Source organism: Arachis hypogaea, chromosome 1, assembly GCF_003086295.3.
Source record: "Arachis hypogaea cultivar Tifrunner chromosome 1, arahy.Tifrunner.gnm2.J5K5, whole genome shotgun sequence".
NCBI classification, from domain to species: Eukaryota; Viridiplantae; Streptophyta; class Magnoliopsida; order Fabales; family Fabaceae; genus Arachis; species Arachis hypogaea.
The window spans coordinates 81,694,640-81,766,728 of NC_092036.1; the positions used below are offsets into that span (position 1 = coordinate 81,694,640).

Below are 72,089 nucleotides of genomic sequence, written 5' to 3' on the forward strand. Positions count from 1 at the left end.
TTTGTGACCAATTTGACGAAGGTGGTGCACACTTTAGCCCACCAATGTTTGAATATTCAAGGTACTTCCATGACCAAATGTGAAAAGTTAAAAGAAGAGCAAAGCATGAAGGAGAAAGTGGGAAATCCGGTAGAGAAGGAGGAGTCCAATTTTGTGTTGGAACAGTTGGAGGAGCCTATGGTCATTGAAGAACGGGAAGAAATGGTTGAAGATTTAGGAGATGTTGAAAGTCCATGGGAATGTAGCATCATGGAACCCTCTTTCAAGAAGCTTGATATTGATGTTGAAGAGGGTGCGCAACCTCCAAGGCATATCATCGTTGAAGACTTGGAAGAAGCTTATCAAGAGATGGATTCAATCATAGATGAATTTTTCTCCATCATGGAATCCTCTCCCATTGGACACGAAGTTGAAATTACGAAAGAGTGTGCGCAACCTCCCAAGGAAAGCGAAAATGGCATGGTGTATATCGAAATTGAAGAGTATGAAGAGGTTGATCAAGAGATGAACTCACTCATCAATGAATTTCTATCCAAAATTGAATCACCTCGCATTAGACAAAATGAAGTTCTTGAAGACAACACCAAGCCACTTAATAAAGAGGATGAGGTTGAATTTGAAGAAGCTGGTGAAGAGGTGGAAATACACAAAGAAGAGCACAAGGAAGTGGACCTTGCGTTGTCTAAGTGTGGGGAAGCCTCCCTTCCCAAGTTACCATCCAATACAACATTTAAGTGGGTAAAATTTCTATCCCTAAGCTTTGATTTCTCACTTGAATATGGTTTGATTGAAAATGATGGTCAACTTAGAACTCTTTGTGGAATTAAAAGTACGAATGAGTTGTGTAGTGGTTGGACAGTTGGTGTTAAGCTTATCAAGGTCAAAGCTTTAAGGTATAGGGATGATGTTGGGACAAGAATCACTTTGTATGGATCTAGAAGGAAGCATTGGTGGAATAAAGAGAATTACATGTGTCAATCACCCTTATGTTAACCACTCATCTGACAAAATCATGAAACTCAACTAATGGATGGGTGCGAAAACAAGATATAGGATCCCGGTTCGCTATGTGAAGACCAACTATGGGGACTCATATCTTGGGTGGAATTTTGCCCAAGCTTAATAAAAATGGTTGGAAATTCTGTCAACCAATTGAGGAGCAAAGATCCTTGGAGATTCAAGGATGAGTACAAACATAAGCCACCATGACGACAAGCATCTCAAAATGTCCAACTTAAGGACTTAAACTAAAAGTGCTAGGTGGGAGACTCCCCACCATGGTAAACTCTTTCCACTCTCTTTTAAATTTACCTAATAAGTGATTTGAGTTACCATTGTAGGTAGATGTTTCATACAAATTTGTTTGTACAACTTAATTGTTAGCTTAGTCACATGCATGTTGTGTTTAGTAGTAGATGAATAATATCAAAATTGCATTTTTTTGTGAAGTGCACGATGGTTGAGTGAATAAGAGTTGTGAACACTATGGGGAACACCCAGCCTAATTTTTCTGAAAAAAAAAAAGGGTGGACGCGTACGCACAACGTACACGCACGCGTCCCTGTGCGGTTTCAACATCGACCACATACCCGAGAGTTGAGCCTCTCTTGGGCAAACATTGTGCCCTAAGCCCAACCTAACCCACGCGGACGCGCACTACGTGCGTGCGCGCCGTTATGAGAACGTGGATGTTCGCGCGGACGCGCACCTGCCGCGTCCGCGCCGATTTGTTGCTGCAAATGATTGAGCCAAACCCCAGAGAGTTGAGCCATTTCTGGGCCATTTTTAAGCCCCTGGCCCAACTCGATCCGCGCAAACGCGCACCTGCCGCGTGCGCGCTTGTATGTCACTAATGGACAAGACGCGAGCGCACGCATTGCGCCAGCGCGCCTTACCGCAAACCAACCATGTACGCGGACGCACACTTGCCGCGCGCGCGTCCTTACGTGCTGCCACCAATCTAGGCTTCTAACCCGAGAGTTGGGCGTGCCTCATGCCCACTCTAAGCTTCAGGCCCAATCTTATGTACGCGTGTGCGCACTGTACGCGCACGCACGTTTGCCTAAATTGCCAACCCACGCTAGAGCGCACTGCACGCCCACGCGTGGATCTTCACTCTCCCCAATTCGCGCGGGCGCGTATATGCCGCGTGCGCGTGGGTCTGGTAACACGACTTCCAGGCCAATCTCCAGAAAGTTAGGCCTGAGTTGGGCCAATTCTAAGCCTCTAGCCCAATTTCATGTACGCGTGCGCGCACTGTACGCGCACACGTCCTTTCCTGGTTTGACTGGTCCACGCTTAAGCGCGTTGTTCGCGCACGCGTAGGTCCCAAGTTTTCTCAATGGACGCGGACGCGCAAGGTCCGCGCGCGCGCCGATTCAAAAATAGGGATAACCCTAATGCGCGACGCACACTGCGCAGTCGCGCACTTTCCCCCCAACCTCCATTTCCGTTTCTTCTTCTTCTCCCCCCATAACAGCCGCAGCCAGAGCCAAAGCCTATCGTTGTACCTCCCACTGATCCTCCGGTTTAGCATCGAGGATGATGCTTGGTTTTAAGTGTGGGGAGGGCACAGGTAGCATTATTTGGGAACCGGTGAACTTTTCGGCCTAGTATCTTATTTTGCACATCCTTATATATATTTTGATGCATTTCTAGTTTGCTTTGGATACTTTTATTGCTTATTTTGGATTTTAGATATTTTGATGCTTTTGGATATTTTTTAGTTTAGTCTGTGGTTGTGATTAGAAATCATACTTGAATTGTAAATATTTAGTTACCCTTTTTGCATAAGAAATTGATTTTAAGTGAAAAAAAAAGGAAAGGGTGAACTAAGAAAATTTTTGAATTTTTCAAATCACAACAATGCTTAGTCAAATAGTGAGATTTTCCAAGAAGTTTAAATATAGGGCATTAACCCGATTGATTGAAAGAAAATTTTTGGTAAAACTTGCTTGAATTTCATACTTTGTGAAGCATGTGCTGAACTAAGAACACAAGCTTGTGAGACTTGAGCCTATTGATGTGGTTACATTCTATAACCACTTATTTTCCATTCTTGTGTGAATTTGCTCTCTTTCTATGATTGTGACCCTTGATTTGCTTGATTCTATATATCCATTTATTTCTTGTATTTATGCATTTATATGATTGAGGCCATTACTTCATTATCCACTTACCCAAATAGCCAACCTTTTATTCCCCATTGTTAGCCAATTTTGAGCCTATGCTTAACCAACTTGTTCTTATTTTAGCACATTACAAACCCAAGGCGGAAAACCAATGAAAAGTCCTTGTTTGGATCTTTAATTAGCCTAGGCTAGTGAGAGTGCTTATTATTCAAAGTTGGTGAGGTTCGGGAACATTGGATGGGATAAAAGGGGTAGTACACTTTCATGTTTAGGAATTGGGTACATATTCATGTATTGAGTAAATGTAGAGACCTTATGCATTGATGTTCTTGCATATAGCTTGGAAGAAGAAAAAAGAAAAAAAATATAAAGAAAAAAATGAATGATGAAAGAAAAAAAATAAAAGAAAGAAAAAAAATTTGATGATGAAAAAAAAAAGAGAAAAAATATATATAATAAAGAGGGGACAAAATGCCCCAAGATGAGTTCAATAAAAGGGATCAATGCATAAGTGTTGTGAATCAAATAAGAATGCATGAGTATGTGAGAAAAAGTGAAGAATGGGTAGTTAGAATAGTTTGAACTTGTATAGGTCATTATATAGTTAGGTGGGGAAGTCTATGCTAATCAAAGATTCAAATCCTAGTCCACTTAACCATAAATGATCCTACCTTGACTCTAACCCCATTACAACCTAAATGAAAGACCTCATGATGAATGTATGCTTGCATTGAATGAGTGTTGATTGTTAGAAGAAAATCAAATTTTGAAAAAAACATGATTAGAAGAGAATTGAGTGACTTAACCCTTAAACACTTGAGTGAATAGAGTGGATATACATCCGGTGAGGGTTCAAAAGTTCAATTACATGTGTTCACCCATATTATCTATATTCTTGCAAGTTGAAACTCTTTTTGACAATACAATACAATTGTGGTTTGGACTTAGTTCCTATATGCCCAGCCCTTGTGCTTATACATGCTCTTTTGGGAATTAATTTGTTTGAACCAAGCATTTCCACTTGCTTAGATAATTGCATTTAGGTAGGATTCATATAGTTTAGTTGCATTCAATAAATGTCATTACCCTTAGTTCTTTCTTATTTTAGCATGAGGACATGCTAAGGCTTAAGTGTGGGGAGGTTAACAAACCCCAATTTGACGGTTTGTTTTGTAACAAATTTAGAGTGTTTCGATAACCTTTTGTCACATTTAGCCTATGAATTAGCATGGTTTTGTTATCTCTCCCATATTTGTGCTTAAGTGTAAAAACATGCTTTTTAAGCCTTATTTTGATAAATTCTAGTTCCTCTTTGATTCCATAAGATGCCTTGATGTGTTTACTAGTAATCCCAGGATTGAAATAGACTAGGCATGGATCAAAGGAAGCAAGGAAGGAAGCATACAAGTGGAGGGAAGCATAAAAAGTCAAAGAAGCAAAGTCAGCCATGCACGCGCACGCGCACGCGCACAAGGCGCTCGCGCGCACATTGCAAAACAAGCCAAGGACACGCACGCGTACCGTGCGCGCACGCGTCGATGATGGCACATGACTGCACTAATGCAACACGTGCCTGGCGATTTGAGGGGGTTTTCTGAACCCATTTTGGTGCCAAATGCTAAGGAAGAGGAATATAAGGATGAAGGATTAAGGGGAAGGCATGAGGGAATCAATTAGAGAATAATACACACTCACTAGGATTAGTTTTAGCTAGTTGTCTAGAGAGAGAAGCTCTCACTTCTCTCTAGAATTAGGATTAGGTTTAGGTTAATCTCTCTTCTTAGATCTAGGTTTAATTCATGCTTTGATTCAATTTTTCTTGATCAATTCTTAATCTTCTCATCTCTCTCGTTCTAGTTATGTGCTTTAATAATTGTAATTCTTCATTTTGTTTTGGATAGATTGTTGTTCCTTGGTTTCCTTTCAATAATGCAATTTGAGGTAATTCATGATAATTGTGATTTCCTTGATTGTTGTTAATTAATTCTTTGCAATAATTGTTGTTAGATTCTATTCTTGTTATGAATTTACTATGCTTTTCTTTTATGCCTTCCAAGTGTTTGATGAAATGCTTGGTTGAATTTTAGTGTAGGTTTTGTTCCTCTTGGCTTTGGTTGAGTAATTAGTGACTCTTGAGTTATCTAATGCCTTTGTTGGTTGACAATTAGAAGTTACTAATTGATTTGAATGCCTCTAAAGCTAGTCTCTCCTTTAGGAGTTGATTAGGGCTTGAGGAATCAAATTGATTCATCCACTTGACTTTCCTTCATGGTCAGAGGTTAACTAAGTGGTAGCAATGAACAATTCTCACCACAATTGAGAAGGATAACTAGGATAGGACTTCTAATTCTCACACCTTGCCAAGAGCCTTTTATAGTTGTTAGTTTACTTTCTTGCCATTTATCTTTCATGACTCTTATCAAAACCCCAAAACACATCACAACCAATAACAAGACACTTCATTACAATTCCTAGGGAGAACGACCCGAGGTTTGAATACTTCGGTTTATAAAATTAGGGGTTTGTTACTTGTGACAAACAATCTTTTGTATGAAAGGATTTTTGATTGGTTTAGAAACTATACTTGCAACGAGACTTCAATAGTGAAATTCTATACCGTCAAAAATTCAATCATCATGCGTATGCACTCCCAAAAGAATTTTCACAAAGTGTGCATACGCACAGAAGATAAAAGTTTTCATTAAAAATGCACACACAGATACGTGTGAACACCCTCAACAGAATGTACTTCCCAGTATGTACGTACGCACGATGTTGTGCGTATGCACAACTTGCAAATTTCGTAGGGTGTGTGTGCGCACCAGAGTGTGTGATCGCTCTCAACAATAGGCAACTCCCTGTGTGTGCGTGCGCACCAGTGTGTGTGTACACATGTTTTCAAAATTTTACAAGGTGTGCGTGCGTGGTGCAGAAATTATAACCACAAATTAACCGGCAAGTGCACCAGGTCGTACCAAGTAATACCTCAGGTGAGTGATGGTCGATCCCATGAGGATTGATGGACTAAGCAACATTGATTGATTAATTTACTTAGTTATATAAGCAGAAAAGAGTTTTGAGTGTTCAAAAGCATTAAATAGTAATTCAGAGAATCAGAAAACAAGTAGTAAATTGGTTGTGAAATATATGGAGAAAACAATTAAGGTTTCAGAGTTATCTATTTTCCGGATTGACTTTTCTTACTAACTATTTTAATCATGCAAGATTTAGTTCATGGAAAACTATAAGTGACTAAACCCTAATTTCTTAGACCTTTTTAGTCTCCTCTAAAATTCATCAACCGCCAATTCCTTGGTCACTTAATTCCAATAAGAGGGTGAAGTTCAATTCTAGTTTATATGCCACAGAAATCCTAATTACCCAAATATAAGAGGATTATATGTCACATATCCCGTTAAATCCAAATAATTAGAAATTTAGGAGAATATGTTTTCAAACTGTTGTTCAAGTAAAGAGCTTTTTCAAGTTATACAAGAACTCAATTAGAACAAGGGTCATATTTCCGTTCCACCCAAATTCATAAGATAAAGAACGAAAATAATTCTTGAAATATAAATTAGTACATGAATTAAAATAGAAAAATAATAGTATCAATCCATATAATAGACAGAGCTCCTAACCTTAACAGTGGAGGTTTAGTTGCTCATGGTTCAGAGAGAAAATAAAGATTCTGGTAAACTGTAAATTGCGGAATAAGGTAAGAGAAAAGAAGCGATCCCCAAAGGGCTGATTCTTTTTTCTTTTATATCTAATCTTAATTAATGTAAATTGTATTTTCTAAAATTAAATAATATCTTTTCCTATTTTAAATTGAATTAAAGTTTAAATTAGAATAAATAAAGATCTTTGCATGCCTTCAAGTGGAGCGTGGGGACCATGTGATTCATAGGTGTTGGCGCCTAACTTAGCAATTGAGGCACCTAACTTGGAGTGGCCAGCATGGAGTGGGCACTTGGTCTTGTGTGTGCTGTGCCTTACTTGAAGAAAGCTGCGCCTAACTTGAAGAATGGAGTGCTACGTTGCGTGTTGTTGTTATGCTTGGCGCCTAACTTGAGAAATCTCAAGTTAGGCACAGCCTTGGCAGCGTTGATGGAAAAGAAGTATAAACAATTATATATCGTTGGAAAGCTCTAGAAGTTAGCTTTCCAACGCCACTGGAATTATATCCATTGGACCTCTGTAGCTAGAGTTATTTAGGTTTGAGTGCAAAGATGTCAGGGTTGACAGCATCATTCGCCTTCTTCTCTTTTTCTGCGGAAACTCCATCAAATCCATCCAAATGATACCTAAAATAAACAGAATTATGCACAACTCTAAGTAGCATCCATGGTAGCTAAAAGATAATTAATCTTGATTAAACTCAACAAATTGAATACAAATTCACTAGAAAACGATAGGAAAGATGTTCATGCATCAGTGCATACAAGGCTGTACATATGCACAAGTCAAAATATAGCCACTGGTCAGAGCATGCACACAACAGTGTGCATACGCACACAAACCAAAAATCACAATTTCTGCATCACAGAATTTAGATTTTTGACACCAACTTCCAATGATCATATCTTCTTCTGCAAAATTCAGATTTATACAAAATCTATACCGTTTTAAAGCTCTTTGAATATCTTTAATTTGATATAAAATTCATTCAATTTCAAAAATTGTAGCTCAAGATATAATCTGCCAAAGTTCACCAAAAATCCATTTTTACCAAAATCTCTAAACCTCAATTTTACCAAACTCTCAATCCAATTTCACTTATTCTACATTCAAAATAGTCCAAATGTACCTAGATCATAATCATATACCTTGTTATCATTCTATAACTTAGAAACACATGAAATCATCCTTTCCATACACCGAATTCTACTTATAAATTCAAACCTCAGCAATTTACATTCACAAAATATCATTTCACCAACCTCTATCAACATCAACAAACCTCAAAATCATCATCATCCAATCCCATATCATACATCAACATCATCATTCACCATAATTATCACAATCATCAAAACTATCATACATCACAATTATCATCATTCAATTTCAATTCTATCATATGGTTCACTAGCCTAAGTGTCCAGAAATATTACATATTACATAGAGAAAATCGAAACCATACCTTGACCGATTTCCAATATGCACAAAATACCACTTTGAGTCCAAATAAGCTTTCAATCACCAATAAATCACCAATCTCACCTCCAAAGCTCCAAATATCCAAGGCAACTCCAACAAGCTCCAATATTCAAACTAACATCGTATATTTCATAAAAATCAAAACCTAATATTCACAATATTTCAATTTACAAGGGTTCTTGAGAAACCTTACCTTATTCACTGAAATTTGGGAATAGAACCCAACAATCCCTCACTAATGGTTAGTACCTAACAACCAAAACACAAAAATTCACTCAAAACTCGAGCCTTAAATTTTAAATTTCTTAGGGCAGGGGAGAGGAGAGGAAATTTATAATTCTTAGATAAAACTAATGGGCTTAGTAAGAGCTTCACGTAGCCATTGATGGCACGCGAATCGGAGCACCGTAGCTCGATTTATTGCCACCAAAGTTGTATGTGAATAGTAACACCTCTCTCTTCTCTCTTCTCACTTGCAGCTGTAATGTTATGTTATGAAGGGTTATGAGGCTGAAAAGGCCTCACTTAAGGGTATATATATATATATATGTTGGGCTTAGGCCTAACTTGGGCCCGGTCCAATCCGTTAGCGTTTTTGGACAGTTTAGCCCAACTTTAGGCCAAACTTTTAAAATTAGTGTCCGGTTTTCAACTTTAATTATTTTTCTAAGTTTTTCTATAGTTTTTACTGCTCTTTCACAGTACCGGATAGGTTAAAGCCAGTACTGCCGGTTAATTTATCAGTACGCATTTTTACGCAATTTTTCGAAGAAAATTACATTTTCCAACTCAGAAAAATCTACTGAGTCCAAATATCATATTTAAATTTTCTAATTAACATTCTAAATTTTTGGAACCTATTTTGGGTAATTAATTTATTATTACTTTATGTTAATTAATCGTTAATTATTTCCGGTTCTTACATGATGCATGCCTAGTCCTATCGCAGGTAGTGAGCTCATTTGCTGGTTTCGAGCCACACCCGATGCAATCCAACTCGCAAGTTGGATAATGCATTCCAGTGACGTAACCTCTGCAAGTTTTTACTTCTTGCAGGCGCTGATTCTCCAGTTGAAGTATGTCGAACATGATCTCTGCAAGTACTTGCAGGCACTGATTCTCCAGCTGAAGCATGTGACCCCTTCTCCTAGAAGTCATTCCATATTTATATGTATTCTCGCACAATCATTCACATATAAAGTCCATGGCTTATTACATTTATCCTTCGGCACCAAAACCATACTATCGTCACCCTCTCGTGACCTTCCCATAATCACATGTGCCGATTTTTCTTTTCTTCAGTCTTTTGATTATCAACATAAATAAATCAAATTATCTTCGCACTATTCCCTCATCCTTCACTAAATATCTTATGGAAAAGAATCATAAAGTTCTTTAATTAAGTTGGTATTCTCTAAAGCTTTTAAGATTATTCTGTTTACTACTCTCTGTTTTATTCTTCATAATACATATAATAATAATATTCTTATAGAATAATATCTCTGATAAATAATAATCATAATAATAATTTACTCTAATGTCAATAAGTAATTTTAAACAAATATTTAAAATAATATTTATAATATTCTTAAAACTTATTTTATAAAACCTTATTTACAAACTTTTATTAATTACTTTCTAAACATGAACTCCTTAATATTTTATTTTTGACCTCATATTTTATAGAATTATATTTAAACCTTCACTCTTTATTTCATATTTATAAAAATAACCCTGAACTTTTATAAAATATCCGTTTTACCTCTGAACTTTATTTATTACCCAAATTACCTGAAAAACTTATATTTAAAACTTAATCTTTTTATTAAACTTAATCTTTGTATGATTCTTCATGGTTGTTTCTTCTCTTCACAAAGAACTGAAACATAAATTCAATCAATAATCAATTACAATACCAATTCACTTATCAAATATAAATTTAATCAGTGACAATTTACTAAAATCCTACCTCTGTATGACATCAAAACAATGAAGACTCTGGAGAAAATTTTTGACCGAGCTGCTGAAGAAAAAAACATCAGAAATTCTTTGTACCTCCAAGAACTCCAATTGGCCGAACTCAAGGGGAAGGGGAGCTACGTAACCGTCAGCTTCTACCAAGCAAAAGTGACATCAACGTGTAGAGGAGACAGATGCAAACACTTTTGTCATATTATATTTTTTATTGGAGTTACAAATCACAAAAAATCGAGCTCGGAAGCTCGGAGGTGCCATGGAATCGCGTTCTTCTCACTGACGACATTCTCTCTTTTTTCTTTTGTTTTGGGTTCGGTGGAATAAAGAAAGAAATAAGAAAGAATGATGATGTGGTGGTATGTTATTAAGAGGGGGCATATGTCAAAACATTAAGCTGCTGAGCTAGCGATTCAGATTATAAATATCTTAAACGGATAATTATAAAAGTTGAATATATTGAAACACAAATAATATTTTATATATATATATATACATATATATATATATATATATATATATATATATATGAGTTACTAATATGAATGATATTAGCAATATAATGATAAAATATATACCATGAAGCATTAGCAAAGTGAAGCTCAGCAAAGAGTACCGATATTTACTCATATAAGTGGATTTTAAACTCGATAATAATAATATTAACTAAATTTTATTTTAATCAAAGCGGATAAATAATAATAATAATAATAATAATAATAATAATAATAATAATAATAATAATAATAATAATAATAATTTTATCCTTTCTCAAAATATCTTGTTATAATAAAAATCATTTAAAAATCTTAATTAATGTAAACTCTAGTTATCATAAAATCAATTATGTAAAATATCTTATTATAGAAAAATTATATAATAACCTTAATTTATCTAGGTTCAAATGTTAATAATTATAAAATCAATTTAACCTTGCCTAATAAAATAATTTCTAAGAAATAGTTTAAAGTAATAGAATAAATCAAAATTAAGTTTAAATTTTAATAATTATAAATCAATTTAATTATTCTTAGTAAATTAGTTTCTAAAAATAAGGAGTTATAATTAATAAAATAAATTATAACTTATTTATATTTAGATTTTTTAAATAACATCATCTTATAAACATCTGCAGGAACCCCATTATTCTTGACTGTATCACATATCCTCAGAAAATTAGATATGAACAGATTAGGGTCCTCTTCCACTGAACTGAAAATTTTATTACACCAAAGAATGAGTTGAGACTTCAACTCAAAGTTGTTTACATAAACGACTAGTGGTACAATACTTTTCACACAACTCCCGGGATTGGGGTTAGTATAAGACCCCAGCTTTCTTCTAACTGGCCGGGGTGTTGTTGGGTTATTAACCACTAGATGTTCAGTATTCTTAGCCATACTAAATTCAGCTTCCTCCTTAGACTCGTCCCCAAGAAAAAATTGGGATTTTCAATGTCACGGTGAAGAGAATTCTAGTGAGGCACATGAAAAATGGAAGAAAAGAACTAAAAAAATAAAGCAAAAATGGGAAAAATTTAAAAGAAAATAAAACTAGAGGAAACAAAAATTAAAAAGGAATAGAAATAAACTAGAATAAAATAAAATAAAATAAAATAAAATAGCAACTAAACACAAACTAAAACAAGAAAAAGGTCTAATCTAGGCAACTAATCAACTGGTAGTTGTTAGTCACAGTTAATCCCTGATAATGGCACCAAAAACTTGGGTGAAATTTACAATCCACAACTTACCAGCAAGTACATCGGGTCGTAACAAGTAATAACTCACGGTGAATGAGTGAGTGTCAATCTCACGAGGATTAACAGGCTAAGCAAGCAATGGTTGACTAGCTATTCTAGTTAGACAAGTTAAAATAAAAGTTCTAATTGTCAAATAGAATAAATAGCATTAAACTAAGGAAATCAAATAGTAAAAGGTTGAGAAAACAATATGAGAATGGAGTTAAGGCTTCTGAGATGTTTAAATGTTCGGATTAATATTCAATGTCAACTACCTTGATCATGCAATGATTATGTTTATGGCGAACCCCAGGTGATTAAATTCCTATTCCTAGGCAATCCAATATCCTCTAATATAACTGACCATCAATCCCTTGATCACTCAATTGTATTAGAAGGTTAAGTTCAAATTCTAGTTTATAAGCCACAAAATCCTAAGAATCCCAAAGCAGAATGCAGTTATATGTCACGTACCATATTAAGTCTAGATAATTATAAGTTATGAGGAGTTGGTTTTAAGATGTAATTCTAATGATATAACTTTTCCAAGACTCAAATAGAATTCAAGTAAAATTAGAGTTATTTTTCAATAATCACTAATCCTTAGGATGAAAAACAAAATCAATCCTTAAACAATAATCAAAGCATTAATCAAGAGTAGAAGAACAAATATTTATTAATCCATTAAAGTAAACAGACCTCCTAACCTTAACAATGGAGATTTAGTTGCTCACGGTGTAGAAAATTCTAGCAGAGAAAAAAGTGTAAAAAGTGTGGAATGAAACTTAGGAGAGGAGAGGTCCCCAAGAAGGTAGATCTCAATCCTATTTATAGTCCTAATTAAAATAAATTTAAAACTTAAATAAAACCCTAAGAGATATTTTCTAATAGTCATGTGATTTACAATATTAAATCTCCAAAAGCCTTGTTGATTTGTTGCAATGTGTGGTCCCCATCCTTGTGTATGCACTCGGCGCTAAATGTACCAGCCAACTTCTAGCCTGTCATGACCAAGGCTAGCAGCCAGGCGCTACTATTTAGCTGACTTTAGATACTTAAGACCATATATTAAGTGTATACATATGAGCCTGTAGCGCTAGTCGAGAATTGTGTATCTAGTCGCACATATCAGAATAATTGTAAATTAAGCAGTTAATACAAAAAACAGAAAAAGCATAGCATAGCATACTCATATCATACATGAAAATTCTCGGAGGATTAATTCATCACAAAACACAAGTTCATACTTAATTACTTACTATATTATGTACATACTCCATCTATAATGCTTACAGGCCCCGGCTCACAAGAGCTACCCTAGACTGGGACCCGTTCAACATTATAAAATAAATAAAAGAGCTACCCCTCTAAAAAGACTACTTAAGAGCGAGGGCAATGGCCACTATTATTAAGACTACTACCATTACTACTACTACTACTGATGTTGCTGTTACTTTATCTCTAGAAACTGCTATCACAATATGCTGAAGCGAGGGAATCACTTTGACGCACTGGTGATGTTACTGCTGCTCGCATCCTCTATGGAGTCCTCTTCCCCAGTCTCAAAAGAACTAGAGTACAGATCTGCCAACATCTGGTCAATCCATGCCTATGAGCTAAACTTGGTTGAAGGTACAGAACCATAGCTTTCAGGAACCCCTGGCCCTTCGAATCCTGGCTCAGCTACAGGGGATGGTGGTGGAGCGTCAGGCATAGGTACGTCAGGAACTACTTGATCCTCTTTGGGGTTGAACCATGGTGGATACTCAGGTATGTCAATGATCGGAGACTATGGTATTGGCTCTGCCATATTCAGAGGGTAAGGAGGAAAAGGATACTGGCCTCTACTGGGTTGAAGCTCGGATAGCAATGTATCATAAGGCATGTCACGGTCAAACTCCTGGCTGAGCAGAGGGTGAGAAAAAGGACGGTCGGGAAGATAGTAGGTGCGTGTACGTGAACTACTCCAAAATATTGCGCTTCCTATCACAGGGTCCACGTATCTGCCGTACGTTGGGTACTCAAAGAAGATCATGCCAATCCCCATCTGTGGACATGGGAAAAAGGGATGAGAACCTAGGGTTCCCAGTAGGGTACTATACGAAAAACCTAAGAGGATCCGCAGCCTAAGTCTAATCGTTCACAAGGTCACCATAGTAATCAATCATACAAACCAATATAATCACAAGTATATAACAGTATAACAGTAACATACACAAGTAAGAAAACACAAGCAAAGAAATGTAGCAACCAAGTATGATGCATGTCTGGTCCTACGCAGGTCATGAGTTCATGCGTCAGTTGGCTACCTGCAGCCCGACGTTACCCGGCCCAAGTCCAGATATGGCTACTCCACTGGGTCGGCTGCGCACCGGTGCCCCAAATACAATTGCAGCACTAATAAAGAATGACCCAAAAATACAAAGTGCTCCCAGTGAGTAGCAGTCCATATGGCGGGCGTCCCCACGTTCATAGTCTCCGACTAGGTGGGATGGAAGTCCGCTCTGCCAGAGACTTCTTCGCACCTTGGGATTTACAGTTTCTTCTTCCACGACACATCTCAACAGAATTTCTTTCTAAGGGACTTCTCCCCCCTTCTTTTATAAAAACTTGTGCCCGGATCTTTCTTAAAATGCCTCAACCTTGTCACATTTTACCATTTTGCCCTTTTTATTTAACTTTTCTTTTTACCGTTTTGTTAGGTTTTTAAGGATGCTTTCACCCCTAATGTTATTATTTTACCATTGTATCTTCATATTTTTTTTCTAATATACCTTTTCCCCTTGATGAAGTTAATTATTCATTTTTAATTTGACTTTATGCCTGGAATTACTAATATGCCCCTAAGTACTCTAGTTTTTACCGTTTAATCTTATTTAACATCAAAATTTTACCGGATTAATTCTATTAGTTTCCTATGATTAAAATTATTCCTAATAATTTTATTAAATGCCAATTTTTACCCTAAGAGTCCTAAAACCAAATTTACCCTTTATTAATTTTATTTACTTATTCTAGTTACTACTTTTTACCGTTTTATTTCTAACTTTTACTAAAACTTTTATTTAGGCCCGAAACTTTTTTATAATTATAATCCTGACCCAAATAATTTATATAATTACTATTTTACTCTTAATGATACTAAATTCAGAATTTTACTTATTTTTCATTTAAATTATATTTTTGACTCTCTTTTTACCTAAAAATGACCATAACACCCTTTTTACCTTTCCTCCTTTGTTCCATAGGATTAAAACTATTTTTGTGACTACTTTTTAACTCTTTTCTACCATGATTTTCGTGCTCTTAATGACTGAAATTTCAGAGGTACAATTTTTATATTTTTCTTCACTTTTTGTGACGTTTAAAACTTGAAACTTAAACCCCAAGTGCTTCCATGTTTTCGGCTGTTTTCAAACAAAATCCAGAGGCAATGTAACATTATTTTACACATATTTATCAATCTAAAACAGTGGTAACTCACAAAATTTCCAAAAATTCAAAACAAGAATAAATTCACCACAAAGCGGCTCATATAAGCACCGAAAATAAGCACAACCAGACTCTAACTAATTCTAACCCTTACCTCTTATGTAATTTAGTTAATAAACCTTTCTCACACTAGAAAATGTGCATACAAGGAAAAAACACAGCTGGTGGTAGTGAGTTTCATTTTTGGGCCTAAAGTGTCGCAAAATGTCAGAATTTAGCCACTGTGAGCTCGAAACGCCTTAACTCCTTCGGCGTGCTCCATGGGTGCTTCAAGAAGAATACTCTATACATAGAGGAGAGTAATGATTCATAATGGTTACTGTTTCTTTTAAAAAGAAAACGAAAAGGAGAAAGAACAAGAGTTTACCTAGCTGAATTCGGTAAAAACGCAAAGATTGGTGAAAACGGACAAGAGTTTGTACTTGTATGGTTTGAGTCCTTGAAGAACACTTGAAGAATAGTGTATGAATGGTGATATAAGGGGCTAAAAACACAGGTATGGTGATGAGTCCGTATTTGCTGAGATATTTTCACTTGATTTGAGTGAATTTCATCACATAAACCTACACTTAAGCACCAAAATAGCATACTTTTATGTTATCTCCCTAGATTAGACTTAAATGTGAAAACATGTGTTTTTATGCTCAAATTAGTGATTTTGATTCTACTTTTATGTCATTCGATGCCATGACTTGTTTGTGAGTGATTTCAGGTCATTTAGGCAAGAATGGGTTGGTAGGAAGTGGAAGAAAGCATGTACAAAGGGAGAACACATGAAGAAAACAAAGGAGAAGCACACACTAACGTGTGCGTACGCACGATCACCTGTGCATACGCACAGGTCCCTGCATGTAGTTTCATTAATGAAACACGTGATCCGCGATTATGGGGGCCTTTGGCCCAGTTTTGGAAGGCTTGATGCTGAATGGGAAGTGCTATATCAAGGGAAATTGACCACATATGTAGGGAGATCACTTTAGATTAGTTTTTATTAAATTTTCATTAGTTTTAGGAAGCTTCCATAGGAGTAGGAGTAGTGTAGATAGAATTCTCTCCTAGGGTTTATCAATTTCCATTGTAACATTTTATAGCAAGCTTTAATTTTGGATTTTGCTTCTTTAATTGTAAGTACTCTCAATTTCCTCTTTAATTACATCACTTTTACTTTCATTTTCTCTTGGTTCAAGTTACTTTGTTCATATTTGCAATTTTGAATTTTTTGAAGTGTTGATTGATGAATTTAATACTTTGTGCTTCCTTTATGCTTGTTCGAATGTTTATGGTTGATTTTGTGAACAATTGGTTATAGTTTTCATTTTCTTCTGTGAATTCCCATTTTTTGGTTTTATGCCCACCAAGTGTTTGTGAAAATGTCACTTGGTAATTTTGAGTAAATTTTCACACCTTGACTTGGGATTTGAGTTCCTAGAATACTAGAGTCATGATGTCTGACATTTAGTGGTAATTCTTGGGGAGTTAGTTGACTCTTGTTTTCATTAAAGCTAGCTTTTTATCAACTAGTTTGGTAAGTTAGCTAGGACTAATGGATCAAGGTCAATTATACTTGCTTGACCTACTCCTCAATGTTAGGGGGTTAACTAAGTGAGATTAACTCATGATAATTACCATAGTTGTGGTTATGACAATGATAGGATTCCTTAGATTCTCATTCCCTAGTCAAGGCTCCTTTTATGCATTTATAGCATTTTCACTAGTTTTGATCTTGTTTCCTTGTTAATGGCATTGATTGCAATTTTGATCATTTCTTAGTTCTTTTATATCTTAGTTCTTTTAATCTTTCGTTCTTTCATTGCAAAATCCTTTTTTCCCTAACAACCGAAAGTGTAACACTCCAATTGCAATTCCTAGAGAGATGACTCGAGGTTTCATTACTCTCGGTTTATTGTTTTTATTTGGATATATCAAACTTTGATTTGAGAGGATAGATTTCTGATTTAGACTATACTCACAACAGAAGTTATTTTATCTAAATCCAAATTGGCATAATCCTCCTTACCATATGGTGTGCAGAATTTTCTCTGTTTTTCTTCTTTCACTTACGGTTCTTATCTCTCTCTTTATGGTAAAATGTAATTGAATTTTTTGCTTTGGTAACTCCTTAAATAAAATCTGAAGTCTAACTTAATTAAAGGTGGTAAAAGAGGGCTAGAAATATTAGAGAAAAATGGGCTGATAGCAAGAGAAAGGGGCGTGATTTCGAAGAAACACAGTCAGCATCATAATGACGTGTTTATCTGCAGTTAATTACTCATGATTTAAAACATAGCAGAGAGGGGTGAGAGGCTGAGATCATCTCAGCCTAGAGGCTGAGAGATGGGGGCTGAGTTACTTGGGTAGTAAGCAAGAGGATTCGGGGCTTGTAGGAGTCGTTTGCAGAATACTAGACAGAAATTTGGTTTGGATAACTTTTACCGGACAGTAAAATAATTAATGATTAATAATTATTCTCAAAGAAGTAAACCATGAAGAGATAGCTATTATAAAGCTAGATACGCATTTAATTGAATAGAAATTACTTTTACTACTGGTTCTGAGGTTTTCGGTTACTAAAATTTTTCTCGGTGTACGCACAATCGTCACTAAAAGCGTTTTTGCGGCTCAAAAGTTTCTGGTGTGGTAACTAGCCAATGGTAAGATAGTGTTTAATATCCATTAGTTAAATTTGACTTAGAGGAATTAATTACTCTCATAAAGCCAAGTTTGACCTCGAAACTCTCTTTTTCTTTTTAATTTTTTTTAGCTAGAAAAATATGTTTACCGATAACCTGGTTCTTACACTGAACGCCAGGTTTTGGGCATTTAGCACCACCCAAGCAATGAAGGTTGCACGCGAAATTAGTGTTTTAGCACTAAACTCCGGTGAGTGGGTGTTTGGCGCTAGGTGCCCAAAGTTGTGGCACGAAATACGAAGCCTTAGGCGCTAAACGCTAAGTCGTAGTGTTTAGGGCCAACCATCTAGAGGAGAATTGGTCCAATTTTGCCCTTATGGTCATGCGTACGCCCGACACATGCGTACGCACGATCTTCCTTTTTGCTCTAGTGATGCGTACGTATTATCCATGCGTAGGCATGGTCATCTTTTGATTCTTCATGCCTTTTTCACTAATTTTCACCAAAATACTACATGAAATCAATTAAAAGCCACAAAACTCAAAATAGTATCTAATGGGGCTAATCCACTAGAATCCTCTAATAAATCAACAGAAAAGCCATATAAATCACACAGAAAAGGTACAAAAATGATGCTCACGTATCAGAGATGTACTAGAATCTAAGTCTTTGGAGGGCTCGAAGAATTTAGGGATAGGAGGACCTCAGGGACTTGAAATTTGTTGAGATTGAGGATGAGCCTAGAGAGGCACTTTAACTAGAATGAAAAAAGAAGAGGTCAGACTTGAATTAGAATGTGAAGCCAGACTCACACTAATTTTTCCACTTTGAGTTGTTTCAACTGGTCAGCAGCAATATTCTTCTTATCCACTTTGAGTTTATTTGTGAAGATGAAATGATTACCACAAGCATTATACACATCTATCTACTACAAATAATAAATCTATCTACCTAACTTAGTCTGAACACAGTTTGGCTTGGCTACAAGCAATTTCTTGATATTAATATTGGGAGCTTAGCCCCATTACTCTTGGATAAGATTTACAATAATCAGCTCTTTTTCATCAAGTTCCCCAAGCATGTAATGAACAATCATTGACTCCCCCTCCAATATAAGTAGAACATATACTGGGATTGCTCATTAAAATAGAAAGGTCAAAAACCCTCTCAATGATGGATTTTAAAATAGTAATATTTGAAATTGTGAAAAGACTTTTCAAAGATCGAGAACACCTTTTGACCTTAAATAACTCGAAAAAAGTCCATTGTTGCATTTTAGAGCTAAAAAGTTTGGTTAGGTGGAATAAATAAAAGAAAAAATCGTAAGAAAAATAGGAAGATCTAGAGTACAACTAACAAGTTGGTAGATCTTCATAAAAGCCCAAGAAGGGTGAAGTTTAGTAGGGGCAACTCAGCAAGATAACAAGACGTCCTATTCGAGATCGGTAAAAAGAATTTTGACACCAAGCCTAAGGAAAAGACACTCATACATGAAAATAAAATGAGGGCCTAAGCTATTAAGTCGGGTATAACAAATCCTCCCCTCAGGATCAGGGACAATCAAAACATAGTTCTCCTCATCCTTCCTATTGCCATCGATCGTGTGATGGAGTCTAAACTTCTCTAAGGTTTCCCTATCCATTACAGAAATAGCCGTTAAAATTACAGTATCTACCCAATCCAAGCCCTTAATTCTAGAAGGCATTATGTTAACTACAGAACGAGACATAGAAGTTGGTACACCTACAAAAAAAACAACAAACTTAACATATGAAAAATTATATGAAGTCGGTCACAAAAAAAAAACAAGTTAGGACCGTCCTCAACAAGAAAAATCATGCAACTTTTTGCCATTCCTAGTGATGGCAAGGCTGTGGAAATGACCAAATTCGCAAAATCGTAAGTGGCGCTATCATTAATGGCGATAACAACGCCACTTACGGGCAAGGTGAACTCCAAAGGTCATGAATAGTAACATAGTTCAACAAAACACATTATCTTATCAAAAAGTTGAAGGCTACAAGCATTTTTAGAGACAACATTCTCAAAAATAAGATGTCCAAAGATTTAAACAAAATCTTTTCAGATGATAAAACTTTGCAACAAATGCAATAATATCATGCAAGAAATCCACAAAAAAATAAACAAAAAAAGAAAAAAACACCAACCTAAGTGAAAGAAGCAAGAACGCAGTAAGTATGTTTTGAAATCTTGAAAGCAACAAAGAAAGCAAGAAAAGAAAGAAGCTTGGAGATGTAAGAGTGAAGAAGTTGAAAGTTGAACAGTGACAAAGGTTCGAATGCAAACAAAACGAAAGGAGAAAGAAGTATATATATAGTGTTCACCCATAGACAACTTTATGTTGCTTTGTCAAGAGTTAAGAGTCGCAGTGGCCTCAAGATTTTAATTCTAGATGAAAACGGCAATCCAAAGTCATCAACAACAAATGTCGTATTCAAAGAAGTTTTTAATACTATTTAGGTAAGAATAATATTATTTTCATTTTAATACTATGTTATGATTTACACTTTTGTATAAATATTTACTATAGATATAACTAATTTATCTATAACTATTTTCAGATTTGAGATGAAATGTGTAATAAGGAGCACAACATCATATGCCAATTGCTTTTCTAATGAAATTAGTAAGATACTAGGTTGTCGATAAATTTTTATTAGTCTTTTGTTTAGTGTAAAATTGACATGCTATTATTACAAATATATATATATTCTTATTTTTTTTTATGTCCCTCCTTATGGTTTAAGAATATTATAAATTTTAAATTCTTCTATTTATTTTTTACTATAAATAAAGATAAAACAACATATTCAATACGTTTATTATATAATAACAATAATCATATTATACTAAACTCAAAAAATTTATAATTATAAAATATTATTTTTAATTTAATATATCAAATTTAAATATAAGCCGGTTGACAATATACATTAGAATTTAGATTACTGAAATTTGTCGTTTTCATTTTGCGTATAAAAACTAAATTTCTTTAACAAATAAAAAAAATATAAATTTAAGTATTAATACACTAACTGTATTCTGTATATAACGGGCTTGCCACCGTTCCTCTTGGCAAAAACGAAACAATCATTTGCAATTTTGTATCACCACATTCCGCAGGCACATGTCTGAAATAGGTGGTCAAAGTCCCAGCAGGCATCGAGTAGGGTTCGCCCTCGAACCCAAGAAAGTGCAGAGCTTCCTCCAAAACTCCCTAATTGACCATGCCAAAAATCACGCCATTGAACTCATACCAATCGACCTCACCACAGCCATACACCAACAACTCCCATTCCACTCCATCATCCACAAACTCCACTCCCCTCAATGGACCCAACAACTCCGCCACTTCTCTCTTCACAACCCCTCCATCCCAATCATCGACCCACCCGACGCAGTAGATCGCCTACACGACCGAGTCACAATGCTCGACTCGGTCCCCAAACTCTCTCTCCAAAACGACGTCGTTTCTGTTTCCGTCCCCAAACAAGCCGTCGCAAACGACGAGAGAACCGCCATCGAGGGACTTGATTCGGTGAACCTGCGGTTCCCGGTGATAGCGAAGCCCTTGGCAGCCGACGGGAGCGCGAGTTCCCATAATCTATGCTTGGTCTTTGACCGTGAAGGGTTGAAATCCCTAAATTACCCTGTGGTGGTGCAAGAGTTCGTGAACCACGGTGGCGCGGTTTTCAAGATCTACGTTGCGGGGAGGCACGTGACTTGCGTGAGGAGGAAGTCGTTGGCGGATATAACGGAGGAAGAGATTAAGAATCTGAAGGGGGCGGTGCCATTCTCTCAGGTGTCAAACGTGAAGGGGTCACGTGAGCAGGAGGAGGAAGGGGATGGTGTTGAAATGCCTCCTGAGGGGTTGGTGAGTGAGTTGGGAAGGGGGTTGAGGGAGGCTTTGGGGCTTAACCTCTTCAACGTTGATGTGATTAGAGATGCCAATGACGAGAAAAGGTATCTCGTTATTGATATCAATTACTTTCCTGGCTATGCTAAGTTGCCATGTTATGAGACATTTTTCACCAATTTCTTGTTGGATGTTGTACATGGCAAAAACACCGTCTAGGTGCTGCTAGCAGCAGATGTTGTTAGCACTCTTGTCTAATCATTTTCTTTAAAAGCCTAATTGGGCTCCTTTAGTGTTTTCTTTTCTCTGTTTTTTCGAAAATAATAACGTTGTCTCTACTTACAAAATCCCCATTTTCTTTGTTTCCCACCTTGTGGACAAATATAAAATCATTTCCGACTGGAGAAGGAAAAAAAAGAAGACTTGGAGTAGTAATAATTTGATTATAAGTGTATTTCTGTACATCTTGGTGCTTATCTTCAATGGCGTGTCTGTCTTGATAACGTGATCAAATCAGAGCTGCCTTTGGAATCCGATTCTGTGATGATGCACTTTAATTGGAAGCTTTATTTTACAATGAATCGACAATCAACATTAAGTTTTGTTCGATTACAACTAAAAAGGAGCACAAATGAAATTCAATGCCATGTCTGGGTTCACTTTTATTCTTCAGTCTCGTCCCTATGCATTCGCCCTTCACCCAACCACTTAAGTGTTATTGGCTTATTGCTAATAAATTTACTTACTGAAATAATAGAGACAATTCTATGGCTCAACGGAGTGGGAAAATGAATATCGTGCTGTTTTATTGTATGTATGCATACATGATACATCAGTTATGGTGATACGAAATTTAATTGCTCAAACACGATTCGCCAACTATTAAGTACAATGAAAACAACAAAGAACAAACCATAGCCTAGTCAGCTTCAGAAGTAATTACTGAATTGTAAGAATACAGCTGACAAGCATAAACTAAGAAAAAGTCAGATCTTTAAGGTGTTTCTAACATGTACAACACATTAACATTAGAAAAAAAAAGCAGCAAAATGGTTGTTTGCATCACCATTCTAGACGAAGAAGAGATTAAGCTGTGGCAGCCTTCTCTCCGGTGGTTGTTTCTTCTCCATTTGCAGTGGTTGCCTTAGCACGCTTAGCTTCGTAGTCTTTAACAGCTGCTTTAATTGCATCTTCAGCAAGCATGCTGCAGTGAAGCTTAACTGGTGGAAGTGAAAGATGCTTTGCAATTTCGCTGCAGGACATCAAACATTTGTCACTATGAAAGCTCAGAATATCAGACAGGAACAACTAGGAATGAATTTAGAATCAGGTAGACCAAAACAATGAGAAGGTATAAGCCGTAGAAACCAAAGGCCTTAAAAAGCATCCTATGATAAAATTAATTCTGAAATAATCAATAGGCTATGAGAGAGTAATTAGCAAGGGGATGAATAGCAGAATATACACTACCTCAGCCCCTTTCTGCAAGACAACAAGACATTGTGAGGGGCAATACATAAGTTTAATACTAAAGATCCATGCACTTTCCAATATCTTGTCGTCCACAAGCAACCATAAAAGATAAAACAGTGATCTTCTATATAATATCTGTTCCTCAACTTCAGTCAGAACCAAATGGGAGATGTTAAAAAGGCATAAAAGAATGCTATACTCGGAACATTCTCCATGGTTGAAATTCCACCCGACAGATTATTCTTGAGCAATCAAATATTACAAGTCATATTATTTCAACTTATGTGAACCCTAACTCAGTAAGTTTCATATTATTAATAAAAAGAAGTACAAAAATTCTAAAATGATAAAAAGTTACCATACAATTGAACACATTTCTTGGATTAGAGAGTTGCAAGGCAGATACTTACGTGTTCTTAATGGACAAAACTTCCTCCATCTGCTTTCCCTTTACCCATTCAGTAGCTAGCAAAAGAAAACCATAAATTAGAAACATATATGTCAAATGTCAATCTAGCAATGATGACAAGATTAGATGAAACATGATAAATCAATCCACAAATCAAAAACTTATTCTTAGGTATACACACATTCTACCAACTAGTGGTAACAAGCACGCTCCACAAGATGTTTTCGACTTCGAGCTTCCTAAATCCTAATAACTACGCCCTCAACTTATTTTATGTTTTTTAAAAGATCCCCAGCTCATAGGCAATCAAATTCAAAACCATAATCGTATTATTAAGATTTCAATTACAAGCAGTTAAGCACTTAAAGGGAAACCAATTGGAGAAAAAAATAAAATAAAATAAAATATAAGCAACAGTAGCAAACAAGGGTTTACCGACAGAGGAAGAAGCAATGGCGGAGCCGCAGCCGAAGGTCTTGAAGCGAGCATCAACAATCTTGCCGGTCTTCTCGTCGACCTTAATCTGCAGCTTCATGACGTCACCGCACGCCGGTGCTCCGACCAAACCCGTTCCCACGGTGGGGTCATTATTGTCGAAGGAACCAACGTTCCGTGGATTGTTGTAGTGATCTACCACCCTCTCATGGTAAAATCGCGGCAGAACCCTAAGCGCCTGTTGTGGTGCCGGCGACGGCGTCACAAATAACCTCTTTGCAGCGACCCTCAGCATTTCCGTGTATCTGGTGTTCCTATATCGTTTTCTTCCTTACTTGGAGGTTGGAGCCCTGAATTGCAAGATGAGAATGAAAAACAAAGGAAACCAAGAAAATAGGAAATGAAATAATTAATTAATACTTTTTCTTTTCTTGGAATATTTCAACCATCCAAAAACAAAATTGGCCAGAAAACAATTTTTGTAGATGAAATGGGCCACGTGGAGGACTGGATGGTACAGATTCTTTTAATCTAGAACCTCTCTAGGAAATATATACTCATACTCATTAAGCCATTTTTATTAGGGATACTAGTTTAGCACGGGATGGTTTAATCCGGTTGTTACATCACTTGTTTTTAAATTCATATTGACTTTAATAAAAACTGCATTTAACTCGGTGCATTAATAAAATATAATTCAAATTATTTAACAAAAATAATGAACCATAATATTAGTATCAAAAGTACAAAATGTAACACATTAATCATAAAATAGATTAAACGATCTTTTTAACGAAAACTTTTTATTCAAAATTCAACACATATATATTATGTTAAACTGTTTTCATCAATATCCAATAAATTTGTCAAATTTATTTGATTTATTTTTGAATGATTATAGATTATTCAACCACACAAAATTACATATAATTAACCTAATAAACGTAAAAACGAACATGTTACCAAAAATATATCAGTAAAAAAAAAAAAGCCAACGTGACTGTTTCGAGGATTATTTGAAATGGTGATTTAGATCTGAAGGTGAGATTCAAACTCCTTTTGAAGTAACGTTCAACTTGTTCTAGTGCTTAGGTGTCGCCATCTGAGTTTTTCGTGAGGAGGTGGGAGTGGTACCTGCAAGAGATTTCGATTCTTAAGTTAGCATGAACTTTAGGTAGGTTTTTAGTAGATTGGGACTTGAATATACCTGAGGATGTCAGTGTATTTATAGTAAAATAGATAACCACCTTTTAGAGTAGTTCAACCTTTAAGGATAGATAACCATTTCCTTTTGTTGGGGAAGTTGTTGAGATCTTCCTTCTGGATAAATAGGACATATCTTAGGTGTCAGTTACTTATTTAGATAAGTGGGACAGAACTCATGTCGCTGTGTCCGACCTCTGTGAGGTCGGGTAGGGGTAGCTCAGAACGATGTTTGTAGGCTGGGCTTTATTTATTTTATGCTTGGCTAAATTATGGGTCAGTGCATGAACAGTGCCTATACTCGAGGTCGAACTTGACAAAGTCAGGCTCGAACAATTAGATGACCAAGTCGAAATGTTGAGATGTGGATAAGTTGTTTAGTAGATTTGAGGTCTGAAGTCAAGGAGATCTGTCGACTCAACATGATTTGGATGATGTAACGTTTTCGTAACGTTACCCCGTAACTATTTATGCGCTTTTTCCGTGCATATCATTTTGTTGTAGTTTAGATGTTACTTTCTTAAAAGTTGTCGTTTGGTGACCTGATATTACAAGTCGTTTTCACATTCTATGTGACTTGCTCTCTTTATACGACTTGTTTTTGGCCAAGTCATTTTTCTAGAACTGATTTGTACAACTCGTTCTTTCCGAGTTATTTAAGGCTTGTAGGCTCTGTATAACTGATTTTAGCACATCTTGCTTAACCAGAGAATATTTCTTGTCCTAATTTTGTACAACTCGTTCAGTTTGAGTTGTTTTGAGGATGCATAACTTGTTTTAATACAAATCACCTTTCTGAAACTTATTCTAATTTCATACAACTTGTTTTATACGGAGCTGTTTTGAAGATTGTAGATTTGTTGCATGACTTTGTTTTTGGTACAAATCGTTTATTTTGAGACATGATTATTTCTTGATCGGATTTTATGCAACTCGTTTAGTTCGAGTTGTTTTACAGCTTAATGACTTATTTTAACACAAATCATTTTTGAAACTTATAGTATTGATTTTGTACGACTTGTTTTGATACAAATCGTTTATTTCAAAACTTATAACTATTTCTTAGTATAACCTCGTCTAGCTCATTCGATACGAGTAGTTTTAAGATTTTACAATCTGTTTCGTTTCAAATCGCTTAATTAAAACGTGACTATTTCTTGATCTGATTTCATACAACTCGTTTAAATCTGAGCTATTTTTAGGACTTCACAACTTTTTTTACAACTTGTTCACTTTGAGTCATTTTAAAATATCAGATTATTTTTATAGCCATCAGACTTCGTTGCTTTATCCATTGTGTCCCTACTCGAAGTCGAGCTTTATGAAGCCAGACTCGAACAATCAAACGGTTTGGATTATCAAATGAAGCCTTTCAATGATTTGTTCAATGGTGCACGAAATTGTGATCTCAATGGCGCCAACAACTTGGTACGCACAATTGTAATCTCAACTCTTTTTCACAACTTCGCACAACTAACCAGCAAGTGCACTGGGTCGTCCAGGTAATAAACCTTACGTGAGTAAGGGTCGATCCCACGGAGATTGTCAGCTTGAAGCAAGCTATGGTCATCTTGTAAATGTCAGTCAGGCGGATTCAAATGGTTATAGAGTTTTGATAATTAAAAGATAAATAAAACATAAAATAAAGATAGAGATACTTATGCAATTTATTGGTGGAAATTTCAGATAAGCGTATGGAGATGCGTTATTCCTTTTGAATCTCTGCTTTCCTACTACTTTCATCCAATCCTTCATACTCCTTTCTATGGTAAGATGTATGTTGGGGGATCACCGTTGTCAATGGCTACCGTCCGTCCTCTCAGTGAAAATGGTCTAAATGCGCTGTCGCTGCACGGCTAATCATCTGTCGGTTCTCAGTCATGTTGGAATAGGATCCATTGATCCTTTTGCGTCTGTCACCACGCCCAACACTTGCGAGTTTAAAGCTCGTCACAGTCATCCCATCCCAGATCCTACTCGGAATACCACAGACAAGGTTTAGACTTTCTGGATCTCAAGAATGCTGCCAATTGATTCTAGCTTATACCACGAAGACTCTGATCGTGAACCAGAAGGCTAAGAGATATGCATTCAAGCTCGTTTGCATGTAGAACGGCAGTGTTTGTCAGGCACGCGTTCATAGGTTGAGAATGATGATGAGCGTCACATAATCATCACATTCATCATGTTCTTGTGTGCGAATGGATATCTTAGAACAAGAATAAGCATGAATTGAATAGAAAAACAGTAGTAATTGCATTAATACTCAAGGAACAGTAGAGCTCTACACCTTAATCTATGGTGTGTAGAAACTCCACTATTGAAAATACATAAGTGATGATGGTCCAGGCATGGCCATGAGGCCAGCCCCCAATGTCTAAGATAGCATAAAACTGATCAAAGATCCCAGCATGTCCAATACAATAGTAAAAGGTCCTATTTATACTAGACTAGTTATTAGAGTTTACAGAAATAAGTAAATGATGCAGAAATCCACTTCTGGGCCCACTTGGTGTGTGCTTGGGCTGAGCATTGAAGCTTTCATGTGTAGAGACTTCTCTTGGAGTTAAACACTAGTTTGCAGCCTGTTTTGGGCGTTTAACTCTAGCTTGTAACTTGTTTCTGGCGTTTAACGCCAGAATAGGGCAGGGAATTGGCGTTTGAACCCAATTTGCGTCATGAAAACTCGAGCAAAGTATGAACTATTATATATTGCTGGAAAGCCCGGGATGTCTACTTTCCAACGCAATTAAGAGCGTTCCATTTGGGTTTCTGTAGCTCCAAAAATTCCATTTCAAGTGCAGGGAGATCAGAATCCAACAGCATGAGCAGTCCTTTTTCAGCCTCTGAATCAAATTTTTGCTCAGGTCCCTCAATTACAGCCAGAAAATACCAAATCACAGAAAAACATAAAAACTCATAGTAAAGTCCAGATATATGATTTTTGTATAAAAACTAATAAAAATATACTAAAAAGTGACTAAATCATACTAAAAACTACCTAAAACATTGCCAAAAAGCGTATAAATTATCCGCTCATCACAACACCAAATTTAAATTGTTGCTTGTCCCCAAGCAACTAAAAACAAAATAGGATAAAAAGAAGAGAATATACAATGAATCTCACAATATCAATGAAACTTAGTCCCAATTAGATGAGCGGGGCTAGTAGCTTTTTGCTTCTAAACAGTTTTGGCATCTCACTTTATCCTTTGAAATTAAGAATGATTGGCATCTATAGGAACTCAAAATTCTAGATAGTGTTATTGATTCTCCTAGTTCAGTATGTTGATTCTTGAACACAGCTACTTTATGATTCTTGGCTGTGGCCCTAAGCACTTTGTTTTCCAGTATTACCACTGGATACATAAATGCCACAGACACATAACTGGGTGAACCTTTTCAGATTGTGACTTAGCTTTGCTAAAGTCCCCAGTTAGAGGTGTTCAGAGTTCTTAAGCACACTCTTTTTGCTTTGGATCACGACTTTAACCACTCAGTCTCAAACTTTTCACTTGGACCTTCATGACACAAGCACATGGTTAGGGCCAGCTTGATTTAGCCGCTTAGGCCTGGATGTTATTTCCTTGGGCCCTCCTATCCATTAATGCTCAAAGCCTTGGATCCTTTTTACCATTGCCTTTTGGTTTAAAGGGCTATTGGCTTTTTTTTGCTTGCTTTTTCTTTTTCTTTTTTTCGCCATTTTTTCTTTCGCAAGCTTTGTTATTCACTGCTTTTTCTTTCTTCAAGAATCAATTTTCATGATTTTTCAGATTATCAATAAAATTTCTCTTTGTTCATCATTCTTTCAAGAGCCAACAATTTTAACATTCATAAACTTCACTATAAAAAATATGCACTGTTCAAGCATTCATTCAGAAAACAAAAAGTATAGCCACTACATCAAAATAATTAAACTAATTTCAAGATAAAATTTGAAATCCAAGTACTTCTTGTTCTTTTGTAATTAGGCACATTTTTCATTTAAGAGAGGTGAAGGGTTCATGGAATTAATCATAGCTTTAAGGCATAGACACTAGACACTAATGATCATGGAGTGAAGACACAAACATGGATAACACATAAAGCATAAAAATCGAAAAAACAGAAAAATAAGAACAAGGAGATTAAAGAACGGGTCCACCTTAGTGATGGCGGCTAGTTCTTCTTCTTTGAAGATCCTATGGAGTGCTTGAGCTCCTCAATGTCTCTTTCTTGCCTTTGTTGCTCTATCCCTAGTGCTTTTGGTGCTCCTATCCTTAGTTGCTCCCAATAGTTGTGTGGAGGAAAATGCATCCCTCGAGGCATCTCAGGGATTTCTTGATGGGGGACTTCCTCATGCTTTTGTTGAGGTCCATGAGTGGGCTCTCTTATTTGTTCCATCTTCTTTTTAGTGACGGGCTTGTCCTCTTCAATAAGGATGTCTTCCTCTATGACAATTCCAGCTGAATTGCATAGGGATCACTTTTTTCTTGGCCATAACTTCATAGAGGTGGTCTTGATGGACCTTTGAGATGAATCTCTCCATCTCCCATGACTCGGAGGTGGAAGCTTTTGCCTTCTCTTTCTTTTTTTTAGAGGTTTCTCCAGCTTTAGGTGCCATAAATGGTTATGGAAAAACAAAAAGCAATGCTTTTACCACACCAAACTTAAAAGGTTTGCTCGTCCTCGAGCAAAAGAAGAAAGAAAGAAGGGGAAGAAGAAGAAAATGGAGGAGATAGAGATGATAGATAGGTTCATCCAAGGGGGTAGGGGAGGGTTTGTGAAGTGTGAAAATAAAGGAGTAAAAAGGGGTATTTATAGGGAAAGAGAGGGAGAGGGGCTGAATGGAATTGGGTGGGTTTGGGAGGAAAATGTGTTTGAATTTGAAAGTGAGGTAGGTGAGGTTTTTGGGGAAGAGATATAGAGGTGATTGGTGAAGAGAATATAGGGAAGAGGATAGGATTTGATTGGTGAGTGGTGTTTTGGATAGAGTGTTATAGAGATGTGTGAGGGGGAGAGAGGGATGGGGTAGGTGGGGATCCTATGGGGTCCACATATCCTAAGGGGTCAAGAATTTCTCATCCCTACTCCTTTTAGGCGTGCAAAATGCCCCTATTGTGCAATCCTAGCGTTTAATGCCAGACTGCTGCTTGTTTCTGGTGTTAAACGCCAGATTCTATACCTTTCCTAGCGTTTAATGCCAAGCTGTTGCTTGGTTCTGGCATTAAATGCCAGCTTTGTACCCTTTTCTGGCGTTAAACGCCAGTCTGGTGCCCAATTCTGGCGTTAAACACCTAGAATAGTGCCAGACTGGGCGTTTAACGCCCATTCTGCTACTCTTATTGGCGTTTAAATGCCAGTAAGTTCCTTCTCTAGGGTGTGCTATTTTTAATGCTATTTTTGAATTTGTTTTGATTTTTGTAGTTGTTTTTGTGACTCCACATGATCATCAACCTAAAGAAAACATGAAATAACATAGATAAATAAAAATTGGATTGCCTCCCAATAAGTGCTTCTTTAATGTCAATAGCTTGACAGTGGGCTCTCATGGAGCCTCACAGATATTCAGAGCATGTTTGGAGCCTCCCAACACCAAACTTAGAGTTTGGTTGTGGCCTCCTAACACCAAACTTAGAGTTTGATTGTGGGGGCTCTGTTTGACTCTGTATTGGGAGAAGCTTTTCATGCTTCTTCTCCATGGTTGCAGAGGGAGATCCTTGAGTCTTGAATACAAGGTAGTCCTCATTCAATTGAAGGACCAGCTATTCTCTGTCAACATCAATCACAGCTTTTGCTGTGGCTAGGAAAGGTCTGCCAAGGATGATGGATTCATCCTTATCCTTCCCAGTGTCTAGGATTATGAAATCAGCAGGGATGTAAAGGCCTTCAACCTTCACTAGCACGTCCTCTACTAGTCTATAAGCCTTTTTCATGGATTTGTCTGCCATTTCTAATGAGATTCTTATAGCTTGAACCTCAAAGATTCCCAGTTTCTCCATGACAGAGAGTGGCATGAGGTTTATGCCTGACCCCAGGTCACACAGAGCCTTCTCAAAGGTCATGGTGCCTATGGTACAAGGTATTAAGAACCTTTCGGGATCCTCTTTCTTTTGAGGTAATGTCTGCCTAATCAAGTTATTCAGCTCATTGGTGAGTAAGGGGGGTTCATCCTCCCAAGCCTCATTACCAAACAACTTGGCATTCAGCTTCATGATTGCTCCAAGGTACTTAGCAACTTGCTCTTCAGTAATATCTTCATCCTCTTCAGAGGAGGAATAGTCATCAGAGCTCATGAATGGCAGAAGTAGGTTCAATGGAATCCTATGGTCTCTAGATGAGCCTCAGATTCCTTAGGTTCCTCAAATGGGAACTCCTTTTTATCTAGAGGACGTCCCATGAGGTCTTCCTCATTGAAATTCACGTCCTTCTCCTCCTCTCTAGGTTCGGCCACACCAAGTAAGGTTATGGCCTTACTCTCTCTTTTTGGATTCTCTTCTGTATTGCTTGGGAGAGTTCTAGGAGGAGTTTCAGTGACTCTTTTACTCAGCTGGCCCATGGTGCACGAAATTGTGATCATCAACAATGGCGCCAAAAACTTGGTAGCGCTCTCAAACGTGAATCACACTTAGTCACAACTTCGCACAACTAACCAGCAAGTGTACTGGGTCGTCCAAGTAATACCTTACATGAGTAAGGGTCGATCCCACATAGATTGTTAGTATGAAGCAAGCTATGGTCATCTTGTAAATCTCAGTTAGGCGAATAATAAATGTTATGGAGTTTTCGAATAATAAATAAAACAGAAAATAAAGATAAAATTACTCATATAATTCAATGGTGGGAATTTCAAATAAGTGTGTGAAGGTGCTTGTCCCTGTTGGATCTCTGCTTTCCTATTGTCTTTCTTCAATCCTTCTTATTCCTTTCCATGGCAAGCTGTATGTAGGGCATCACCATTGTCAATGGCTACATCCCATCCTCTCAGTGAAAAAGGTCCAAATGCTCTGTCATGGCACGGCTAATCATCTGTCGGTTCTCGATCATGTTGGAATAAAATCCCTTGATTCTTTTGCGTTTGTCATCACGTCCAACAATCGCGAGTTTGAAGCTCATCACAGTCATTCAATCCCGGAATCCTACTCGGAATACCACAAACAAGGTTTAGACTTTCTGGATTCTTATGAATGCCGCCATCAATTCTAGCTTATACCACGAAGATTCTGATTAAGGAATCCAAGAGATATGCGCCTGGTCTAAGGTAGAACGGAAGTGGTTGTCAGTCACGCGTTCATAGGTGAGAATGATGATGAGTGTCACGGATCATCGCATTCATCATGTTGAAGTGCAACGAATATCTTAGAATAAGGACAAGCGGAATTGAATAGAAACTGGTAGTAATTGCATTGAAACTTGAGGTACAGCAGAGCTCCACACCCTTAATCTATAGTGTGTAGAAACTCCATCATTAAAAATACATAAGTGATGAAGGTCCAGGCATGGCCGAATGGCCAGCCCCCAAACGTGATCAAAAGATCGAAAAATACAATCAAAGACACTGAATACAATAGTAAAAAGTCCTATTTATACTAGACTAGCTACTAGGGTTTACAGAAGTAAATAATTGATGTAGAAATCTACTTCCGGGGCCCACTTGGTGTGTGCTTGGGCTGAGCTTGAGCTTTGCACGTGCAGAGACTTTTTTTGGAGTTAAACGCCAAGTTGTAACGTGTTTTTGGCATTCAACTTTGGTTCGTGATGTATTTCTGGTGTTTGACTCCAGAATGCAGCATGGAACTAGCATTGAGTGCCAGTTTACGTCATCTAATCTCGAATAACATATTGCTGAAAAGCTCTGGATGTCTACTTTCCAACGCCGTTGAGAGCTCACCATTTGGAGTTCTGTAGCTCCATAAAATCCATTTCGAGTGCAGGGAGGTCAGAATCCAACAGCATCAGCAGTACTTTGTCAGCCTTCTTATAAGAGTTTTGCTTAGGTCCTTCAATTTCTGCTAGAAAATACCTAAAATTATAGAAAAACACACAAACTCATAGTAAAGTCCAGAAATGTTAGCATAAAAACTAATGAAAACATCCCTAAAAGTAGCTAGATCCTACTAAAAACTACCTAAAAACAATGCCAAAAAGCGTATAAATTATCCGCTCATCACAACACCAAACTTAAATTGTTGCTTGTCCCCAAGAAACTGAAAATAAATTAGGATAAAAAAGAAGAGAATATACTATAAATCCCAAAATATCAATGAATATTAGTTCTAATTAGATGAGCGGGAGTTGTAACTTTTTGCTTCTGAACAGTTTTGGCATCTCACTTTTTCCTTTGATGTTTAGAATGATTGGCATCTCTAGGAGCTTAGAATTTCAGATAGTGTTATTGATTCTCCTAGTTCAATATGTTGATTCTTGAACACAGCTACTTTTATGAGTCTTGGCTGTGGCCCTAAGCACTTTGTTTTCCAGTATTACCACCGGATACATAAATGCCACAGACACATAATTGGGTGAACCTTTTCAGATTGTGACTCAGCTTTGCTAAAGTCCCCAGTTAGAGGTGTCCAGGGCTCTTAAGCACACTCTTTTTGCTTTGGATCACGACTTTAACCACTCAGTCTCAAGCTTTTCACTTAGACCTGCATGCCACAAGCACATGGTTAGGGACACCTTGATTTAGCTGCTTAGGCATGGATTTTATTTCCTTGGGCCCTCCTATCTATTGATGCTCAAAGCCTTGGATCCTTTTTATCCTTGCCTTTTGGTTTTAAGGGCTATTGGCTTTTTCTGCTTGCTTTTTCTTTTTCTTTCTATTTTTTTCGCAAGCTTTTGCTTTTTCACTGCTTTTTCTTGCTTCAAGAATCAATTTCATGATTTTTTCAGATTATGAATAGCATTTCTCTTTGTTCATCATTCTTTCAAGAGCCAACAATTTTAACATTCATAAACAACAAGATCAAAATTATGCACTGTTCAAGCATTCATTCAGAAGACAAAAAGTATTGTCACCACATCAATATAATTAAACTAAATTAAAGGATAATTTCGAAATTCATGTACTTCTTGTTCTTTTGAATTAGAAACATTTTTCATTTAAGAGAGGTGAAGGATTCATGGAATTATTTATAGCCTTAAGACATAGTTACTAAATACTAATGATCATGTAACAGAGACACAAATATAGATGACATAATAAGCATAAAAACCGAAAAATAGAAAAATAAGAACAAGGAATGAATCCACCTTAGTGATGGTGGCGCTTTCTTCTTGAAGAACCAATGATGTCCTTGAGTTCTTCTATATCTCTTCCTTGCCTTTGTTGCTCCTCCCTCATTGCTCTTTGATCTTCTCTAATTTCATGGAGAATGATGGAGTGCTCTTGATGTTCCACCCTTAATTGATCCATATTGTAACTTAAATCTTCAAGAGAAGTGTTGAGTTGTTCCCAATAGTTGTTGGGAGGAAAGTGCATCCCTTGAGGCATCTCCGGAATTTCTTGGTGATAAGCTTCCTCATGCGTCTCTTTGGTTCCATGAGTGGGCTCTCTTGTTTGCTCTATCCTTTTCTTAGTGATGGGCTTGTCCTCCTCAATGGGGATGTCTCCTTCTATGATGACTCCAGCTGAGTAACATTGATGGCAAATAAGATGAGGAAAAGCTAGCCTTGCCAAGGTAGAGGGCTTTTCGGCTATTTTGTAGAATTCAAGGGAGATGACTTCATGAACTTCTACTTCCTCTCCATTCATGATGCTATGAATCATGATGGCCCGATCCACAGTTACTTCAGATCGGTTGCTAGTGGGGATGATGGAGCGTTGGATGAACTCCAACCATCCTCTAGCCACAGGCTTGAGGTCCAGTCTTCTTAATTGAACTGGCTTGCCTTTGGAGTCTCTTTTCCATTGGGCTCCTTCAACACATATGTCCCTAAGGACTTGGTTCAACCTTTGATCAAAGTTGACCCTTCTTGTGTAGGGGTGTACATCTCCTTGCATCATGGGCAAGTTGAATGCCAACCTCACATTTTCTGGACTAAAATCTAAGTATTTCCCCCGAACCATTGTAAGATAGTTCTTTGGATTCGGGTTCACACTTTGATCATGGTTCCTAGTGATCCATGAATTGGCATAGAACTCTTGAACCATCAAGATTCCGACTTGTTGAATGGGGTTGGTCAGAACTTCCCAACTTCTTCTTTGAATCTCATGTCGGATCTCCGGAAACTCATTTTTCTTGAGCTTGAAAAGGACCTCAGGATCACCTTCTTCTTAGCCACAACATCATAGAAGTGGTCTTGATGGGGTTTGGAGATGAATCTCTCCATTTCCCATGACTTGGAGGTGGAAGCTTTTGTCTTCCCTTTCCCTTTTCTAGAGGTTTCTCCGGCCTTAGGTGCCATTAATGGTAATGGAAAAGAAAAAAGCTTATGCTTTTACCAAACTAAACTTAGAATATTGCTCGCCCTCGAGTAAGAGAAGAAAGAAAAGAAAAGAAGAAGAGAAAATATGGAAGAGAGTGGAGAAAGGTGTATTCGGCCAAGATATAGGAGAGGGATTTGTGTTGTGTGAAAATTAAGGAGAATAGAGGGGTTTAGTGAGGGGAGAGGGAGTAGGTTTGGCTATTTAGGGTGGGTTTGGGTGGGAACGAAATTTTGAATTTTGAAGGTAGGTGGGGTTTATGGGAAAGAGTGGATGGATGTGAGTGGTGAAGGGGGTAATTGGGAAGAGAGATTGAGGTGATTGGTGAAGGGTTTTGGTGAAGAGTGTTTATTGGAAAGAGAGGATGAATATTGAGAAGAGGAGAGAATATGGTAGGTAGAGATCTTGTGGGGTCCACAGATCCTGAGGTGTCAAGGATTTACATCCCTGCACCAATTAGGCATGTAAAATGCCTTTGCATGCAATTCTGGCGTTTAAACGCCGAGGTGATGCATGTTCTGGGCGTTCAACGCCCAACTGCAGCATGTTTCTGGCGTTGAATGCCAGTTCCATGCTTGTTTCTGGCGTTTAGCGCCAGCTCTCCTCAGGGTATATTCCTGGCGTTTAAACGCCAGGATGCTACTTGTTTCTAGCATTCAACGCCAGATCCATGCTCTGTTCTGGCGTTGAACGCCAGCCAGATGCTCCTTACTGGCGGTTAAACGCCTGTAAGTCCTTCCTCCAGGGTATGATTATTCTTCTGCTGTTTTTGATTCTGTTTTTAATTTTAATATTTTTTTCGTGACTCCACATGATCATGAACCTAATAAAACATAAAAGAACAATGAAAATAAAATAAAATTAGATAAATAAAAATTGGGTTGCCTCCCAATAAGCGCTTCTTTAATGTCAATGGCTTGACAGTGGGCTCTCATGGAGCCACACATGTGATTAGGTCAATATTGTAGACTCCCAACACCAAACTTAGAGTTTGAATGTGGGGATTCAACACCAAACTTAGAGTTTGGCTGTGGCCTCCCAGCACCAAACTTAGAGCTTGATTGTGGGGGCTTTGATTGACTCTATACTGAGAGAAGCTTTTCATGCTTCCTCTCCATGGTTGCAGAAGAAGATCCTTGAGCTTTAAACACAAGGTAGTCCCTATTTAATTGAAGGCCTAGTTCTCCTCTGTCAACATCAATCACAGCTCCTGCTGTGGCTAGGAAGGGTCTTCCAAGGATGATGCATTCATCCTCCTCCTTCCTAGTGTCTAAGATTATGAAATCAGCAGGGATGTAAAGGCCTTCAACCTTTACCAACACGTCCTCTACCAATCCATAAGCTTGTCTTACTGACTTGTCTGCCATTTGCAATGAAAATATGGCAGGCTGTACCTCAATGATCCCCATCTTCTCCATTACAGAGAGTGGCATAAGATTTATGCCTGACCCCAGGTCACACAGAGCTCTTTCAAAGATCATGGTGCCTATGGTGCAGGGTATTATGAATTTACCAGGATCTTGTTTCTTTTGAGGTAAAGTTTGCTGAACCCATGTATCTAGTTCACTAATGAGCAAGGGAGGTTCACCTTCCCAAGTCTCATTACCAAATAACTTGGCATTCAGCTTCATGATAGCTCTTAAATATTAAGCAACTTGCTCTCCAGTTACATCTTCATCCTCTTCAGAGGAAGAATAGTCTTCAGAGCTCATGAATGGCAGAAGGAGGTTTAATGGAATCTCTATGGTCTCTATATGAGCCTCAGATTCCTTTGGGTCCTCAATAGGAAACTCCTTCTTGCTTGAGAGACGTCCCATGAGGTCTTCCTTATTGGGATTCACATCCTCTCCTTCTTCTCTAGGTTCGGCCATATTGATTATATCAATGGCCTTGCACTCTCTTTTTGGATTTTCTTCAGTATTGCTTGGGAGAGTACTAGGAGGAGTTTCAGTGATTTTCTTACTCAGCTGGCCCACTTGTGCCTCCAGATTTCTGATGGAGGACCTTGTTTCACTCATGAAACTTAAAGTGGCCTTAGACAGATCAGAGACTAAATTTGCTAAGTTAGAGGTACTCTGTTCATAATTCTCTGTCTGTTGCTGAGAAAATGATGGATAAGGCTTGATATTGCTGAGCCTATTTCTTCCACCATTATTAAAGCCTTGTTGAGGCTTTTGTTGATCCTTCCATGAGAAATTTGGATGATTTTTCCATGATGAATTATAGGTGTTTCCATAAGGTTCACCCATATAATTCTGCTATTGCAGGGTTCTCAAGATCATAAGCTTCTTCTTCAGAAGATGCCTCTTTAGTACTGTTGGATGCATTTTGCCATCCATTCAGACTTTGAGAAATCATGTTGACTTGCTGAGTCAACATTTTGTTCTGAGCCAAAATGGCATTCAGAGCATAAATTTCAAGATCTCCCTTCCTTTGAGGCGTCCCATTATTCACGAAATTCCTCTCAGAAGTGTACATGAACTGGTTATCTGCAACCATGTCAATAAGTTCTTGAGCTTCTGCAGGCGTTTTCTTTAGGTGAATGGATCCACCTGTAGAATGGTCCAGTGACATCTTAGAGAACTCAGATAGACCATAATAGAATATATCTATCATGGTCCATTCTGAAAACATGTCAGAAGGACATCTTTTGGTCATCTGTTTGTATCTTTCCCAAGCTTCATAGAGGGATTCACCATATTTTTGTTTGAAGGTCTGAACATCCACTCTAAGCTTGCTCAACTTTTGAGGAGGAAGGAACTTAGCCAAAAAGGTCGTGACCAGCTTATCCTAGGAGTCCAGACTATCTTTAGGTTGAGAGTCCAACCATGCTCTAGCTCTGTCTCTTACAGCAAAAGGGAAAAGCATGAGCCTGTAGAATTCAGGATCTACTCCATTAGTCTTAACAGTCTCGCAGATATGCAAGAACTCAGTTAAAAAATAGTAGGGATCTTCTGATGGAAGTCCATGAAACTTGCAGTTCTGTTGCATTAGAGCAACTAGTTGAGGTTTCAGCTCAAAATTGTTTGCTCCGATGGCAGGAATTGAGATGCTTCTTCCATCAAACTTGGAAGTAGGTATAGTATAATCACCAAGCATCCTTCTTGCATTATTGTTGTTGGGTTCGGCTGCCATCTCCTTTTCTTGTTCGAAAATTTCAGCAATGTTGTCTCTGGATTGTTGTAATTTAGCTTCTCTTAGTTTCCTCTTCAGAGTCCTTTCAGGTTCTGGATCAGCTTCAACAAGAATGCCTTTTTCCTTGTTCCTGCTCATATGAAAGAGAAGAGAACAAAAAAAGAAGAGGGATCCTCTATGTCACAGTAAAGAGGTTCCTTATTATTAGTAGAAGAAGAAAGGGGATAAAGAAAGGAGAATCCAAACACAAGGGTGAGGATAAGGGCAGTGATTTGAGATGAAGAGAAGTGTTAGTAAATGAATGAATAAATAGAATAATATGTGAGAGGGAGGAATTTTCGAAAATAAATTTTAAAAAGGAGTTAAATGATTTTCGAAAAATAAAGATAAGAAATAAAATTAAAATTAAAATTTAAAATAATTAATTAATTAAAGAAAGAATTTTTGAAAAAGAGGGAGGTATTTTCAAAAATTAGAGAGAGAAAAGTTGTTAGGTGATTTTGAAAAAGATAAGAAACAAACAAAAAGTTAATTAGTTAGTTGAAAAAGATTTGAAAATCAAATTTGAAAAGATAAGAAGATAAGAAGATAAGAAGTTAGAAAAGATATTTTAAAATCAAATTTTTGAAAAAAGATAAAATTTTGAAAAAAAATATGATATAAAAGATAAAATGAAAAGATATGATTAAAAAGATATGGTTAGAAAAGATTTAATTTTTAAAATTAAAATTAATTACTTAACTAACAAGAAACTTAAAAGATATGATTCTAGAATTTAAAGATTGAACCTTTCTTAACAAGAAAGTAACAAACTTTAAATTTTTGAATCAATCATATTAATTGTTAGCATAATTTTCGAAAATAAAGATAAAACTAAGAAAAAGATTTTTGAAAAATATTTTTAAACATTAAATTTTCGAAAATTAAATAAAAAATGAAAAAGATTTGATTTTTGAAAAAGTTTTAATAAGATAAGATTTTTAGAGTTTGAAAATTTGACTTGACTTACAAGAAACAACTAATTTTAAAATTTTTTGACTAAGTCAACCCAAATTTTCGAAATGTTGAGAGAGAAAAGGAAAAGATATTTTTTTTTTATTTTTGAATTTTTAATGATGAGAGAGAAAAACACAAATATGACCCAAAACATGAAAATTTTGGATCAAAACCAATGATGCATGCAAGAACACTATGAATGTCAAGATGAACACCAAGAACACCTTGAAGATCATGATGAACATCAAGAACATATTTTTGAAAAATTTTTGATGCAAAGAAAACATGCAAGACACCAAACTTAGAAATCTTTAATGCTTAGACAATATGAATGCAAAGATGCACATGAAAAACAATAAAAGACACAAAACAAGAAAACATCAAGATCAAACAAGAAGACTTACCAAAAATAACTTGAAGATCATGAAGAACACTATGAATGCATGAATTTTCGAAAAATGCAAGGACAAGATAAATATGCAATTGACACCAAACTTAAAACATGACACAAAACTCAAACAAGAACACAAAATATTTTTGGTTTTTATGATTTTATGATTTTTTTGTATTTTCTTTTATTTTTTTCAAAAAAACATATAGGAAAAGAAATTAAGAGATTCAAAATTTTTCAATGAGAATTCCAGGAATCTTTCAATGTTAGTCTAAAGCTCCAATTCAAGGGTTGGGCATGGCTTAATAGCTAGCCAGCTTTAGAAGATATAAATCAGGCATGCAACAGCTGATATTTCATCTAACTCCATATACATAGCCGTTATGTTGACAAGTGGAAGCCTCAATCCAAAAGGATTTGGATATGGCTTTACAGCCAGTCAGGCTTCAACATGTTACTATGAAACTCTAGAATTCATTCTTAAAAATTTTGGAATAATTTTTGAAAACAAAGGGAAAAATTTTGAAAAATATTTTTGAAAACTTTTTGAAAAGAAAATAAAAATAAAATTACCTAATCTGAGCAACAAGATGAACCGTCAGTTGTCCAAACTCGAACAATCCCCGGCAACGACGCCAAAAACTTGGTGCACGAAATTGTGATAATCAACAATGGCGCCAAAAACTTAGTAGCGCTCTCAAACGTGAATCACACTTAGTCACAACTCTGCACAACTAACCAGCAAGTGCCCTGGGTCATCCAAGTAATACCTTACGTGAGTAAGGGTCGATCCCATGGAGATTGTTGGTATGAAGCAAGCTATGGTCATCTTGTAAATCTCAGTTAGGCAAATAGTAAATGTTATGGAGTTTTTGAATAATAAATAAAACAGAAAATAAAGATAGAGTTACTCATGTAATTCAATGGTGGGAATTTCAGATAAGTGTGTAGAGGTGCTTGTCCCTGTTGGATCTCTGCTTTCCTACTGTCTTCCTTCAATCCTTCTTATTCCTTTCCATGGCAAGCTATATGTAGGGCATCACCATTGTCAATGGCTACATCCCATCCTCTCTGTGAAAAAGGTCCAAATGCTCTGTCACAGCACGGCTAATCATCTGTCGGTTCTCGATCATGTTGGAATAGAATCCCTTGATTCTTTTGCGTTTGTCATCACGCCCAACAATCGCGAGTTTGAAGCTTGTCACAGTCATTCAATCCCGGAATTCTACTCGGAATACCACAGACAAGGTTTAGACTTTCCGGATTCTCATGAATGCCGCCATCAATTCTAGCTTATACCACGAAGATTCTGATTAAGGAATCCAAGAGATATGTGCCCGGTCTAAGGTAGAACAGAAGTGGTTGTCAGTCACGCGTCCATAGGTGAGAATGATGATGAGTGTCATGGATCATCACATTCATCATGTTGAAGTGCAATGAATATCTTAGAATAAGGACAAGCGGAATTGAATAGAAAATAGTAGTAATTGCATTGAAACTTGAGGTACAGCAGAGCTCCACACCCTTAATCTATGGTGTGTAGAAACTCTACCGTTAAAAATACATAAGTGATGAAGGTCCAGGCATAGCCGAATGGCCAGCCCCCAAATGTGATCAAAAGATCAAAAAATACAATCAAAGAAACTGAATACAATAGTAAAAAGTCCTATTTATACTAGACTAGCTACTAGGGTTTACAGAAGTAAGTAATTGATGCAGAAATCCACTTTCGGGGACCACTTGGTGTGTGCTTGGGCTGAGCTTGAGTTTTACACGTGCATAGAATTCTTTTGGAGTTGAACGCCAAGTTGTAACGTGTTTTTGGCGTTCAACTCTAGTTCGTGACGTGTTTTTGGCGTTTGACTCCAGAATGCAGCATGGAACTGGCGTTGAGCACCAGTTTACGTCATCTAATCTCGAATAAAGTATGAACTATTATATATTGCTGGAAAGATATGAATGTCTACTTTCCAACTCCGTTGAGATCGCACCATTTGGAGTTCTGTAGCTCCAGAAAAGCCATTTCGAGTGCAGGGAGGTCAGAATCCAACAGCATCAGCAGTCCTTTGTCAGCCTTCTTATCAGAGTTTTGCTTAGGTCCCTCAATTTCAGCCAGAAAATACCTGAAATTATAGAAAAACACACAAACTCATAGTAAAGTCCAGAAATGTGAATTTAGCATAAAAACTAATGAAAACATCCCTAAAAGTAGCTAGATCCTACTAAAAACTACCTAAAAACAATGCCAAAAAGCGTATAAATTATCCGCTCATCAGCCCGCTTGTGCCTCCAAATTTCTAATGGAGATCCTTGTTTCATTCATGAAACTTAGAGTGGCCTTAGATAGATCAGAGACTATGTTTGCTAAGCTAGAGGGGCTCTGCTCAGAATTCTCTGTCTGTTGCTGAGAGGATGATGGAAAAGGCTTGCTATTGCTAAACCTGTTTCTTCGACCATTATTAAAGCCTTGTTAAGGCTTTTGTTGATCCTTCCATGAGAAATTTGGATGATTTCTCCATGAGGGATTATAGGTGTTTCCATAGGCTTCACCCATGTAATTCACCTCTGCCATTGTAGGGTTCTCAGGATCATAAGTTTCTTCTTCAGAAGATGCTTCTTTAGTACTGTTGGATGTATTTTGCAAACCATTCAGACTCTGAGAAATCATATTGACTTGCTGAGTCAACATTTTGTTCTGAGTCAATATGGCATTCAGAGCATCAATTTCAAGAACTCCCTTCCTCTGAGGCATCCCATTATTCACAGGATTCCTTTCAGAGGTATACATGAACTGGTTATTTGCAACCATTTCAATGAGTTCCTGAGCTTCTGCAAGTGTTTTCCTTAGGTGAACAAATCCACCTACAGAATGATCCAATGACATCTTAGACAATTCAGACAGACCATCATAGAATATATCCAGGATGGTCCATTCTGAAAGCATGTCAGAAGGAGACTTTTTTGTCAGTTGCTTGTATCTTTCCCAAGCTTTATAGAGGGATTCACCTTCTTTCTGCCTGAAGGTTTGAACATCCACTTTAAGCTTGCTCAGCTTTTAAGGAGGAAAGAACTTGGCTAAGAAAGCCGTGACCAGCTTATCCCAAGAGTTCAGGCTATCTTTAGGTTGAGAGTCCAACCATATTCTAGCTCTGTCTCTTACAGCAAAAAGGAAAAGCATAAGCTTATAGACCTCGGGATCAACTCCATTGGTCTTAACAGTATCACATATCTGCAAGAATTCAGTTAAGAATTGAAAAGGATCTTTTGATGGAAGTCTATGAAACTTGCAATTCTGTTGCATCAAAGAAACTAATTAAGGCTTTAGCTCAAAATTGTTTGTTCCAATGGCAGGGATTGAGATGCTTCTTCCATGGAAGTTGGAATTTAGTGCAGTAAAGTCACCAAGCATCTTCATTGTATTGTTGTTGGGTTCGGCCATTACTTTCTTTTTCGAGATTCTCTGTAAGGTTTTCTTTGGATTGTTGCGCTTTAGCTTCTCTTAGCTTCTTCTTCAGAGTCCTTTCAGGTTCAGGATATGCTTTAACAAGAATATCCTTGTCCTTGCTCCTGCTCATATGAAAAAGAAGAGGATAGAAAAGAAGAAAAATCCTCTATGTCATAGTATAGAGATTCCTTTATGTGAGTAGAAGAGAAGAAGAATAAGAATGAGGAAAGAAAGAGAAAAATTTGAACACAGAGAGGAAAAGAGGGTTCGAATTATAAGAAGAAGAGAAGAGTGTTAGTGATTAAATAAATAAATAGAAGAAGATGAGAGGGAGAGAATTTTGAAAATTGTTTTTGAAAAATGGTTAGTGATTTTCGAAAATTAAGAGAAGAAATAAAATTAAAATTAAAATTTAAAACAATTAGTTAATTAAAAGAATTTTGAAAAAGGCTGAGGAGTTTTCGAAAATTAGAGAGAGAAAAGTAGTTAGGTGGTTTTGAAAAAGATAAGAAATAGTAAAACAAAAAAAAAGTCAATTAGTTAATTGAAAAAGATTTGAAAATCAATTTTGAAAAGATAAGAAGTTAGAAAAGATTTTTGAAATCAAAATTAAAAAAAAGATATGATTGAAAAAGATTTGATTAAAAAAAAGATATGATTTGAAAAAGATATGATTGAAATTTATTTTGAAATAGATTTGAAAAAGAAATTAAAAAGATTTGATTTTTAAAATTTAAAGTTGATGACTTGACTAACAAGAAACTAAAAGATATGATTTTAGAATTTTAAAGATTGAGCCTTTTTTAATAGGCAAGTCATAAACTTGAAATTTTTGAATCAAAACATTAATGTTAGTAAAGATTTTCGAAAATTTGAAGTAAAAATAAGAAAAAGATGTTGGAAAGTTTTGAAAAAGATTTTTGAAAATTTTCGAAAAACAAAGGAAAAAAATTGAAAAAGATTTGATTTTGAAAAAGATTTTGAAAAGATAAATTTTTGAAATTGAAATCTTGACTTGACTAACAAGAAACAACTTATTTTAAAATTTTTTTGACTAAGTCAACCCAAAGATTTCGAACTTTATGAGTGAAATAAGGAAAAGATATTTTTTGATTTTTTTGAATTTTTAATGAGGAAAGAGAAAAACCACAAAATGACTCAAGACATGAAAATTTAAGATCAAAACACATAATGCATGCATGAACACTTTGAATGTCAAGATGAACACCAAGAACACTTTGAAGATCAAGGTGAACATCAAGAACTTATTTTTGAAAAATTTTTAGAAAAGAAAAATATGCAAGACACCAAACTTAGAAATTTTTAAGTTTTAGACACTAATAAAACAAGAATGCATATGAAAAACAAGAAAAGACTCACAACATGAAAATGCAAAGATCAAACAAAGAAAATCATCAAGAATAACTTGAAGATCATGAAGAACACATGCATGAATTTTTGAAAAAATGCAATGATTATTAAAAACATGCAATTGACACCAAACTTAGAATGTGACACTAGACTCAAATAAGAAGCATAAAATATTTTTGTTTTTTAAGATTTTATTAAATTTTTTTGGAATTTTCGAAAATTATTTTGGAAAAATGAAAAACAAAGAAAAATTATTGAAAGATTTTTGAAAACTTTTTGAAAAGAAAATAAAGGTTGAAACAAGAAAATTACCTAATCTGAGCAACAAGATGAACCGTCAGTTGTCCAAACTCGAACAATCCCCGGCAACGGCGCCAAAAACTTGGTGCACGAAATTGTGATCTCAATGGCGGCAACAACTTGGTACGCACAATTGTAATCTCAACTCTTTTTCACAACTTCGCACAACTAACCAGCAAGTGCACTAGGTCGTCCAAGTAATAAACCTTATGTGAGTAAGGGTCGATCCCACGGAGATTGTCGGCTTGAAGCAAGCTATGGTCATCTTGTAAATCTCAGTCAGGCGGATTCAAATGGTTATAGAGTTTTGATAATTAAAAGATAAATAAAACATAAAATAAAGATAGAGATACTTATGCAATCCATTGGTGGGAATTTCAGATAAGCGTATGGAGATGCGTTATTCCTTTTGAATCTCTGCTTTCCTACTGCCTTCATCCAATCCTTCATACTCCTTTCTATGGCAAGCTATATGTTGGGGGATCACCGTTGTCAATGGCTACCGTCCGTCCTCTCAGTGAAAATGGTCCAAATGCGCTATCACCGCACGGCTAATCATCTGTCGGTTCTCACTCATATTGGAATAGGATCCATTGATCCTTTTGCGTCTGTCACCACGCCCAACACTTACGAGTTTGAAGCTCGTCACAGTCATCCCATCCCAGATCCTACTCGGAATACCACAGACAAGGTTTAGACTTTTCGGATCTCAAGAATGCTTCTAATTATTTCTAGCTTATACCACGAAGACTCTGATCGTGAACCAGAAGGCTAAGAGATATGCATTCAAGCTCGTTTGCATGTAGAACGGGAGTGTTTGTCAGGCACGCTTTCATAGGTTGAGAATGATGATGAGCATCACATAATCATCGCATTCATCATGTTCTTGTGTGCGAATGGATATCTTAGAACAAGAATAAGCATGAATTGAATAAAAAACAGTAGTAATTGCATTAATACTCGAGGAACAGCAGAGCTCCACACCTTAATCTATGGTGTGTAGAAACTCCACTGTTGAAAATACATAAGTGATGATGGTCCAGGCATAGCTGTGAGGCCAGCCACCAATGTCTAAGATAGCATAAAACTGATCAAAGATCCCAGCATGTCCAATACAATAGTAAAGGTCCTATTTATACTAGACTAGTTATTAGGGTTTACAGAAATAAGTAAATGATGCAGAAATCCACTTCCGAGCCCACTTGGTGTGTGATTGGGCTAAGCATTGAAGCTTTCATATGTAGAGACTTCTCTTGGAGTTAAACACCAGTTTGCAGCCTGTTTTGGGCGTTTAACTCTAGCTTGTAACTTGTTTCTGGCATTTAACGCCGGAATAGGGTAGGGAATTGGTGTTTGAACGCCAATTTGCGTCGTCAAAACTAGAGCAAAGTATGGACTATTATATATTGCTGTAAAGTCCTGGATGTCTACTTTCCAACGCAATTGAGAGCGTGCCATTTGGGTTTCTGTAGCTCCAAATATTTCATTTTGAGTGCAGGGAGGTCAGAATCCAACAGCATCAGCAGTCCTTTTTCAGCCTCTGAATCAGATTTTTGCTTAGGTCCCTTAATTTCAACCAGAAAATACCTGAAATCACAGAAAAATACACAAACTCATAGTAAAGTCCAGAAATATGATTTTTGCATAAAAACTAATAAAAATATACTAAAAAGTGACTAAATCATACTAAAAACTACCTAAAAACAATGCCAAAAAGCGTATAAATTATCCGCTCATCATTCAAGTTGCTCATTCTAAGCTTTTTATAGATGACTTGTTTTTTATACACGTCACTTTTTTGAAGCACAACTCGTTATATATCAAGTTGTTTTGTGCGATTTGTTTTAATACAAATTGCTTAGATCATATGGTTATTTTTTACTCGATTTCGTTCAACTTATAAGTTTGAGTTGTTTTAAATCATCAAGCTATATTATGACTATTGGACACCAATTTGAACCTCACCGCTTTATCCGAGCGACCATTAAAAAGGTCGGCTCGTGATTTTCGCACTTTGTCGAGCATAAATTGTCACTTTAGGTGAAGGGATTATATGCTTATTCCCTCCCCTTTCTAGTTTTTACAACGGTGTTATCCTTGTTTATGATATAGCTCATTTTACAACGGTGTTATCCTTATTATCGAGTTGTTTCAATTTTGCTTAAGTGATTCATTTTGATACAAATCACTTTTTAATGCTTCGCTTTAATGATTTGTTTTGATACAAATCACTTTTAAAGCTTTACTTTCAGGTTGACATGACTTGTGCTTGACACGAGTTCGTTAAAAATATGGTTGACTGGCATAACTCGTTTAAACCGAGCTGTCCTTATGTTGTTGTGGATGCCAGAACAAGTTTTCTTTGGACAACTTGTTTGTGTGAAGTTTGTTCCATTTTATACGACTTATTTTTAATACAAGTCGTTTATTTTCGGAACTTGTAGAGATAAGCTCGTAGGCTTGGAATTTTATATGATTTATTTGTTACTTGTGTGGGTCGAGTTGTTAAATCGTATTTACACCTCAAGGGCATATTTAGTTAAGTTACTTTTGCACTTATTCTAAGTACAACTTTTTCAACCCGTTTGGCCCGAGCTATTTCGAGCTGTTCGCTTGCTTTGCCTAAATATATAACATGCTTACTTGCTTGGTGAAGGCTGTGGGACAGCGATGTTTCTGTTAGATCAGAATCCCTTTAAGTTAGAATACCCTTTTATTGGTTTAAGTTATTTATTTCTTTAAGCTTGAATAATTAGATCGATGTGAAGTTCTAGGATTTCCTTTGGTATCCCAGAACCTTATATCTTATCTATTGGGCACTGTTACCATACTGAGAACCTCCAGTTCTCATACCATATGTTGTTGTTATTTTTTAGATACAGGTCGTAACCCATCTCAATGAGTTTGCGGGACGGTGACAAGGCGGATGATCTCTTCTATCTTTTGGTCTTTTGGTTATATTGATGTAGATTTTCTCTCTTTTGTATATTTAACTTGTTGTTTTAGAGGCTTACTTTGAGAGTTAGGCTTACTTTGGTGGCCTAGAATGAAAGGTGATGTAGCTTCACTTGTGTCTAAGGGTCTGATGTGTCAGAAGATGAAGATAGAGCACCAGAGACCGTTGAAAATGCTACAGCCCTTGTAGATTCCTCAATGGAAGTGGGAAGGATTTGCAATGGACTTTGTAATGGGTTTGCCAAGGCCAAGATTTGATATGGTTTGGGTGATCGTGGATCGCTTAACCATGTCCGCTCCTTTTTTGCCTATCCGAGTGAACTATTCACTGGAAGAGTTAACACGGTTGTACATTAAGGAGATAGTGAGGTTGCACGGTGTGCCAAAGACGATACTGTCGGGCCAAGATTCCCAATTTGCATCAAGATTTTGTGGAGTTTTTCAAAGATCTTTCAGTACGAGACTATGTCTCTGCACGGCGTATCATTGATGAGCAGATATTTTATACGCTTTTTGATATCACTTTCATATGATTTTTAGTAGTTTTTATTTAGTTTTATTAAGTTTTCATAGGTTTTAGTGTTAAATTCCCATTTTTGGATTCTACTATGAGTTTTTGTATTTTTGGACAATTTCAGTTAATTTCTGGTTGAAATTGAGGAGCTGGAGCAAAAGTCTGATTCAGAGACAGAGAAAGCACTCCAAATGTTGTCCAAATCTGACCTGCCTGCATTCAGAAAGACTTTTCTGGAGTTACAGAAGTCCAAATATATAATAGTGCATACTTTGCTTTGGATTAGAAGGTTCAAAACTGGCGTCCAACGGTAGCTTCCTGCCCATTTCCAGGCGTCTAGCACCCAAAGAGCAGAGCCCAGCGTCCAAAGGCCCAGAGAGGACCCCCTAGCTGGCATTCTACACCCAAAGAGCCTCATAGCACATGGATATCATCAAAGCTCAGCCCAAACATTCACCAAGTGGGCCCCAAAAGTGGATTTTAGCACTGAATAGACTATTTTACCCTTACTAGTCATTTGTTTAGTATTTAAGGGATCAGATTCATGTAATTCACACCATCAATCATCTTCTTCAACCTTTTTCATCTCCCACTAGAAGGAGGTCTGCCATATTTTCGTTTTTTCCATTGTTTTTACTTGAGTATGAGTTTCTAAACCTCCTAGGTTGAGGGGAGGAGCCATGCTGAGTCCTATGAATCAATAAAAGTACTATTGTTTCTTCTTTGATCAGTGTTTGATCTATCTCTAAGATGTATATCCCGATCTTCATCATGGTGAACAGGATGATCTAACTAATTGGCTATGTTCATCACATTAAGATGAACATGCTTGACAAACACCCGCGTCTACTTGGATTCGTGTGAGTACCTGGAAGAAAAGCACGAGCCAACATCTATGGTTATACATCTCTCAGACGGTTAATCCACGATTTCATTGGGGACTTCTCAAGACACCAGTTCAGCCGATCTCCAGGGAGATTAGGGTCTCCGTGGTATAGGCTAGAATCCAAAGAAGCAGCATTCTCTGATCCGGAAGATTCGACCTTGTCTGTGGTGTTTTGAGTAGGATTACCAAGAGAATAGCTTGCAAGAGCTTCACCCTTTGTCAAATTGAGTAACCACAGTCGTGTTCATTCTGTAGCAGAGGAGATCAATGACCACGGGCAATGGCTTTGATCACTTACAGCCTGCCATAGAAGAAGATCATTCATAAGCAAAGAAGACAATAGTACCAAAGTTACTTCAAAAAGACAAAGCAACTCCAACTCTCAACTCTATTCCCCGCATATAATTCCTAATAGCTAACTTCAAACTTCTTCTGATTCTGCCTGACTAAGACCTGCAAGATAACTATAAGCTTGCTTCAAGCCACAATCCTCGTGGGATTGATCCTGACTTGCTCAGGTATTACTTGGATGATCCATTGCACTTGCTGGTACTGCTGCTGTTGTATGAAATAGTGTGGGTTTTACGTACACGCTCACCAATCATCCACAAATTGACAGACAATCAGAAAGAACTATTTAGACATTGTAAGATATGCTAAGGGCGTGTGTGTTGGATCAACATGAAGTTGGAACCATTACATGCCCTTGGTGGAGTTTACGTACAACAACAGCTTTCATATGAGCATTAGTATGGCTCCATATGAGGCTTTATATGGATGAAAGTGCCAGTTTCCACTGTGTTGGTATGAAGTTGGTAAAGCAAGTGTGTTGGGACCGGATTTAATAGCAGAGACCACTAAGAAGATCAAGCAAATTCGAGCTAGGATCTTAACTGCACAAAGATGACAGAAGAGTTATGCGGATCAGAGGAGGAAACCATTAGAATTTGAAGAAGGTAACATGTATTTCTGAAGGTTACTCTAACAATTGGGGTCGGTAGAACAATTAAGACGATAAAGCTGAACCCAAGATACATAGGGCCTTTTGAAGTGTTAAGGCGAGTCGGGTCAGTGGCTTACCAAGTAGCTTTGTCACCACGTCTATCTAACCTACATGTCATATTCCATGTGTCACAACTCCGTACACACCGGATGCATGTGATAGACCCCGAGTCGGTCGAACTGAAGAAGAATTTAACTTTTCAAGTCACACCAGGTGAGGATTGATGACACTAATGTGAAAAAGTTGTGTGGAAAGGAAGTTCCGTTGGTGAAGGTAGCCTGGAAGAGAGCTGGAATGGAAGAGCACACTTAGGAGTTAGAGTCAGAGATGCGGAAGGATTATCCTGAGTTATTCTCATGTAATTCTTAAATTTTGGGGACAAAATTTCTAATTTGGTGGGGAGGATGTAAGAACCAGAAGTTAGTTATCGTTTAATTAAAATAAAATAATAAATTTATTTCTCGAGATAAGTTCGAAAATTTATAAGTCTTGATTTAAAAATTTGAAGGTGAGATTTGAATTCAGTGAATTTTTCGAGTGAAAAAATGTAATTTTCTGTGGAAAATTACGTAAAATGGGTACCGATAAATAAGGTGGCAGTACTGACTTAAGTCTGTCCGGTACTGTGTAAGAGTAATAAAAACTATAGAAAAGCTTAAGAAATATTTAGAATTTAAATTTGGGTGCTAATTTTAAATTGGCCCAAAGTTGGGCCAAACAGACTAAAAATACTAAGCGGTTAAACCGGGCCCAAGTTTGGCCTAAGCCTGTAACAACTTAGTTTTCAAGTACGCGAGATCTTTTCTGAAGACACAGATTTCTCCGGAAGATTAGTAAAGGGAACACCTCTGCTGTATCGTCAAGCACCTTAATCCTCATTGTCATTATGTCATCTTTAAGCCAAGACCTCTTTTGAGGCAAGCTCGACAACGTAATCACGAAGAACCTAGTTTTTGAACTGTATCGGTTAGGAGTTTTGATTCTGGTTTCCGTAAATAGTCTCAGTTTGACGAACCAGACTTGATTTAAGATAGAATAAAGATAATAGTTAATATTATCATTATATTAGTACTAGAAGCTACTTGAATGATATTATAATATTACCTAGTCTATTTTGGTTAAAAATAGGAGATCGATTTAACCGGGTTCACAGTTTACTGGTGCAGCTTAGCACCAATACTCTCTGATGACTTTAGCAATGCTAATGCCTCATCATACATGCTCTATTCTCATATTAAATATGTTAATAGTGTCATTTATGCTAGAAGCTCAGAAAATAATTTTTAGAGATATTTTTACGAGTATTCCGATACATCAGGTTTTAGTAGTTATACACCAGACATATTTTAATATTATTTTAATACTCCTTGTTGAAATTTTGATAAAATTCAAGCTATGAATTTGTGTTCTTGAGTGCAGCTGGAAAACTAAGCCATAACCCTTAAATTGGGGTTGAATTTGTGTTGATATCAAGTGGAAAATGTGGGACTTTGGTAGCTGCAATTTTATTTTGAATTTTGGTAAAAATCAGTTACTGAAAAGATTGAAAAACGGGTGAAAAATAGAAAAAGAATTTGAAGAATTTATGAAGAACACGAAGAACACTTTGAGTTTGATGAAGAACAACGAGGAATAGGCTTTAGATCTTAAGAAGGGCAAGGAAGTAATTATTTTGGTGTTTGGGGCGTTAATTTGTAATTTTCAAAAGTTAGGGTGGTTAAAGTAAAAATATTAAAAATTACGGGTGGTAAAAAGTATATTTATAAAGTAAAAGTTAAAAATGAAGTAATTTAAAAACATTTAAAGATAAAATAATAAATAAAAATAAAATATTAAATAATAATATTTAACTAAAAATAATATGTTAATAAAAATAATGAAATAATGAGGAAAAGGCAATTTTTCATAAAAATTTTAGAAAGACAATTTTAAGTGCAAAATCTCATAATTACCTTCATAAAACACTTAGGGAGTGGTAACAACATATTGGTGGGGCAAAGACAAAGGAAAGATAAAAAGTTGAAGAAAAGATAAAAATCAAGGAAAAAGTCGGTAAAGTTTTAATGATAGAAACAAACAGAGATTACTAAACGAACTAGGAGCAACATAGTTAGTACTTGAGTTGTACCTAGGGTTAGGCATAACATGAAAGGTTAATATGTTTCACTATAGACTTAATGAACCTATACTTCGGACAGGCTAACTATTCATACCGAAACTTACATAAGCTTTAAATACATACGTTAAACAGAGAAATCAGAGCAGAGTAAAGAGATACAGAGAAAAGTAACCAGAGAAGAGTAAAGAGATAAAGAGAAAAGAGTAATATGATAAAGAGAATAAAGAACAAATAGAGGGCCTATTGAAAGGTCATATGCTTCAGAGATATTTGTGTGTATGTTTGTTGCTTGAGGCAACCCAGAGCTTCTGTAGGAAAACTAAGTTACCCACAGGCATTTTTCGTTCCCCAGAGCAGAGTATATATATTTTTCTGCGAGTAGAAAGCAGAGTCTGTCTCAGTAGAGTTGCTATTATTATATGCGCATTTTATTTGGAACAGAAAATCGTATCCGGGAAATCGTGGACTCGTGATCAAATAAATGTTGGGATTGCTGGCAGCTAACCGACACATGAGCTCATGGCCTGTACTAGTGCTAGACATGTATCATTCTTGTCTGCACATCATTCTCTGTTGCATTTCTTGTATATGTGGGCTTTACTTCCTATGTTTGTCTGCTTGTATGCTATTCCTATGCTTTCTTCTATTTTCACTGTTTTCTATTTTCTCTACTTTTCTGTTATCTACTTTTCTATCTTCCTTTGTTTTTTCTAAAGTACTTAGTTATTTGATAAACACGACGGAGCCGATTAACATGAATAATTAGCCTGACTCTACTAAGAACTCCTAAATTCTTACCCCCTTCTCTACCTCTTCCCATCCAGATGAAAACGGGCGTGATATTCTATGAGTTCGAGGACCCTTACATTTTCGAGGATTCAATACACCACAGTTACATCATTATGGGATTGGAGCCTTGTATCAAATGATACGGTTACAAAATTGAGCTTTTCAACATCCTCTGTCTATCCCGTTGTTAGACCCTGACGCTCCTTACGACTTTCCCTTATCCTGGTTACACCCTGACGCACCTCGACATCCTTTTTTCCAATGATCACAGACACCATATACCAGCTCAACCCTTGAATGAGGCGGCACCTGAGCCTATCATTCCCGAGGAGCCTACCAGAGTTAGACTTTCCCTCTGAGCCGATTCTTGACTTTCCACAGAATGATGAGCCGGCACTACCGAATGATGGGGTAGCTCCTATATACATGAACAGACCTGTGCTTGCGAATGGCTTTGTACATAGTGACAATAGTACTTCTGGTGGTTTCGAGAGTATAGTTATAGTTGCTAACGAGGAGGAGGAGGAGGATCCAGAGATGGATATAGAGGAGGAACAGGAGATGGATGAGCCACATGATGATTTACCAAACGGCCACGTGTAGATATAGACTGACAGTGGTAGGGGCATTCTTTTAATGACACTCTAGTCTGATATTGACTTTTGGTTAGTCTCTCACTTGTGTTAGTACACCTGAGAGCTAGGAGCTATAGATTGGTTAGGCTAGCCTGGGTGCCAGTTTAATGAGGATGTAAACTAACTTAATCTTTTGTAAACGCTACATGTTTTGTTATAGTGTTCATGATGTATATTATCAGCTATGTTCTATGTTTCTTTTTGCTTCCTTATTATTTCAGTCTATGCATGCTTATTTATATTACTTCATCGCTCGCAATGATAAGTTAAATAAAAAAAAGTTACTCGTAAAATTGGCAACGTTCTAACAAGGAACAGGCTCATATATTAAATAATAGTTAATAATTAGGAAGAACAAGTTGGTAATACTTTGCTTCTTGTATGACCATAGCATACCAGGAGTTGGGTTGTTACAATTTGGTATCAGAGTAGTTCGTTCCCAGTAGAGCCTAGGGAGTGGACTAACTATGCTTTACTGCATACTCTGCTTGTGTGTCTCATGCTATTATGGTATCTTTAAGATACATTTGGCATGAATGTCTATGAGCGCTCATTTCTGGAATGTTCGTGCCTAAGTTGAGATATTAAGATTGATCACCTTAATGTTGATTGTTTGGTGCGGATAAGACCTCAATGACTGCGAATAGGCATAGTTTAATCGAGTTCCAAACAATGAATAGATGCAAGGCACAACTATCTTCATAGCTGTTATGATCTCCATGGCTATGGCTTTGTGAGATTTGGATGCTGTAAGGAACGAACGCTTATTTTACTTGTGAAGAACCTGGACATATTTCTAAGGAATGCTCGAAAAAGTCCACTCAGAATCCAGTGCAAACTCAGCAACAAGGTCGAGTGTTTGCTTTTACTGCTAATGATGCTATGCAATCATATGCCCTGATCCAAGGTCAGTGTTATGTCAAAAATCGATTTCTAACTGTATTGTATGATTCGGGTTCATCGCACTCCTTTATTTCTCTAACTGTTGCTCGTGAGTTGGGACTAGATTTCTCTGAGTTAAACTTTGATCTAATTGTTCATACACCCACATCCCAAAATGCTTTGACTAGTTTAGTGTGCCTGCAAGTACAATTTACTATTAGGAATAGAATTTTCATACATGATCTAATTTGTTTGCCTTTACATGGTTTAGAAGTTATCCTTAGATTAGATTGGTTATCTAAATATCATGTTTTCCTTGATTGCTTTGAGAGGAATGCTGTTATTCCATCTAATAGTTTAAATACTATACCATTTTTGTCCCATACTTTATATTTAAATTCCGTAAGAGTTACCTTAAACGGGAGTGATTGTGAGGGGTACGTTCTGTTAGCGACTAGCTCAAATGACAGTGAATTAAGCCTAGAACAGATCCAAGTGGTGAAGGAATTTCCTTATGTTTTTTTGGATGACATACCTGAGTTTCCTCCTCAACGAGAGATAGAATTCAGCATTGATCTAGTACCTGGAACCAGATCAATTTCTATAGCACCGTACTGGATGTCACCAGTAGAACTTGCAGAGCTAAAAAAGCAGTTGGATGAGCTACTTGGAAAGAAGTTTATTCGTCCCAGTGAATCACCTTGGGGAGCTCCGGTATTACTGGTAAAGAAGAAGGATGGTGGAATGAGGCTATGTATAGATTATTGACAGCTAAATAAGGTCACTATCAAGAACAAGTATCCACTTCCACAAATTGATGATTTGATGGATCAGCAGAAAGGGGCAACTGTGTTTTCAAAGATTGACTTGCGATCGGGTTATCACCAGATTCGAGTGAAAAAGTCAGATATACCAAAGACTGGCATTTAGGACTCGATATGGTCACTATGAGTATACGGTTATGTCGTTTGGACTAACTAATGCTCATGCAATTTTCATGGATTATAAATCGTATTTTTGTCCGTACCTTGATCAATTCATAGTGGTTTTCATAGATGACATCCTTATCTATTTAAAGACAGAAAGAGAGCATGAAACGCATTTGAGGACTGTATTGCAGATACTAAGGACTCATTAGTTATATGCTAAACTATCAAAGTGCAAATTCTGGATAGAGAGTGTGGCATTTTTGGGAATATTATATCACAAGGAGGAATTGCAGTAGATCCTTCAAAAATTGAAGCAATAGTGCAATGGGAACCACCTACAACAATTACAAAAGTTCAGAGTTTCCTTGGACTAGCTGGATATTACTAGAGGTTCATCAAAGGATTTTCACAGATAGCCTTACCTTAGACCTACTGGTGCACAGAATTGCAATCACACATTTGCAACTCCACATAACTAACCAGCAAGTGCACTGGGTCATCCAAGTAATAATTTCTTACGCGAGTAAGGGTCGATCCCACAGAGATTGCCAGCTTGAAGCAAGCTTTGGTTATCTTGTAACTCTTAGTGAGGAGATTAGTGATAAAAATGATTTCGTTTGTAAAAAGTAAAAGAGCATGAAATGAATGATACTTGTTATTCAGTAATGGAGAACAGGTTGAGGTTTCAGAGATTCTCTGTCTTCTGAATCTCTGCTTTCCTATTATCTTCTTCTCCAAACACGCATGGCTTCCTTCCATGGCAAGCTGTATGTTGGTGGATTACCGTTGTCAATGGCTACCATCCGTCCTTTTAGTGAAAATGGTCTAGGTACAGTTTTTGTACGGCTAATCAACTGTCGGATCTCTCATCTCGGATGAAAAATACCAAGCACAGCTACCGTTCGGCTAATCATCTGTTGGTTCTCACTTGTGTTGGAATAGGATCTCTCTATCCTTTTGCACACTATCACTGCGCCCAACATTCGTGAGTTTGAAGCTCGTCACAGTCATCCCGTCCCAAATCCTACTCGAAATACCACAGACAAGGTTTAGACTTTTTGGATCTCAGGAATGCTGCCAATTGGTTCTAACCTCTACCATGAAGGTTCTGATCTCACGAGTCTGAATGCTCTGTTGTCAGGAGATGCAAGTCAAACTCGTGGATTAGAAACCCAAGAGATACGCACTCAAGCTGTCGCCCAATGATTACATTGAGCTCGGATAGAACAGAAGTGGTTGTCAAGTACGCGTTCATAAATTTGAGAATGATTATGAGTGTCACAGATCATCACATTCTTCATATTGAAGTACGAGTGAGTATCTTTGAACAGAAGCAAGCGTGATTGAATAGAAAACAATAGTAATTGCATTGATCCATTGAAACATAGCAGAGCTCCTCAACCCCACCTATGGGGTTTAGAGACTCATGCCGTAGAAGATACAATATGAGATGTAAAATGTCATGAGTTCCAAAATGAATCTCTAAAAGTAGTTTTTATACTGAACTAGTAACCTAGGTTTACAGAAAATGAGTAACTAAGTGCAGATAGTGCAGAAATCCACTTCTGGGGACCACTTGGTGAGTGTTTGGGCTGAGCTTTGAAGCTTTCACGTGCATAGGCCATTCTTGGAGTTAAACACCAGCTTGGGTGCCAGTTTGGGCATTTAACTCCAGTTCTGGCGCCAGTTCCGGCGTTTTACGCCAGAAAAGGGTCTCTAGCTGGCGTTTAAACGCCAGTTTGGACCATCAAATATCGAGCAAAGTATGGACTATTATACATTTCTGAAAAGCCCAAGATGTTAGCTTTTTAACCCAATTAAGAGCGTGCCAATTGAATTTTTGTAGCTACAGAAAAACGCGTTTGAGTGCAAGGAGGTCAGAATCCAACAGCATCTGTAGTCCTTTCTCAGCCTCTGAATCAGATAATTGCTCAGGTCCCTCAATTTCGGTCAGAAAATACTTGAAATTACAAAAAAACACACAAACTCATAGTGAAGTCCAGAAATGTGATTTTTGAATAAAAATTAATAAAAATATAACAAAAAGTGAATAAAATATGCTAAAAACTATATGAAAACACTGCCAAAAAGCGTATAAATTATCCGCTCATCACAACACCAAACTTAAATTGCTGCTTGTCCCCAAGAAACCAAAAATAAAATAAGATAAAAAGAAGAGAAAATACAGTAAATTTCAAAAATATCAATGAAGATTAGTTTTAATTAGATAAGTGGGACTATTAGCTTTTTGCCTCTAATAGTTTTGGCATCTCTCTATCCATTGGAGTTCCGAATTGTTGGCCTCTTTAGGAACTCAGAAATACAGATAATGTTATTGATTTTCCTAGTTTTGTTCTTTTTAATTCTTGAACACAGCTACTTTATGAGTCTTGGCAGTGACCCTTAGCATTTTGTTTTCCAATATTACCACCGGATACATAAATGCCACGACCACATAACTAGGTGAACCTTTTCAGATTGTGACTCAGCTTTGCTAGAGTCCCCAGTTAGAGGTGCTAGAGTTCTTAAGCACACTCTTTTTCTTTGGATCACAACTTTAACCACTCAGTCCCAAGCTTTTCACTTGGACCTTCATGACACAAGCACATGGTTAGGGACAGCTTGATTTAGCAGCTTAGGCTAGGATTTTATTCCTTTGGGCCCTCCTATCCATTGATGCTCAAAGCCTTGGATCCTTTTACCCTTGTCTTTTGGTTTAAAGGGTTATTGGCTTTTTGCTCTTGCCTTTTGGTTTAAAGAGCTATTGGCTTTTTCTGCTTGCTTTTTCATTTTCTTTCTTTTTTTTTATTTTTTCACAAGCTTTTAATTTTCACTACTTTTTCTTGCTTCAAGAATCAGTTTTATGATTATTTTCAGATCACCAATAACATGTATCCTTTTTCCTTATTCTTTCAAGAGTCAACTTTTCTTGATTCCAATTTTAAACATGCACTGTTTATGCATACATTCTGAAAGTAAGAAGTATTACCACCACATCAAAATAATTAAACTAATTTCAGGATAAATTTTGAAATTCATGCACTTCTTCTTCTTTTGTGAATAAAAACATATTTCATTTAAGAAAGGTGAGAGATTCATGGAATCATTCATAGCTTTGAGACATAGACTCTAAACACTAATGATCATGTAATAAAGACAAGACTTAGATAGAAAATAAACATTAAAACAGACAAATAACAATAAAAGCAAGGAAATTAAGGAGCGGGTCCACCTTAGTAACAGCGGCTACTTCTTCCTCTTGATGGTCTAATGGTGTGCTTGAGCTCCTCTAGTTTGCTCCATCCTTTTTCTTAGTGATGGGCTTTGGTGATGAATTTCTCCATCTCCCAAGGTTCAGAGGCGGAAGCAATTGCCTTTCCTTTCCTCTTTCTAGAGGATTCTCCGACTTTGGGTGCCATAAGTGGTAATGGAAAGCAAAAAGCATAACTTTTCCACACCAAACGTAAAAGCTTTGCTCGTCCTTGAGCAAAATAAGATAGAAGGGAGTAGAAGAAGAATGAGGTAATTAATTTTGAAAAACTTGTTAATGTTAAAAAAATTAAAAGGATTTGAAAAGAATTTGAGAAGATATGTAAGTTTGGAAAAAGATAAGGACAAGAATTAAAAAGAATTAAAAGGATTATTAGTTTTTGAAAATAGATATTGAAAGATGAACATTTGAAATATTTTTGATGCAAAAAAAATATGAATTAAAACATGAAAAACTGAAAAAAATCGAATTGAAAACAAAATTACGTCCCCTTTGCTGTTCTAGCGTTAAACGCCCATCTGGCAGCCAATTTGGGCGTTTAACACCCAGCCAGGTATCCTGGCTGGCGTTAAACGCCAGAATTTCTTTGTTACTAGGCTTTTTTTCTGAATGCCCAAGATGCTACTATTTCTAGCATTAAACGCCCAGAATGTTACCCATTCTGGCGTTTAACGCCCAGAATGATACCTTCTCTGGCGTTAAACGCCCAGAATGATAGTCATTCTGGCGTTTAACACCCAGTTTGCCACCTTTACTGGCATTTAAATGCCAGTAAGCTTCTTTTCTATTGGCTTCTCTATTTTTTGTTCTGAACTCTTTTGTTACTCTGTAAACCTCTGCAAGTGACCATAAACCTTAAAAATAAATTATATTAAACTTGTATAATTATTATTTAAATAACAAAACCTTTGCTAATGGCTGGGTTGCCTCCCAACAAGCGCTTTTTTACTGTCTTTAGCTGGACTTTATTGAGCTTTAATCTAGTCTCAGTCTTGAGCATTCTTATTCAACATTGCCTTCAAGATAATGCTTGACTCTCTGTCCATTAACAATGAACTTTTTGTCAGAGTCAATATCCTGAAGCTCTACATATCCATATGGTGACACACTTGTAATCACATATGGTCCCTTCCACCGGTATTTCAATTTCCCAGGGAACAATCTGAGCCTAGAGTTAAACAACAGAACCTTCTGTCCTGGCTCAAAGACTCTAGATGACAGCTTTCTGTCATGCCACCTTTTTACTTTCTCCTTGTAAATTTTAGCATTTTCGAAAGCATTGAGTCTGAACTCCTCTAGCTCATTCAACTGGAGTAATCTTTTCTCTCTAGCTACCTTAGCATCAATGTTTAGGAACCTGGTTGCCCAGTAGGTCTTGTGTTCCAGTTCCACTGGCAGATGATAGGCTTTTTCATACACAAGCTGGTATGGAGAGGTCCTTATAGGAGTTTTGAATGCAGTTCTGTATGCCCACAGAGCATCATCTAGACTTCTTGCCCAATCCCTTCTACGAGTACTTACAGTCCATTCCAGGATTTGTTTTAGTTCTCTATTTGAGACTTCAGCCTACCCATTTGTCTATGGGTGATATGGAGTTGCCACTTTGTGGTTAATTCCATATCGGATCAGATCAGAGTCAAGCTGTTTATTGCAAAAATGAGTGCTTCCATCACTGATCAATACCCTAGGGACACCGATCTGGCTGAAGATATGCTTCTGGAGGAACTTCATCACTATCTTAGTATCATTAGTGGGTGTTGCAATTGCTTTTACCCACTTAGATACATAGTCTACTGCCACCAAAATATAAGTGTTTGAGTATGATGGTGGGAAAGGCCCCATAAAGTCAATATCCCATACATCAAACAACTCAATCTCTAAGATCCCTTACTGAGGCATGGCATAACCATGAGGCAGATTACTAGCTCTCTGGCAACTGTCACAGTTACGTACAAACTCTTGGGAGTCTCTATAGAGAGTAGGCCAGTAGAAGCCACATTGGAGAACCTTTGTGGCTTTTCACTCACCTTCGAAATGTCCTCCATATTGTGATCCATGGCAATGTCATAGGATCTTCTGTGCCTCTTCTCTAGGCACACATCTACGAATTATTCCATCTGCACATTTCTTAAAGAGATATGGTTCATCCCACAAGTAGTACTTTGCATCAGAAACCAATTTTTTTTGCTACCTACTGTACTCTTTGGGTATGAATCTCACAGCTTTATAGTTTGCAATATCTGCAAACCACAGTACTTCATGAATGGCAAAGAGTTGCTCATCCAGAAAGGTTTCAGAGATCTCAGTAGGAGGGAGGGACGCTCCTGCAGGTGATCGGCTACTTGGTTCTCTGTCCCTTTTCTGTCTCTTATATCTATATCAAACTATTGCAAAAGCAACACTCATCCTATGAGTATGGGTTTGGATCTTACTTTGTGAGGAGATATTTTAGAGCAGCATGGTCAGTGTACACAATCACTTTTGATCCTACTAAGTAAGATCTAAACTTGTCAATGGCATAAACCACTGCAAGCAACTCTTTTTCTGTGGTTGTGTAATTCTTCTGTGTGTCATATAAAACACGGCTAGCATAATAAATGACATGCAAGAAGCTTGTCATGCCTCTGTCCCAATATTGCACCAATGGCATGGTCACTGGCATCACACATTAGTTCGAATGGTAATGTCCAGTCTGGTGCAGAAATGACTGGTGCTGTGACCAGCTTAGCTTTCAGAGTCTCAAAGGCCTACAAACACTCTGTGTCAAAGACAAATGGTGTATCAGCAGCTAGCAGATTGCTCAGAGGTTTTGCAATTTTGAAAATCCTATATAAACCTCCTATAGAATCTTGCATGCCCCAGAAAGCTTCTGATTGCCTTAACATTGGCAGGTGGTGATAATTTTTCAATTATCTCTACTTTAGCTTGATCTACCTCTATCCCCTTGTTCTAAATTCTGTGCCCAAGGACAATTCTTTCAGTCATCATAAAGTGATATTTCTCCCAGTTTAAAACCAGGTTAGTCTCTTGGCACCTTTTTAGAACAAGTGCTATATGGTCAAGACAAGAGCTGAATAAGTCTCCAAATACTGAGAAGTCATCCATGAAGACTTCCAGAAATTTCTCTACTATATCAGAGAAGATAGAGAGCATGCATCTCTGAAAGGTTGCAGGTGCATTGCACAGACCAAATGGCATCCTTCTATAGGCAAATACTCCAGATGGACATGTGAATGCTGTTTTCTCTTGGTCCTGAGGGTCTACTGCAATTTGGTTGTAACCTAAATAACCATCCAAAAAGTAGTAGTATTCATGACCTGCTAGTCTCTCTAGCATCTGGTCTATGAATGGTAAAGAAAAATGATCCTTTTTGGTGGCTGTATTGATGCTTCTGTAGTCAATACACATACGCCACCCTGTAATTGTTCTTGTGAGAACTAGTTCATTCTTTTCATTATGAACCACAGTCATACCTCCCTTCTTGGGGACAACTTGGACAGGGCTCACCCAGGGGCTATAAGAAATAGGATAAATAATCTCAACCTCTAGTAACTTAGTGACCTCTTTTTGCACCACCTCCTTCATGGCTGAATTCAGCCGCCTCTGTGGTTGAACCACTAGCTTAGCATCATCCTCCAATAGGATCTTGTGCATGCATCTGGCTGGGCTAATGCCCTTAAGATCACTTATGGACCACCCAAGAGCTGTCTTGTGTGTCCTTAGCACCTGAATTAGTGCTTTCTCTTCCTGTGGCTCTAAAGCAGAACTTATGATTACCGGAAAAGTGTCATCTTCTCCCAGAAATGCATATTTTAGGGATGGTGGTAGTGGTTTGAGCTCAAGTTTGGGAGGTTTCTCCTCTTCTGGAGGAGTTTTCAGAGGTTCTGCTGTTTTCTTTGGTTCCTCCAGATTAGGCTGAACATCTTTAAAAATGTCCTCTAGCTCTGATTCGAGACTCTCAGTCATATTGACCTCTTTCACCAGAGAGTCAATAATATCAACACTCATGCAGTCTTTTGATGTGTCTAGATGCTGCATAGCTTTGACAGCATTCAACTTAAACTCATCCTCATTGACTCTCAGGGTTACCTCCCCTTTTTGGACGTCAAAGAGGGTTCGTCTAGTTGCTAGGAAAGGTCTTCCTAGGATGAGAGTTCCACTCTTGTGCTCCTCTATTTCCAGCACTACAAAGTCAGTGGAAAAGACAAATAGCCCAACCTTGACAATCATGTCCTCAATTACGCCTGATAGAATTTTAATGGAGCCATCAGCAAGTTGGAGACATATTCGGGTTGGTTTGTCTTCTTCAGTCAAACTAAGCTTTCTGATAGTGGATGCAGGTATCAGGTTGATACTTGCCCCAAGATCACATAAAGCTGTCTTGGTACAAGCATCCTCTAATGTGCATGGTATCATAAAGCTTCCGGGATCCTTAAGCTTCTCTGGTAAGCTTTTTAAAATGACTGCACTGCATTCTTCAGTGAGAAAAACGTTTTCAGTCTCCCTCCAATCTATCTTATGACTTAATAACTCTTTCATGAACTTAGCATAAGAGGGTATTTGCTCAAGTGCCTCTGTAAACAGAATCTTTATTTCAAGAGTCTTGAGATAGTCTGCAAAGTAGGCAAATTGTTTATCCTGTTCTGCTTGACGGAGTTTCTGAGGATAAGGCATCTTGGCTTTATATTCTTCAACTTTAGTTGCTGCAGGTTTATTTCCTACAGAAGTGGTTGGAGAAGCCTGCTTAAGGGGGTTTTTATCAGCACTTGCAGGTGTCTGATCCCTCATTGGCGTTTGAACGCCAGAATTGGGTGCTGTATGGGCGTTTAACACTAGATTGCCACCCTTTTCTGGCGTTTGAACGCAAGAATTGGCTGCTGTATGGGTGTTTAACTCCGACTTCTGACCCTTTTCTGGTGTTTGAACGCTAGAATCATTCCTCTTTGGGCTCTTACTGTCTTTAGAGGGATTTTGGGCAGTGAATTGGTCATCCTCTGTCAGATGTTCCTTTCTTGGCTTTCTGCTGCTTTGAGTTGAGACATTCAATGTCTTTCCACTCCTTAAATGAACAGCTTGGCATTCTTCTGTTATTTGTTTATATAACTACTGTCTTGTCTGATCCAATTGTGCTTTCATATTCTTGTTAGCATTTTTAGTGTCTTATAGCATCTCTTTAAATTCGATCACTATTTTGTTATGAAAAGCAATTACTGATTGAGTTCAGCAACTTGTTTTGGAGGAATAAGTTCAGTGGATACTGCTTTAGCCTCTTCTTTCATAGAGGACTCACTACTTAAGTGCAGATGCTGATTTCTAGCAACTGTATCAATGAGCTCTTGAGCCTCTTCAATTGTCTTTCTCATGTGTATAGATCTACCAGCTAAATGGTCTAGCGATATTGACGTTAAGATTTTTGCTACTAAAGAATTTTATAAAGTCGCGTTGTAAGTATAGATTCTGAACCAACAGAAATCCCTTCGTACAAACGTTTTGGTTGTCACAAGTAACAAACCCTTTTAAAATTGATAACCGAGTATTCAAACCTCGAGTCGTCTTCTCAAGGAATTGCAGGGAGGTATGTTCATATTATTGGTTATGGGTTTTGTAAATTGGGGTTTTGAAAGTGAGGAACAAGTAAATTAAATGAAAAATAAAATAAATAATTAAATATAAAATAATCTCTTGGCAAGATATGAAAATTCGGAAGTCCTATCCTAGTTACTCCTATGAGAATGGAAGTTAATCCCACTTAGTTAACCTTTGCGTAAGCAAGGGAAAGTCAAGTGAACTAATTGGTTAGATTTCCCAAGTCCTAGCCAAATCCTAAGGAAAGACTAGAGTTAGTGGAATTCTTGTTAATTAGCCGACATAACAATCAATCATGAATAGTTAATAACTCAAGAGCTTCCAGTTAATCAATTAAAGCCAATAATGGGGAAAGCTAAATTGAATTCATAAATGTCTGGAATACCTCAAGTAACATTCATTCAAAGCAGTCAAATCTAACATGGGAAATATTCATAAGCCAATTAGGCAACATAAATCAAACATAAATAAAAGCATTAAGTATCTCAAGGTAGAAGAGAAATATAAAGTAAAAGAAATATTGAACCTGATGAAGAGTTGAAATCCTAAATCCTTTAAGAGGAATCCTAATCCTAAATCCTAGGAGAGAGGAGAGAACCTCTCTCACTAAAACTACATCTAAACTATGAAAAGTAACTAATTGGCTAGCTCCCTTCTTTCGGATGCATTCCTTCACTTCATAACCTCCGGTCTATGCTTTCTGGACTTGGATTTGGGCCAAAAAGGGCTTCAGAGATCGCTGGGATCGCTTTCTGTAATTTCTGGTGCGTGGCCTCGGTCACGCGTCCGCGTGGGTCAAGCGGTCGCGTCGTCTGGAGTTTTCCGTGTCACGCGGTCGCTTTAGTCATGCGTCCGCGTCAATCATGCGATCGCGTCATTGCCATTTCGCGCTGGCACGCGGCCGCGTCGTCCATGCGGTCACGTCGATCCCTTTTTGTGCAAACCACGTGTCCGTGTCGTCCATGCGGACGCGTCACTGTCTGTTTCTTCAAAAACTCCATTTTATGCTTTTCTTCTGATGAGCGAATAATTTATACGCTTTTTGGCATTGTTTTTAGGTAGTTTTCAGTATGATCTAGTTACTTTTAGGGATGTTGTCATTAGTTTTTATGCTAAATTCACCTTTCTAGACTTTACTATGAGTTTGTGTGTTTTTCTATGATTTCAGGTAGTTTCTTGCTGAAATTGAGGGACCTGAGCAAAACTCTGATAGGAGGCTGACAAAGGACTGCTGATGCTGTTGGAATCTGACCTCCCTGCACTCAAAACGGATTTTCTGGAGCTACAGAACTTCAAATGGCGTGCTCTCAACGGCGTTAGAAAGTAGCCATCCAGAGCTTTCCAGCAATATATAATAATATACTGCATTCTAGAGTCAAACGCCAGAAACACGTCACGAACCAGAGTTGAACGCCCAAAACACGTTACAACTTGGCGTTCAATTCCAAGAGAAGCCTCAGCTCGTGTATAGATCAAGCTCAGCCCAAGCACACACCAAGTGGGCCCTGGAAGTGGATTTCTGCATCAATTACTTACTTCTGTAAACCCTAGTAGCTAGTCTAGTATAAATAGGACTTTTTACTATTATATTTTCATCTGGATTGTATTTTTGATCCTGTGATCACGTTTTGGGGGCTGGCCTCTCGGCCATGCCTGGATCTTCATCACTTATGTATTTTCAACGGTGGAGTTTCTACACACCATAGATTAAGGGTGTGGAGCTCTGCTGTACCTCGAGTTTTAATGCAAGTACTTCTATTTTTTATTCAATTCGACTTATTCTTGTTCTAAGATATTCGTTGCACTTCAACTTGACGAATGTGATGATCCGTGACACTCATCATCATTCTCACCTATGAACGCGCGTGACTGACAACCACTTCCGTTCTACCTTAGACCGGGCACATATCTCTTAGATTCCTTAATCAGAATCTTCGTGGTATAAGCTAGAATTGATGGCGGCATTCATGGGAATCCGGAAAGTCTAACCTTTTCTGTGGTATTCCGAGTAGGATTCCGGGATTGAATGACTGTGACGAGCTTCAAACTCGCGATTGCTGGGCGTGATGACAAACGCAAAAGAATCAAGAGATTCTATTCCAACATGATCGAGAACCGACAGATGATTAGCCGTGCTGTGACAGAGCATTTGGACCATTTTCACTGAGAGGATGGGATGTAGCCATTGACAACGGTGATGCCCTACATACAGCTTGCCATGGAAACGAGTAAGAAGAATTGAAGAAAGGCAGTAGGGAAGCAGAGATTCAAAAGGAACACAGAACCTCCATACACTTGTTTGAAATTCCCACCATTGAATTACATGAGTAACTTTATCTTTATTTTCTATTTATTTTTATTATCATTATTTAAACCAAATTAGTTAAATCCGCCTGATTGGGATTTACAAGATGACCATAGCTTGCTTCATACCAACAATCTCTGTGGGATCGACCCTTACTCACGTAAGGTATTACTTGGACGACCCAGTACACTTGCTGGTTAGTTATGCGGAGTTGTGACAAAGTGTGATTTCTGTTTGAAAGCACCAAGTCTTTGGAGCCATTGTTAATGATCACAATTTCGTCCACCAAGTTTTTGGCGCCGTTGCCGGGGATTGTTCGAGTTTGGACAACTAACGGTTCATCTTGTTGCTCAGATTAGGTAATTTTCTTTTCAAAAAGTTTTCAAAAAACTTTCAAAAAATTTTTTTTTCTTTATTTTCGTTTTTCTAAAGAATATTTTCGAAAATTGTTTTAAGAAAATACAAAAAAATCATAAAATCATAAAAATCAAAAATATTTTTTGTTTCTTGTTTGAGTCTTGAGTCAATTTTTAAGTTTGGTGTCAATTGCATGTTTTAAAAATTATTATGCATTTTTTGAAAAATTCATGCGTTTATAGTGTTCTTGATGATCTTCAAGTTGTTCTTGGTAAATCTTCTTGTTTGATCTTGATGTTTTCTTGTTTTGTGTCTTTTATTGTTTTTCATATGCATTTTTGCATTCATAGTATCCATGCATTAAAGAATTCTAAGTTTGGTATTTTGCATGTTTTTTTTTGCATAAAAATTTTTTCAAAAATATGTTCTTGATGTTCATCATGATCTTCAAAGTGTTCTTGGTGTTCATCTTGACATTCATAGTGTTCTTGCATGCATCATGAGTTTTGATTCATAATTTTCATGTTGTGAGTCATTTTTGTTGTTTTTCTCTCTCATCATTAAAAATTCAAAAATAAAAATATCTTTTCCTTATTTCTCTCCTAATTTTCGAAAATTTGAGTTGACTTAGTAAAAAATTTTTAAAATTAGTTGTCTCTCGTACGTCAAGTCAAATTTTCAATTTTAAAAATCCTATCTTTTCAAAATTTTTTTTTTCAAAAATCAAATCTTTTTCATTTTTATCTTATTAATTTCGAAAATTTTAAAATTATTTTCAAAATCTTTTTCTTAATTTTATTTCAAATTTCGAAATTACACTAACAATTAATGTGATTGATTCAAAAATTTGAAGTTTGTTACTTTCTTGTTAAGAAAGGTTTAATCTTTAAATTCTAGAATCATATCTTTTAGTATATTGTTAGTCAAGTAATTAATTTTAATTTTAAAAATTAAATCTATCTTATCTTATCTTTTATATCATATCTTTTTCAAAATTTTATCTTTTTGAAAAATTTGATTTTAAAATATCTTATCTAACTTCTTATCTTCTTATCTTTTCAAATTTGATTTTAATATCTTTTTCAACTAACTATTTGACTTTTTGTTTGTTTCTTATCTTTTTCAAAACCACCTAACTACTTTTTCCTCTCTAATTTTTGAAAATATCTCACCCCTTTTTTTAAAATTCTTTTTAAATTAACTAATTGTTTTAAATTTTAATTTTAATTCTATCTCATCTTTAATTTTCAAAAATCATTAACTCTTTTTCAAAATTAATTTTTGAATTCTCTCCCTCTTCTCTTCTTCTATTTATTTATTTACTAACACTTCTCTTCACCTTTCTTCATCTCCAATCACTGCTTCTATCCTCACCCTTGTGTTTGGGTTCTTCTTCACTTTTATTCCTTTCTTCTTCTACTAATAATAAGGATCCTCTTTACTGTGACATAGAGGATTCCTCTTTCTTTTCTTGTTCTCTTCTCTTTCATATGAGTAGGAACAAGGAAAAAGGCACTCTTGTTGAAGCTGATCTTGAACCTGAAAGGACTCTGAAGAGGAAACTTAGAGAAGCTAAATTACAACAATCCAGAGACAACCTTTCTGAAATTTTTGAACAAGAGAAGGAGATGGCAGCCGAACCCAACAACAATAATGCAAGGAGGATGCTTGGTGATTTTACTAAACCCACGTCCAAGTTTGATGGAAGAAGCATCTCAATTCCTGCCATTGGAGCAAACAATTTTGAGCTGAAACCTCAACTAGTTGCTCTGATGCAACAGAACTGCAAGTTTCATGGACTTCCATCAGAATATCCCTACCAGTTTTTAACTGAGTTCTTGCAGATCTGTGAGACTGTTAAGACTAATGGAGTAGATCCTGAAGTCTACAGGCTCATGCTTTTCCCTTTTGCTGTAAGAGACAGAGCTAGAACATAGTAGGACTCACAACCTAAAGATAGCCTGGACTCCTGGGATAAGCTGGTCACGGCCTTCTTGGATAAATTCTTTCCTCCTCAAAAGCTGAGCAAGCTTAGAGTGAATTATTTATACGCTTTTTGGCATTGTTTTTAGGTAGTTTTCAGTATGATCTAGTTACTTTTAGGGATGTTTTCATTAGTTTTTATGCTAAATTCAAATTTCTAGACTTTACTATGAGTTTGTGTGTTTTTTTGTGATTTCAGGTAATTTCTTGCTGAAATTGAGGGACCTGAGCAAAACTCTAATAGGAGGCTGACAAAGGACTGCTGATGCTGTTGGAATCTGACTTCCCTACACTCAAAATGGATTTTCTGAAGCTACAGAACTCCAAATGGCGCGATCTTAACGGCGTTGGAAAGTAGACATCCAGAGCTTTCCAGCAATATTTAATAGTCTACACTTTATTCATAATTAGATGACGTAATTTGCCGCTCAACGGTAGTTCCATGCTGCATTCTAGAGTCAAACGCCATAAACACGTCACGAACCAGAGTTGAACGCCCAAAACATGTTACAACTTGGCGTTCAACTCCAAGAGAAGCCTCAGCTCGTGTATAGATCAAGCTCAGCCCAAGCACACACCAAGTGGGCCCTGGAAGTGGATTTCTGCATCAATTACTTACTTTTATAAACCCTAGTAGCTAGTCTAGTATAAATAGGACTTTTTACTATTATATTTTCATCTGGATTGTATTTTTGATCCTGTGATCACGTTTTGGGGGCTGGCCTCTCGGCCATGCCTGGATCTTCATCACTTATGTATTTTCAACGGTGGAGTTTCTACACACCATAGATTAAGGGTGTGGAGCTCTGCTTTCCCTCTAGTTTTAATGCAAGTACTTCTATCTTTTATTCAATTCGACTTATTCTTGTTCTAAGATATTCGTTGCACTTCAACTTGACGAATGTGATGATCCGTGACACTCATCATCATTCTCACATATGAACGCGCGTGACTGACAACCACTTCTGTTCTACCTTAGACCGGGCGCATATCTCTTGGATTCCTTAATCAGAATCTTCGTGGTATAAGCTAGAATTGATGGCAGCATTCATGGGAATCCGGAAAGTCTAACCTTGTCTGTGGTATTCCGAGTAGGATTTCGGGATTGAATGACTGTGACGAGCTTCAAACTCGCAATTGCTGGGCGTGATGACAAACGCGAAAGAATCAAGGGATTCTATTCCAACATGATCGAGAACCGACAGATGATTAGCTGTGCTGTGATAGAGCATATGGACCATTTTCACTGAGAGGATGGGATGTAGCCATTGACAACGGTGATGCCCTACATACAGCTTGCCATGGAAAGGAGTAAGAAGAATTGAAGGAAGGCAGTAGGGAAGCAGAGATTCAAAAGGAACACAGCTCCTCCATACACTTGTTTGAAATTCCCACCATTGAATTACATGAGTAACTTTATCTTTATTTTCTATTTATTTTTATTATCATTATTTAAACCAATAATCTCTTAAATTAGTTAAATCCGCCTGACTGGGATTTACAAGATGACCATAGCTTGCTTCATACCAATAATCTCTGTGGGATCGACCCTTACTCACGTAAGGTATTACTTGGACGACCCAGTACACTTGCTGGTTTGTTATGCGGAGTTGTGACAAAGTGTGATTTATGTTTGAAAGCACCAAGTCTTTGGAGCCATTGTTAATGATCACAATTTCGTCCACCACCTTCCATTTTTGTATGTTTCTTTTTCATCCTTTAAGTTATTCCTGCCTTAGAAGATCTGAAATTACTCAACACACGAATCACAGCATCGAATGGCAATAAAAGATAATTAGAATTAATACTTTTAAAGCCTAGAAAACATGTTTTTCACATACATCTCATAATAAGGAAGGGAAGGTAAAACCATGCAATTTCACATGCATAAGTGGGTGAAGGATTGAATAAAACACTTAAATTCAGCACAAATTATATCATAAAATATGGGTTTATCAACATCCCCACACTTAAACAATAGCATGTCCTCATGCTAAATCCAAGAGAAAAGAGTGAAAGTGAAATAGTGGGATCTCATGCAATGCAATCTATTCTAAATGCATCTACCTAAATGAGTCATGCAAATCTAGTTATTATTCACTTGTATATAAAACTTTACATGTAGTTAAATTATTCACATTCTCAAGGACTCATATATGCATAGCCAACCTTAGATAATGTTAAGTCACTTTTACAATTGAGATGGGTAAATAAAATATTTTTCAAACTTGCAAGACAATTAATAATAGAAGTAGAGATATATGGTGATGAGCTATTGAACCCTCACTGGATTTTGTGTT

General features: G+C 37.0%; 2 protein-coding genes across 2 annotated transcripts; one reads left to right on the plus strand and one right to left on the minus strand.

The window, feature by feature from the left end:
• Window positions 1-21,031: 21,031 nt before the first annotated feature.
• Window positions 21,032-22,471, plus strand: LOC112695385 (inositol-tetrakisphosphate 1-kinase 2). The gene has a single exon (XM_025747715.3). The coding sequence runs from the start codon at window positions 21,281-21,283 to the stop codon at window positions 22,226-22,228; it is 948 nt and encodes a 315-aa protein (XP_025603500.1). The 5' UTR covers window positions 21,032-21,280; the 3' UTR covers window positions 22,229-22,471.
• A 319-nt stretch (window positions 22,472-22,790) lies between these two features.
• LOC112695392 (uncharacterized) lies at window positions 22,791-24,937 on the minus strand. The gene is made up of 3 exons (XM_025747727.2): window positions 24,327-24,937; window positions 23,893-23,947; window positions 22,791-23,261 (listed from the first exon to the last, which is right to left on the minus strand). The coding sequence occupies exons 1-3, from the start codon at window positions 24,619-24,621 to the stop codon at window positions 23,096-23,098; spliced, it is 516 nt and encodes a 171-aa protein (XP_025603512.1). The 5' UTR covers window positions 24,622-24,937; the 3' UTR covers window positions 22,791-23,095.
• Window positions 24,938-72,089: the final 47,152 nt, after the last annotated feature.

Excerpts from the sequence above, each read along its gene's own strand:
- LOC112695392 (XM_025747727.2), bottom strand. The coding sequence starts at position 24,621 with ATGCTGAGGGTCGCTGCAAAGAGGTTATTTGTGACGCCGTCGCCGGCA. Across the intron at positions 23,948-24,326 it reads CATTGCTTCTTCCTCTGTCG|CTACTGAATGGGTAAAGGGA; the intron begins GTAAACCCTTGT and ends TTCTTTTGCTAG. Across the intron at positions 23,262-23,892 it reads GTTTTGTCCATTAAGAACAC|CGAAATTGCAAAGCATCTTT; the intron begins GTAAGTATCTGC and ends GATGTCCTGCAG.
- LOC112695385 (XM_025747715.3), top strand. The coding sequence starts at position 21,281 with ATGTCTGAAATAGGTGGTCAAAGTCCCAGCAGGCATCGAGTAGGGTTC.